The 72,089-nt window shown below is 41.0% G+C and overlaps 1 protein-coding gene and 1 non-coding gene across 4 annotated transcripts; both read right to left on the bottom strand.

Moving 5' to 3' along the window:
* Positions 1-20,391: 20,391 nt before the first annotated feature.
* On the bottom strand, positions 20,392-20,499 carry LOC122444378. The gene has a single exon (XR_006270221.1). It is a non-coding gene; the product is annotated as a U6 spliceosomal RNA (small nuclear RNA).
* Positions 20,500-34,736: 14,237 nt separating this feature from the next.
* On the bottom strand, positions 34,737-68,048 carry LOC122442948 (neuronal regeneration related protein). 3 transcript variants are annotated; one of them, XM_043470627.1, is made up of 5 exons: positions 67,938-68,048; positions 67,528-67,569; positions 66,168-66,236; positions 42,221-42,298; positions 34,737-36,520 (listed from the first exon to the last, which is right to left on the bottom strand). In XM_043470627.1, the coding sequence occupies exons 3-5, from the start codon at positions 66,168-66,170 to the stop codon at positions 36,395-36,397; spliced, it is 207 nt and encodes a 68-aa protein (XP_043326562.1). In that variant the 5' UTR covers positions 66,171-66,236; positions 67,528-67,569; positions 67,938-68,048; the 3' UTR covers positions 34,737-36,394. The 3 variants fall into 3 exon arrangements, with proteins under 3 accessions (XP_043326562.1, XP_043326563.1, XP_043326560.1); XM_043470628.1 differs by lacking the exon at positions 67,938-68,048 and adding an exon at positions 67,704-67,722; XM_043470625.1 differs by lacking the exon at positions 67,938-68,048 and having other exon boundaries at positions 67,528-67,680.
* Positions 68,049-72,089: the final 4,041 nt, after the last annotated feature.

Below are 72,089 nucleotides of genomic sequence, written 5' to 3'. Positions count from 1 at the left end.
TGAGGACATGTTCAGAGTAGGAAGAGAGTTGCCACCTTTAGTATTCACTAAGAGGACCGGTAGTGAGAGGCCCATGTCTTAGCCCATCCCGTCAATAGCAAGGGCTGAGCACTTGACGGCACAGAAGCAAAACATGCCCTATTCTAAGGAAACTTCAGACACAGGAAGAGTTTATACTTGGAATTGTTGTTGTTGTTCAGTTGCCCAGTCATTTCCAACTCTTTGCAACCCCATGCACTGCAGCACGCCAGGCCTCCCTACCCCTCACCATCTCCTGAAGTTTGCCCAAGTTCATACCCATTGCATTGGTAATGCCGTCTAGCCATCTCATCTTCTGACTCCCTCTTCTTCTGCCCTCAATCTTTCCCAGCACCAGGGACTTTTCCAATGAGTTGGCTGTTTGCATCAGAAGACCAAAATACTAGCGCTTCAGCATCAGTCCTTCCAATGAGAATTCAGGTTTGATTTCCCTTGAGGTTGACTGGTTTGATCTTCTTGCTGTCCAAGAGACTTTCAGAAGTCTTCTCCAGCACCACAGTTCAAAGATATCAATTCTTTGGCATTCTGCCTTCTTTATGGTCCAGCTCTCACAACCGTACATGACCACTGGGAATATCATCGCCTTGACCATATGGACCTTTGTCTGTATACTTGGAGTTAGGACCATAATTTCCCTGCAAATTACAGCATATTAGTGATTTTCTATAAAGGGTCACTTTCTAGATTTTTTTTTTTAACCTAAGTGTTTTTATACGAACTGTTTTATTATGCATGAAGCATTACATATGTATTTTATTTTTTCCTCCTCATAAAACTCCTATTGGTCAGTTCTACTATTGTCTTTATTTTATAGGAGACTTCCCTGGTGGTTCAGACAGTAAAGCGGTAAAGCCTACAATGTGGGAGACCCGGGTTTAATCCCTGGATTGGGAAGATCTCCTGGAGAAAGGAATGGCAATCCATTCCAGTATTCTTGCCTGGAAAATCCCAAGGAGGAAGAGCCTGGTAGGCTACAGTCCATGGGGTCGCAAAGAGTCGGACACGACTGAGCGACTTTTCACCATTATATTATAGATGAGAAAATGAGGCATAGAGAGGTTAAATAGATTTTCCAAAGTCACACAGCAATAAATGGCAACAGTGAGAATCAAAGATAGCGATGTCCATGCTCCTCTGAGACTCTTTTTCAGGGCCTAATTACAAAGAACTTTCTCACATGTAATCCCAGGTAAACATGGAATTAGTTCTGTTACATTAAATATTCTTGTCCTCATTTTGAAACTGGTAAGGTTATAACATATTTAGGTCCATTAGCTTTTTAAGTAAATCATTTTTAAATGCCAAACAGTTGTATGACCATTAAAAACTCTTAAATATAGTATTTTTCATATAGTATATTTTAAATATTCATCACCTAAGAAAATGTTAATGTTCAATTTTAACATGAAATTTTGCCAACTGCCTTTCTGATTAAGTTGCCAGATTTAACAAATAAAAATACAGAATGCCTAGTTAAATTTGAATTTTGGATAAACAGCAAATGATTTGCATGGGGCATACTTGTACTAAAAAAGTATTCATTATTTATTTGAAATTCAAATTTAATTGGGCATTCTGAATTTTATCTGGCAATCCTTTTTCTGTGAAGACATATTTAGTGTGCCATAAATAAGGAAATTTTAAGCCAATTGAAAAGGATTAAAAAACTATTCTTTTGTCATCAGCAACATTTGTATGAAGGATATTACCTGTATTAAGGATATTACCTGCCTACCTACTATACAACTGTGTGGTCTGGTTTCTGTCCTCCAGAAGTTTACACTCCAAATATTCATTAAAATGTATAAATAGTAGTGTCAATGACTCATATGAATTTAGCTGTAGCTACTAAAAATAATAGGAAGTGCCATTTGTATAGTTTTTGATGATTAGTACTAATTTAAGATCCACAAAATCTTATGAGAACTGTGGGTATTCCCATGTCACAGATAGATAGAAAGAGACTAAAAAGTTATTTGTCTAAGGAAACAAAGGTAATAAGGAGCGGAACTGGGGTTTAAGTCTCTTGATTCCAGACTTGCTCATCTTTCCTCTACATTCTACAGGACCATGCTTCTCAGAGCAGCGGGCCAGCCATGGAGGGTAGCAAGGGAGGTGATGCCAGATAACCATGAATGCCCAGTCTTTCTGGGTACTTTGATGATAATGCCAGATGCTCGTGTCCCAGATAGCAGTAGAGGGAGATGATTCTCCAAGAAGAGTCTTCAGGTTGGCCCCAAGCCCTGCAGACTCTGTTAATGGAGCCAGCAGGGCCAGTTCTGGTGAACAGCCTGGAAAGCAAATTTGTTGGGGGCAAAAAGTAAGTAATTCAGGAAAAGCTCATGTCCTTTACAGGTGGTCTGACCTCCATCTAGGTCACAATTTTCTAAGTGAATATGATGGTTACCTTCATGTGTCAGCTTGAGTGGGTCATAAGTTTCGTAGATGCTTGGTCAAACATTATTCTGAGTGTTTCTGGGACAGTGATTTTGGATGTGTTTAATATTTAAATCAATAAACTTAGTGAAGCAAATTGCCCTTCCTAGGGTGTGGACCTCAAATCACATGAAGGCAAGTAGAAGAGAGTAGAAGGAAGAGTAGAAGTAGAGTAGAAGGAAAGACTGATACTCTCCAAATAGGAAAGAACTCCTCCTTCCTGACTGGCTTCAAGCTGGAAAATCCTTTTTTTTCCAGGCACCTTTGAGGTGCCTTTGCACCTCAAGTGAAACAGTGACTTTCTTGGATCTCAAGTCTGTTGGCCTTTGCATTGGAACCATACCAGCAGCTCTCCTGGAGCTCCAGCTTGCTAACTGCAGATCTGGGGACTTGTCAGCCTCCATAATCACATGAGCCAACTCCTTACAACAAATACATATATATGTATATATATAAAACAAAAGTGAAAGTCACTCAGTTGTGTTCAACTCTTTGTGACCTCATGGAATGTAGCCCATCAGGCTCCTCTGTCCATGGAATTCTCCAGGCAAGAATACTAGAGTGGGTAGCCATTCCCTTCTCAACCCCAGGGATCTTCTCAACCCCGGGATTAAACCCAGATCTCTGGCATTACAGGCAGATTCTTTACCATCTGGGCCACCAGGGAAGCCCATGTATCTGTATGTGTGTGCATGTATGTGTATATGTATGTGTGTGTATATATATATATATATATATATATATATATATAAATTCTATTTATCTGGAGAACCATAACACAGTGGATGGATGTCCACATAATCTTCCTATGTGAATGTCCACCTTACCATCTCTACATCTGACAAGGAAAGCAAATGGGTCTTCCCTTTCTCAAAAATGCAGGATGGCTTTACTCCATAGGAGCTCCCCCTGTCCTGTCCAGACAGCAGTTAAAAAAAAACTGTCATTTCAGGATCATTCAAGGAGCCAGGTCAGAGATTTTTAAACATTAAATTGATATCAAATCTATTTTTAAGCTTATAAAGAATCTCAGTATAAAAGTGGATAAAAAGGGGATCAACTGGAATGAGGTTGGCAGCCCAGGGGCAGAGTGGGGTTGCCTGGAGTTCCCCTCCAGTACTGGTAGCTCATTGCTCAGGGCCTCTGTAGGTTTTATTTCCATCATATGGAGCAGAACTTTATTCTACTTACTTTCTAATGTAACTTTTCTTCTTGAAAAAGAAACTTACTGTACAAGTTATACATGCTTACTGTAGAAGATACAAATGTGCCTTTATAAAAGGAAAAGTTACCCATTATCTAAAATTCTACCAACAAGAGAAAACTAATATTTTCCTGCTTCTGAATAGTTTGCACATATACACATATATATATTCACACTATACTTGCATAATACACATAGACCAAAGCCCTCTTGAAATAATTCATTTCAGAACAACTATAGAATTATAATGCATCCTTTCATCAAGAAATGGTAGAGTACAATTTATCTTGACAAAAAAACAATTTCATCTATTTCAGCTGACTTTCGATCACACAAACCAGAGCCTTTACATACAGATGAATTCTATCCTCTTGCTAACAGTTACCTAGCAAGACTATAAATTCTGTAATGCTGAAAATATTTTTTTTCAGATTTTCTAGAGTCCTTAGTTCATTTCTCTGAGTACTTCTAATTTCAGTAAACCTTTATTCTTTAGGAGTGAATCAAATGTCTGAAAATAGATATCCAGAGAATAAAAAGAAGAAACAAGTTGGAGAATGCAGATGGATGGCCCGTTTGGGGTTGCAAATCCCAAATGAAGAAGGGTGAATCTGGGTTTGTTTTTTTTTTTTTAACTTTCTTTGAGGTCAATCATACAGAGAAGGATAAAAAAATTTTCACCTGGCAGCATTTTTGTACATAACACCTTTGAGGTACATTTTGGAAGAAGATTGAGGGCCTTCAATTTTCTTCAATTTTCTTCCTGGGCTACCTCTCCAATCTTTCTTCTCACGTCTTTTCAATCATGATTCCCTAACAGCTTATCTGAATTTCATGAGTCCATGCTGTTGACATCCACTCATCTTCATCTGTAGAAAACATACTCCTATTTTGAGTCAGGGTTTCTCAAACATCAGTGTGCATCAGAAGCACCTGATAAGTTTGTTACAGCACAGTCAGTGGGGTCCAACCCCCCACATTTTTGACTCAGTGGGTCAGGAATAGGAAAGAAAATTTGCATTTTCAACACATTCCTAGTGATACTGATCTGTGGGCCACACTCAGAAGACAACTACTTTGCAGGGTTTCTTGGACTTTGCTGTATCTACCATCACCTGAGCATCTTGCTAAAAGGAGAGCCTGATCCAGTAATTCTGGGGTGGATCCCAAGGTTATATTTTTCTAACAAGCTCCCACTTTGAGCAGTGTGATTTTTGTGGGGCTCAACTCAGAATACTGTTATTTTTTTTAGAGGAAGAGGGCCACCCCCCTCCTCCATATCAGTGGTTGCCAGACTTGTCTGCACGTTGGAATCATAGCGATCTTCAAAATATACTGGTGCCTACATCTCATGTCAGAGATTATAGCTGGTCTGAGGTACAGCCTGGCCTTGGGAGTTTTAAAAGATCCTCGGGTGATTTTCAGGGGATCCTCAGGTGATACGTATGGAATCACTGACTCGATGGACATGAGTTTGTGCAAGCTCCGGGAGCTGGTGATGGACAGGGAAGACTGGAGTGCTGCATGCAGTCCATGGGGTCACAGAGTCAGACACAACGGAACGACTGACCTGAGCAGGTGATTCTGATAATGCAAACAAGTTTAGGAGCCACTGTTCTAAATCCTCAAACTACCTGCCACCCTCCATTTTATTTTCCTCACAGCTATTGGCAGCTTTTGTCTTCGCTTTCATCTGATCTGCCCTACTGCACTGAAACTGCAAGTCCATGTGCCCAAGGCACAGGGAGGCCAAACAATACCAAAACATTAGTGTTTGGAACAGAGAAAGGTTTACTGAGGGCCATGCAAGGAGACAGGTGGTTCATGCCTTAAAAAGCCCCAAATCCCCCAAAGCTCTTAGCAAAACCCTTTTCTAGCAAAGGTTTGGGAGAGACCTGGTTAGTTGTTGCAAACTTCTTGGTGTCAGAGGTCAGGTCATGTTCGGGTAACGATGTTCCTGTAAATCTCCAGCTAATGATGTTATCCTCTGTCCTGACAAGAAAGGGGATGGTCCCGAGGCACAACTTGCCCCTCCGAGGTCCCAGTCCCGGCTAAAAGGAGGCAGGTCTCAGCTGGTAGCTCCCTCAGGGCCAGTCCCCAGACCCTGCCCAGCTGTCATCGCTGAGGGAGCCAGGCGCCCAGGACCCAACTGGCCCGCAGGCTCCTGAGGCCGCCCATATGGTGGAGACCAGGTCCCACAGGATGCATCCCATGTGGACGGTGCTGCCATTAGGTCGCAGAGACAGGAATGGTGGGGAAGGTTCACTGTTGCCTCAAGGACTGGACCCCACCAGTGGGCGGCTATGGTGAGAGCTCTGGAGCCCTGCAGGACAGCCCCCAGCCTGTTCTCTGGGCCCCCCAATCACAGGCTGGTCCGAGGCAGGGTGAACTGGAGGGTCCTGAGGAGAAGGCTAGTATCTGCCTCTTACCTCACTCTCCGCCTGATGACCACCACCTTTGGCTGAATGGAACCACTAACGGTCGCTAGCTCATTGACGGTTGTTTGTGGGAGGGGCCCAGTGTCAACCAATGGCTGAAGAGAACCACTAACGGTCACTCAAAGGCAGTTAGCCCCTTGGGGGAGGGGCCCACTAGCACTGACCAATGGCTGAACAGGACCGCTAATTTCCCAGTGACTGGAGGAGGTGAGGAGAAATGCTGCGCAGCCATAGGCAGGGCTGTGTTCTGTTACACTACCAGCTCATTCACCCTCCTGAACGCAGGAATGTAGTCTGTTTCTTTCAGTGTTTGACTCGCACTTGTTGTTCAGTCACTACGTCATGGCCGACTCTTTGCAACCCCGTGAACTGCAGCATGGCAGTCTTCCCTGTCCTTCACTATCTCCTGGAGTTTGCTCAAACTCATGTGCATTGATTTGGTGATGCCATCCAACCATCTCATTCTCTGTCACACTCCCTCTTCTCCTGCCTTAAGTCTTTCCCATCATCAGGGCCTTTTCCAATGAATCAGGTCTTTGCATCAGGTGGCCAAAGTATTGGAGCTTCAGCATCAGTCACACACTAGCAGTGAATAAATGTTTGTTGAATAAAAATATTCATTCAACAGTGACAAAAATATTATAAATAAAAATTAATTTGTAAAAAATACTACCCTAGTCTCCAGCCCCCGGTAGGGTAGGGTATTCCCCAAAGTATTTTATCTAAAGATAAGTTGTCTGACTTTCTCATAATAGACTCACAGGGACTACTGCTCTTCACATCTTCAACTTCTAACTCATTTACCCTATGAATTCCAGCAAGAAACTTTTATCATACAGCTTTTAGTTCACACAGTTGTTTTTCACTTGCTACTACAGACTTGCTAGGGCACCCAGCTCAACTCCAGGATCCAGGAACACCTTACTGCCTGCTCCTGGGATTATGAAAGAGCAGGAATGGAGCCCACCTCAAGTTTGTCCACTGACCTTCTCCCGCAGAGATCTCTGTCCTTCTGTATAGGCCCTGGAGCTTTTTACCCCAGCACCAAGGGGTTCTTACTGGCAGGCAAATGTCACTGAAAAAATGGAGTTCATTCTCTTTCCCATCATACTCTTCCCCTTAAGATCCCTCAGTAACTGCAGGCGTATCAGCTGAGTGTAGGCAGCTGAAGCCTGGATCTCAGGGTCCCGTGTGTCATGATTAATTGAAGGCTTCTGTGGGTTTGTTAAGTAAGTATGATTTCTTAGGGTCCATCAGCTTTGTAATCACACCTGGAAAGGGCAAAACTTCTTCATTCTGTATTTTTCTCAGAGAACTAGTAAGTCTTGTAGTCAGTCTCTGTGCCAGTAGATATTACACATGTTTCCAGGTCCTCAGGCTGCTTTCTGATTTTGGAACAGATTTATGTAAAGTCCTGACATTGCACTTAATGCTGAGAACGGTGCTGAGGCCCTGCAGCATCATGAGTTAGAAGACAGCTGCTCATATCAAAAAGCCAAATCCCTGCCAGTTTAAACAAGTAGGATTTATCTTCCTGCCCGCCCCACTTATCTAACCAAACGTATGTCTAACGCTGCAACTCAAAGTGCCCTTAGAAGTGAGACTTCTTCTATTTTCTGCTCTACTCTCCTTAATAAGAAAACATTATCATCTCCTTGTTACGAGATGGCTGCTGTATCTGTGAGTTTCACGTCCTTAATTCTAGGCAGAAAGAATAAGGAAGAGGGAAGCGTCACCCCTTCCAGAATTTCCAAGAAACTCTGAGCTGATGTCACAAGGCTATATTCAGCTGCAAGAGAGTCAAGTAAAGAGTATTTTCAGTTGGGCACAGGGCCGACCTATCCATTTAGGACAGTGCCTAGAGCTCGTCATATTAATACTTTTAGGATCCCCCAAAAATGTCATTTTACTTTCTTTTAAAATCAGAAGGGAAAGAGACTATACTTAATATGAATATACAACAATGAATCTAGTCTGAATTGTGTTTGTCTTTATACCAATGAAGTTGTGAAATTCAATTTTAACTTTTAAATGGAGAAGGGGTCCACAAAGGCCAAAGCATCTAAGGATGATGCTTAGGATCATCTAAGGATGATCCCAGCACAGCCATGATTGGGATGATCCCACTGGATTCCACACTGGAATGATGCCACACTAGCTACTGTCTTTTTTCCCTCACCCAGAAAGCAGATTTCATAAGACTATGAACATTACAAAATTAATACACATAAATAATAACATCATTCTCACCAGAGACATATTGCCCACTACAAGTATTGACTAGTGATTATTAGTTTTTTTGAATGGTATATAAGTATTTTTTCTTTCAAAATAAGATGCTATTGTGCAATGCTACATTTCTTGACCTCATTTTCCAAACCAAGAAATTTTAATAGCTTCACCCTTTGGCTGCCCATGGTTTATCATTGCCCAATCGCTAACTCCTTTCCTTGGTGTTTTGCCAATAAGTTGGGGATTACTTAGACTAGTGACTGCCATGGAGTATGTGCTTTTAGTTACCTGACTACCTGCACAGCCTGTCACCTTGGCCCTTCTGCAAAAGACCATTTAAGGAGGAGCTGTTTTTAGCAATTACTGTATTTTCATTTTTGGTTAGAAAAGAGTGGGTTTTTCTCTTCTCCACAAACATTTGACCACCAATTGCCAAGAGTATCACTTGTGAGTTATTTGGAAGAGCTGTTGGCCCTTAATTGTTTCCAGATGACATTTGAAATGGATGATGTGGTGGAATTCATTTCCTATTCTCAGAGCACCAAGAATAAGTTTAGCACCTCAAAGCATCCTACTTGAAACCTTTAACAGACAGCATGTGCCCCATACTGCCCATGTACAGGGAATTTGTTCCTAAAGAGGTGGCTTCTGTTGACAGTACTAATGCATAATCCTTGAAGCAGAGACAGTCTCTTGTTCAACTTGGTCCTCTCGTGGAGGTGCAGTGGCCATAGTGGCCTCTTTAGCCTCTCACTGAATCTTAATCCAAATTAATTAAATTGCCAACCTTAAAACCATTTATGTTTCCAAAATCAATTCAGGATAATAGCTTTTTCCTGGGGAAAAAACAAACTATCATTATGTATGATCCTGGCTAAGAGGAATGCCAGTATCCATATAAGAAAGATATGGTCAGCATCATGTTCTCTTAGACAAAAGGAGAGCCCTGGAATCAGCTTAGAAAGGAAAAAGTAAAGAGAGTAAAGGTTAAAAAAGAAAACAGCTCTTTCTGAGAGGTGAGGTTAATGGGTAAATTGTTTCACTTTCTAAACACAGTATCTTCACCTAAAAAATGAAGGTAACATTGCCTCTGTGTGTGCTCGGTAGCTCAGTTGTGTCCGACCCTTTGTGACCCCATGAACTGTAGCCCGCCAGGCTCCTCTGTCCGTGGGGATTCTCCAGGCAAGAACACTGGAGTGGGTTACCAAGCATTGCAGGTGGATTCTTTACAGTCTGAGCCACCAGGGAAGTCTACTTCAGAATAAGTTGTGGTGAAGACCAATCAAGATAATTTTTGTAAAGCGATAGGGCAATGCCTCTCACATTTTAAGACCCCAATAGATGGTGTTTATATCTTTATTGGGCTTCCCTGATAGCTCAGTTGGTAAAGAGTTCACCTGCAATACAGGAGATCCTGATTCAACTCCTGGGTTGGGAAGATCTGGTGGAGAAGGGATAGACTACCCACTCCAGTATTCTTGGGCTTCCCTTGTGGCTCAGCTGGTAAACTGCCTGCAATGCGGGAGACCTGGGTTCAATCCCTGGGTTGGGAAGGTACCCTGGAGAAGGGAACGGCTGCCCACTCCAGTATTCTTGCCTGGAGAATTCCATGGACAGAGGAGCCTGGTGGGCTACAGTCTGCAGGGTCGTAAAGAGTCAGACATGACTGAGCAAATTTCACTTCACAAGTTATGAGACAGCAAAAGATGAATGATTAGTAAACAAGGAATATCAGTCAGAGCAAGAAAGCTGAAGGGTGCGGGGCAGACCAAGTCATTTAATGGAACAGAAAATCATTTCTAAGCAAATTCTCAAAATTCACCAGGGTGGTAAGGGTAGAGAATATGAGAACACCACATCTCCACAAAGCACAGGATGGGATTTCACACTATCGTTATATATATACGGCTCCAAAATCACTGCAGATGGTGACTGCAGCCATGAAATTAAAAGACACTTACTCCTTGGAAGTAAAGTTATGACCAACCTCTATAGCATATTAAAAAGTAGAGACATTACTTTGTCAACAAAGGTCTGTCTGGTCAAGGCTTTGGTTTTTCCAGTGGTCATGTATGGATGTGAGAGTTGGACTGTGAAGAAAGCTGAGCGCTGAAAAATTGATGCTTTTGAACTGTGGTGTTGGAGAAGACTCTTGAGAGTCCCTTGGACTGCAAGGAGATCCAACCAGTCCATCCTAAAGGAGATCAGTCCTGGGTGTTCATTGGAAGGACTGATGCTGAAGCTGAAACTCCAATACTTTGGCCACCTCATGCAAAGAGTTGAGTCATTGGAAAAGACCCTGATGCTTGGAGGGATTGAGGGCAGGAGGAGAAGGGGGTGACAGAGGATGAGATGGCTGGATGGCATCACCGACTCGATGGGCATGAGTTTGAGTAAATTCCGGGAGTTGGTGATGGACAGGGAGGCCTGGCTTGCTGCGATTCATGGGGTCGCAAAGAATCGGACATGACTGAGCGACTGAACTGAACTGAACTGATATATATGCATACATATATATTTTTTTTTTTTTGGAGAGGGGTGGGGCTTGTTTGTTTTACTGTCATTGTTTGAATTAAAAGGAAAAATTACCCAAAAAGCTAGAGTTTGCCAACACTGGAGCTGTCTTCATTTGCTAGAACCACCATAAAATAATACTACAGACTGCATGACTTAAGCAAAATTCATTTTTCTCCCAGTCTGGAGGCTAGAAGTCTGAAGTCAAGGTGCAGCAGGACTGGTTTCTTCTGAGGCCTCTTTCCTTTGCTTGCAGATGGCCACCTTCCTGCTGCGGGCCTTCTCACATGGCTCTCTCTGCTCACACATCCCTGGTGCCTCTCCAGCCTCTTGTAAGGACACCAGTCCTGTAAGAGGAGACCCTAATAACCTCACAGTCACCTCTTTAAAATTATCTCCAAATACAGTTGTATTCTGAGGTCCTGGAGCCTAGTGCTTCAACTTATGAATTTGGGAGGGACACAATTCAGGGGTTAATATAGATGTCAAAATGCAATTAACCTCTAGGCCCCGAAGTCTCGAAAAATAAAAGAGGGAGATACAGGTGACATCACCATCAGGGTACCAGCCTTTCTCCTCTTTATTCTGATCCTCTCTCTTCTCTGCAAACACCACATTGGTTTTCACTGACTGTCTTTCTGAAAATCCTAGGCTGTCTCCTTGATGCTAACTTCCTTGAAGATTTCCATAGAGAGACTTCAATTAGGGTTCAGTGGAATGGTGTGGTGGGAAGGACTGCAGGTTCAAAATCAGAAAATGAAGGAAGCCTCTGGTAGGCCCAGCAGGAAGAACATGGCTGAGAGATGACTGGTTTGCTGCACAGAAATCTGCTTTCTGCACTCGACTTCCCAAATGCCTCTGGGACATCCACCACTTCATTCAAACACACTCAAGGCAAAGCATTCCAACATCACTGATCGTTTCTCTGGCAGCTTTCCAGTGCTTCTTTCTTTGTGTTAATAGTGGCCGAGAAAATTACGCGAAGTATCCAGGATGTTGACATCAGTTCAATTCAGTTCAGTCGCTCAGTCATGTCCAACTCTTTGTGACCCCATGAACCGCAGCATGCCAGACCTCCCTGTCCATCACAAACTCCCGGAGTCCACCCAAACCCATGTCCATTGAGTCGGTGATGCCATCCAACCATCTCATCCTCTGTTGTCACCTTCTCCTCCTGCCCTCAATCTTTCCCAGCATCAGGGTCTTTTCAGATGAGTCAGCTTTTCACATCAGGTGGCCAAAGTATTGGAGTTTCAGCTTCAACATCAGTCCTTTCAATGAATATTCAGGACTGATTTCCTTTAGGACGGACTGGTTAGATCTCCTTGCAGTCCAAGGGACTCTCAAGAGTCTTCTCTAACACCACAGTTCAAAAGCATCAATTTCTTTGGTGCTCAGCTTTCTTTATAGTCCAACTCTCACACCGTACATGACTACTGGAAAAAACATAGCCTTGACTAGACAGACCTTTGTTGACAAAGTAATGTCTCTGCTTGTTAATATTTTGTCTAGGTTGGTCATAACTTTCCTTCGAAGAAGTAAGTGTCCTTTAATTTCGTGGCTGCAATCACCATCTGCAGTGATTTTGGAGCCCCCAAAAATAAAGTCTGCCTCTGTTTCCACTGTTTCCCCATCTATTTCCCATAAAGTGATGGGACCAGATGGCATGATCTTAGTTTTCTGAATGTTGAGCTTTAAGCCAACTTTTTCACTCTCCTCTTTTACTTTCATCAAGAGGTTCTTTTAGTTCTTTGCTTTCTGCCATAAGATTGGTGTCATCTGCATATCTGAGGTTATTGATATTTCTCCCAGCAATCTTGATTCCAGCTTGTGCTTCATCCAGACCAGCGTTTCTCACAATGTACTCTGCATGTAAGTTAAATAAGCAGGGTGACAATATACAGCCTTGACATACTCCCTTTCTTATTTGGAAGCAGTCTGTTATTCCATGTTCAGTTCTAACTGTTGCTTCCTGACTTGCATACAGATTTCTCAAGAGGCAGGTCAGGTGGTCTGGTATTCCCATGTCTTTCAGAATTTTCCATGTCAGAATGTTGACATACTATTTGCTCTACTGTCTACTTCAAAGTTCCTCAGAGTTCTCTGAATTTTACTTTCTAGAACAAATATTCTTGGCATAAGCATAAAGGATGCCCATGCAGTTATTTTTAATGGTAACAGAAAGCAAGTTCTGGATGTTCAGGTCGGAAGCAAGCTGTCTGTTAGCAATGAACAATTAATGGCTATGTAGTAATAAGTTTGGTTGGCACAGACTTATTTCTTCAATTCACTGATACATAACAACAACCACAATGAATTAAAAAATGATCTTGTTTCTATTGAGTGATCTCCCTTTGCTCTTGTTCTTATGCTACAACTTACCTGGCATTGCCCCAGGTTCACCTTCAGTTTCATTGATTGAAGATGGCATCTAAGGAGATCAATTTGATTCACCAAAGTATAAAGCTAGATGGGACCAAAAGAAATGGTTCAGTTAAATCTGCCAGGAAAATTCCAGTGCAACAAAACCATCAACATTTTCCAGGGCAGAAAGGCAGTGTTTCTGGTATATTTCACTGTCCAAAGGACTTTCCTGTGTCAAGTCACTCCCCTGTTGTAGTGTCTGAATTTGAATGAACTCTATATTACTGAATCCTCTGCCCCATATCTAGTCTAAGGAAGAGCCCTGATATTCCAACAATTTGCAAGCAAATACACAGACTGAATTCTGAATGGTGACTCTAGATTCCCCTTGAAATTTTGATTTCCAGTGTTAGTCACAGCTACAGCTGGAAGACTATTTAGCCTACGGCTGATTCAGGAATTCTTGCCTAATGGATGATGACTCATATGGTGAGTCCCTTGAAATCTGAAAATTAATGCTGGTCAAAATGCAAATTTCCAGGGGGAACCCTTTGCAACTGTTTGAAGCCCAGTTATTTTTCTCATGATATGCTAGAATTTGGCTGGTTGCTTATTTTAGGCTATTTGCACACGACTTTGCTATACTTTTGCATGGACGACCAAAGCATAGAGTGTCCTCAACCTTCTGTGGTCACGCATTCTGCTTTCTTTCCCTCAGTCTTCAGCAAGGATCCATGTCTTCGAGAAGACCATTCACCCAACAGTGCCCTCTGCCTCTCATCAGCAACTTAGCAGCATAACTCAGGTTCCCTGATTTCTAGCTCAGGGTTCTTGATACTATACCAAATGGCTCACAAGGGTTACTCCAATGTCCCACCCATCCCACAGGGCCACTCAAGCCTCCAGACTACGCAAGTCAGCTGTCTGCATGCCACACCAAATAAGATCTGAGGATGTGAGTTTTGCAGCCAAAAAACCTGAAGCTACTCTTCTTTTCCTGCCTCAAAAATTGTCCATTCCCCTCACCAGCCAGCCCCTGGAGCAGCTAAAGGACATGACGTGGCTTTGCACACTCATTCTATAGGGAACAAAGGAATACAAATTACAGCTCCTATTACTAGTCTCCTCAAACTCCTTCAGTGCTTCCCTGCAGAAGGTTACAATCCTTGGCTTGTTATTAGAGGCATCCTTTATAGCCTGCCCTGAACCTCCCTGCTTCCTCTCTACCCAGCAGCTCCTTACCCTGCCCCTTCTTGTCAGTGATGGATTCTTGCTCTTTGCTATCCCATTCCCCTTGGTAGAGTGTCCCTCCCACACCCTTCACTTAACTCTAGCTGAGCCGCCAGACACATATTATTTTTCCTAGGCCTTGCCACGGAGGGATCCCCTCCACCTCCTCTCTCAAGTCATTTAAGCACTCCCTGCTCACAGGGCATGTAAGGTCAGCTATTGTTTTCTGTGTCTCCCAGGCTCTCCTTCCTTAGTGGCTCCCATGCTTTTTAATATCTACCAGACACACCTGATACTTTCTGCCTCTGTGCCTTTTGCCCATGCTGCTCTCTTGCTGAGAGCTCCATTTCTCATTCCTATCAGAATCCTAGCTATACATCAAAGTCAGTTGAAATACTATCTTCCATTTAACTGACTCTAATCCTCTGCATTCTGATGCTGTGGTGACAGATTACCCCAAACCGAAACAACACCAATTTATACCTTTATAATCCTGGAAGGCAGAAGTCTGAAATGGCTTTCACTGGGCTACCATTAAACGATTGGCAGGTCTGTGCTCCTTCTGCAGGTTCTAGAGGCGGTTTCCTTGGCTTTCCCAGCTTCTGGAAGCCACCCACACTCTTCCCATCTTCAAAGGCAGCAGGCGTGTATCTTTAAATCTCTCTCCACTTCTGCCATCACACCGCTCCTTGCTGTCCCTCTGGTCTGCCTCTTATAAGAATTCTGTGACTACTCTGGGTTCATATGAATATTCCCAGAAACCTCATCTCAAGATCTTTAATCATGTCTGCAAAGTCCTTTTTACCATGTAAAGTAACATATTCATAGGTTCTGGAGATTTCCCTAAAAGAAATCTATCTTTTTCATTTCTATAACCTTATAACATTGAGTATCTCTAATTCAGGGTTCATCTAAGACTGTATCCTTAGGGCAGGGTAATAGCTTTTATTTAAAATTCAGGTAAAACTTTATTTTTGGATACTGGTATTTGAATTTCATATTATTTTCACATGTCACAAAAGATTATTTTTTCTTTTTCTTTTTGTATTGAAGTACTGTCAATATAAGATATTACATTAGTCCCAGGCGTACAATATAGTGATCCAACATTTATATACATTATAATCTGATCACCATGATAAGCTTAGTAAACAAGTCCCCAAATCCATATAAAGTTATTCCATCTTTACTGACTATAGTCTGTGTGCTGTACATTACCACCTCCATGACATTACTGGAAGTTTTGTATGTCTTAATCCCCTTTACCTGTTATATACAATCCACAACCCCCTTCTGTCTGGCAATCACTTGCTTGTTCTCTGTCTGTTTCTATTTTAATATGTTTGTTGGTTTATATTCCACATATGAGTGAAATCATACAGCATTTATCTTTCTCTTTCTGACTTATTTCACTTAGCAAAATTCCTTCTAGACCCATCCATGTCGTCACAAAAGGCAAGATTTCCTTCTTTTGTATGCCTGAGTAATATTCCATTATATGTATTTCTCCTGACAATTTCATTTCTTAAAACAGTCTAACCTCTATTCTTCATTGCAATGTCCACATACAGGCACAAAGGTAATTTACATAAGTATGATTATTATGGAAATATCTATAGTAATGAATAATTGGAAACAACTTAAAAGTCTATCAGTATGGTAGTTAAATTATGCTATAGTAAAAAAAACAGAGTATTAAGCAGACATTCAAAACAAGAGGGAGATGCATAAACAGGCATGGAAAACATTCACAATGTGTTAAGTTCAAAAAAAAAAGCAAGTTTAATGCAGTACATCTAAAACAATTTGGCTTTTGAAAACAAATTATATGTGTGCAATAGGTTATATATGCAAACAGAAGGATCTGGGAGATAGGTTATTACTTGCCTATGTGATTTTGGAACATTTTCACCCTGTCTGAACATTTGGACTTGATTTTACAGTTATGTTTTGCTGTCACGATTGGAAGAAAGGAGAGAAATCTGTTCTGAAAATACAGCAACAGATACTATGTGACTTCTGGAAACAAGGGAGGTCAATAATGGGCGTTTGGTAAGAGACCAAAACATACGACATTCTTCTTTCAGAGGAAACTGAAAGCTAAGGAAATCCTACTCCATAATTACTGCTTTTGAAACTAACTGCTTTACATTTACTTTCTTTTCCATGAAATGAGAGCAGTCACATAAAAATGTTTCTCAATGATATTAAGATGTCACGATTCCACAGTTGTCTACATCTGACTCTTTCCGATGGTTCTGCGGTGTGACAATAAGCTTCAGGAAATCTCCCAGAATTCCCAGGTTGAGGAGTGAGGAAAAAACCCACCTTTTTGTTATTGAATTGGATACAGGCTATTAACAAAGGAATATTTTTAAGTAGATTTAATTAGACCATTCATGGTGTAAATTTCTTTTCATATAGTCCATTCCTTAAATCTCTGTGTCTCTCTATATTTTTCTTTTCTTCTATACTCCAGGATCTAATCAATTTAGAGTTCTTTACACATGATAATTCTTTGAATCGAGTTTGGCCACCAAAACAGCAGGATGCTATCAAACTTATTTTTGTATGTATGATTCCATATGTTTAAAAGTCAACATGCAAATATATGCAAAAATTCTAAAATTTTAAAAAAAAAAAACCTCCCTGAACTTAATACCAGTCCTTATGGGTGGTTCCAGGTGTCCTGAAATTGGGTGGCTTGTGAGTGTGGGTGGGTGGTAGATGGTAACTACCAACCTCATTCTCTTCCTTAAAGTTGCTAAAAATGAGATCTTACAGGAGACCAAGGAAATACATTCAATAATGCTCAACAAAGATTTTCTAATTGACAATTTTTTGTAGATGCTTTTTAAATGAACATAATTCCATTTACTTTCGTCAACAATACTGCTGCTGTTAACCCTGAAATGAGAACCACAAGATGACACCTTTATACTCTGTCTAGTACCATGATTCCTCTATTACAGAATAAATCCAATTATCTGTTTATTCAAAATTTCCATTTAACTCCATAGTATTCAAAAACACTGCTATTATATTTTCTGAGTCTCATTTCCATTATCGGCAATCTTCTCTGCATATGATATCTTCTGCTATGATGAGGCTAAAATTTACCTTGTAAAATTCTTTGCTTAGTGTCATAATAAGAGTTATGAATTTACAAAAACTTGGTGCTATTTATTTCTACTTAGAATCACCTGGTTCTCTCTGGAATCATAGAACTCTTATAAGCAGTCAGTGTACTAAGGAAAATCAGTGTGCTTCCTTGCAAACACAAGGGAAAGAAAGAATGAAGGAAGGAATTCAAGTGGTGGGTTTTATGATATAATGGACAAGAGAATTCTAAGAGGTCTGGCGTGCTGCAGGTATCTTCCCAGCTCTAGGAAGGCTCAAGCTGGCAGAGTACCACCGGTACTCCTACTTTCTAATCCCCAGCCTCCCACCTCCTGCCCACATCCTCTCCTTCCCCTGACCCAGCACCTCCCCGCCATGCCCACTCACCTTCTTACCACCTATCTGCATACTCACCTATAAAGGCGAGCTGACATAAAATTCAGGATATGAATAAACATGTTGTGGGGATAAAATCTCACTCATTTTTAATTTCTTGCCACATTCTAAGACGTAAAGTAACCTTTCCCGGGATGGAACACAAATGTGCCCTGTTCATCCCAGGCAGTGGATCAAGTAATTGTATTTCTGAGGATGAAAACTGCCTTACTGGGAAAGTAAAGATAGTTTTTTTTGTATTTGAAGATTTGGGCTCATGTTTAATCGGTAAGAGTCAAGCTTCTTATTGATTGGGCCATTAAAGCCTTTTGTGAGGGAAAATAAAGAAGTCTGAGCTTTTGGATAAAGCAGAAAATGGAGTGAAGTGAGGGAGGTTCAGAAGAAAGGGGATGTAGGGAGAACGGAGCCCTGAGCCAGGAGGATGTTCTACTATGGCCAGGGTGGACCAGGAAAGGGACCCAGAAAAAGCCCTCCATGAAGAGGTTATCATAGACATGTTAGCAAATATTTTTCCCAGTTGGAAGAAGAGATTTTCAAGATAGGTGGTTGGCCAGGGAGATTTAGAGTCACGCATCTCAGACTGGTAGTCTCAGATGCCCATACAAACTGGGGATTTGGAAAGGATATTCATACAGGAGATCATGTTCTGTGACAGTGTTTTCCATAAGATAAAATGCATTTCTATTATGAGTGTTATTCTAAACTAGAAAGAATGGATAGTGAGTGTCGACAGTGGCAGGGCAGGGCTTGGGTGTGGAGAGGGGTAGGTAGCAGCTGGGGGAAAGGGTCAGGCTTTGGGGAATACCAGAAAATAAGAACACAAAAAGAACGGTAGCAGCAACAAAGTTATTAGCAACCTTAAATACAGAAAGATCATTTTGCCAAAGTACAATTCAGATAAAAACTGGACAAGTTATTTTTAAGTATTCAAGACAACTAGAGTCATTGATTCAGAGCCTGTTTTTCACATCCTTATGCTGGAATTCATTTCGGTATGGTTTTATTTTTTTAAATATATACCTATTTTGTTTATGCTTGTTTTTTCAGACCTGCGAATTTTATATTCATGGATAAAAGAAAGCTGACGATAGGATCAGTGATTCATCACAGATAATTATTGAGAAACTAACCATGGAGACCAAGGACAGAGCTGGAGGATTCAGTGGGGGAGGGGCGATACAGAGGGAGGGAAGGATCTAAGTGTTTATTTTTTTTTTTTCTCCTTTGTTTCTTTTTATTTTTTTCCATTTATTTTTATTAGTTGGAGGCTAATTACTTCACAATATTGTAGCGGTTTTTGCCATACATTGACATGAATCAGCCATGGATTTACATGTGTTCCCCATCCCGATCCCCCCTCCCCTCCCTCTCCACCCCATCCCTCTGGGTCTTCCCAGTGCACCAGCCCTGAGCACTTGTCTCATGCATCCAGCCTGGGCTGGCGATCTGTTTCACCCTTGATAGTATACTTGTTTCAATGCTATTCTCTCAGAACATCCCACCCTCACCTTCTCCCACAGAGTCTAAAAGTCTGTTCTGTACATCTGTGTCTCTTTTTCTGTTTTGCATATAGGGTTATCGTTACCATCTTTTTAAATTCCATATATATGTGTTAGTATACTGTATTGGTCTTTATCTTTCTGGCTTACTTCACTCTGTATAATGGGCTCTAGTTTCATCCATCTCATTAGGACTGATTCAAATGAATTCTTTTTAATGGCTGAATAACATTCCACTGTGTATATGTACCATAACTTTCTCATCCATTTGTCTGCTGATGGGCATCTAGGTTGCTTCCATGTCCTGGCTATTATAAACAGTGCTGCGATGAACATTGGGGTGCACGTGTCTCTTTCAGATCTGGTTTCCTCAGTGTGTATGCCCAGGAGTGGGATTGCTGGGTCATATGGCAGTTCTATTTCCAGTTTTTTAAGAAATCTCCACACTGTTCTCCATAGCGGCTGTACTAGTTTGCATTCCCACCAACAGTGTAAGAGGGTTCCCTTTTCTCCACACCCTCTCCAGCATTTATTGCTTATAGACTTTTGGATAGCAGCCATCCTGACTGGTGTGTAATGGTACCTCATTGTGGTTTTGATTTGCATTTCTCTGATAATGAGTGATGTTGAGCATCTTTTCATGTGTTTGTTAGCCATCTGTATGTCTTCTTTGGAGAAATGTCTGTTTAGTTCTTTGGCCCATTTTTTGATTGGGTCATTTATTTTTCTGGAATTGAGGTGCAGGAGTTGCTTGTATATTTTTGAGATTAATCCTTTGTCTGTTTCTTCATTTGCTATTATTTTCTCCCAATCTGAGGGCTGTCTTTTCACCTTGCTTATAGTTCCCTTTGTTGTGCAAAAGCTTTTAAGTTTCATTAGGTCCCATTTGTTTATTTTTGCTTTTATTTCCAATATTTTGAAAAATATGGAACGCTTCATGTTATTTGCGTGTCATCCTTGCGCAGGGGCCATGCTAATCTTCTCTGCATCGTTCCAATTTTAGTACATGTGCTGCGGAAGCGAGCACCGGACCTAAGTGTTTAAAAGGGAGACTATGGTAAATGCTGAAGACTAGTCCATTTAACGTCTTTCTCAGGGGATTTTTCCTGAGCATGAGGTGAGGCAGGAGGCAAACATTTGGAGCCAGTCTATGTCATAAGGAAAAGTCATGACAAGATACGGTTTCCTTTTATGGCTATGATTCCCCTACAGGTAGATGGGGGCGCTTTAGACCTAGTGAGGCTAGACTTAAGCAAGGCACTTGACAAAGTCTAAGTTCTGTCCTTGTAATCAAGTCAGGGAAAAAGCAGCAGCAGTGGCAAAAGCTAATCCTTAGACTAGTGCTGAAACAGTTGCTTAAGAGTAGCCTAGGAAGCTGTTAAATGTCCGAGATGCCTGTGCCACGGCCCTTTAGGCCCTGGAGTGAATTCCAGAAGTCAGGTTTTGGTAAGCTCCCCAGATGATTCCCATGAGCAGACAGGCATGACATCTCTGAAGGAAGCTGACTGACAGACCAGAGACAAGCTGAAGAGAGATGTCCCAAGGTTCCATGCGTGTTCCATTCCAGTCAACACTCTCATCAGTATCTCAGATAAGAATGAGAAGTTTATCACATTCAAGGATGAGGTGAAACTGGACAAGATGGCAGAATTAGCATCCAAAATGATTTCCGCCTAAGTTTGACAAGATAAAAACCTAAGGTTATGTTAAAATAAGATTGTCAGTAAAATTTTCATGTCACCTACAACTTCAAATCACAGGGGAGACCTCCAAAATTCATCTTATTATTTGTAATTTTAGAAAGTCAATGAAAAATAATGCAGGGATCTGGTCTGGTCAGAAGTCTTTCAGCCTGGGCAGGGAGATGATTGTATATAGATAGATGCTGGGAGACAAAGAATCAACCATGAGGTCAATTTGGCACATGAATGGGGAGTTAATAGATTTCTATGAGCAGACTCAGGAAAAAAGACGTAATGTGTGTGACTTGAATCCAAAAATGTAGATACATGGCACATCAGTCTTAAAGTTATGGAATCAAGTATTAAAAAGGTGTATTGCATTTCATCAAGGTCTTGATTAAACACTCTAGTTATTAGTTAACTAGGATGCTACTTGTCCTCCTTAAAAGGTAAGCATCTTTCAGTCTCAGAATTGAAAACTGAGTAGAGAAATATCTTAGAAAATTAAAACCCAATAATACTAATATTTTTGCATCAAGAAAATTTAAAATTCAATATTTTACATACTTATGTTTGGGAATTGCATTTGAATGACAGCTTTGTAATTTCAATGTAAATTGTCTAAGTAATTGATTCAGATGTCTGGTTTGCAGTGGAATTCTTACTAACTATATAATACAATATTTCAACACTTAACTCAGGGTTCATGATATTTATAAACTCAATTTATTAGATTTATATGAAATAATTAGTACTTGGAAAGTCTGCCAATCAGGCAATCAAATTAAATGGAAATAAAATATATTATATTTATATATGCAATGTAAAATATGTGAAAGTATTTAATTAACTAGTTTTAAATGGATCAAATATTGTTCAAAGGCCTTTAGAGTAACTGCTAAAACTGCTAGGCACAACTTAATAGCAGGATTTATAAACTGAATTTAGAACCTGAGGAAGAATGAGGTTATTAAAAAGTAGTGACTTTACTACAAGCAATAAATGCTGGAGAGGGTGTGGAGAAAAGGGAACCCTCTTACACTGTTGGTGGGAATGCAAACTAGTACAGCCACTATGGAAAACAGTGTGGAGATTTCTTAAAAAACTGGAAATAGAACTGCCATATGACCCAGCAATCCCACTTCTGGGCATACACACTGAGGAAACCAGATCTGAAAGAGACACGTGCACCCCAATGTTCATCGCAGCACTGTTTATAATAGCCAGGACATGGAAGCAACCTAGATGCCCATCAGCAGACGAATGGATAAGGAAGCAGTGGTACATATACACCATGGAATATTACTCAGCCATTAAAAAGAATTCATTTGAATCAGTTCTAATGAGATGGATGAAACTGGAGCCCATTATACAGAGTGAAGTAAGCCAGAAAGATAAAGACAATACAGCATACTAACACATACATATGGAATTTAGAAAGATGGTAACGATAACCCTATATGCAAAACAGAAAAAGAGACACAGAAGTACAGAACAGACTTTTGAACTCTGTCAGAGGTGAGGGTGGGATGTTTCGAAAGAAGAGCATGTATATTATCTATGGTGAAACTGATCACCAGCCCAGGTGGGATGCATGAGACAAGTGCTCGGGCCTGGTGCACTGGGAAGACCCAGAGGAATCGGGTGGAGAGGGAGGTGGGAGGGGGGATCGGGATGGGGAATACGTGTAAATCTATGGCTGATTCATATCAATGTATGACAAAACCCACTGAAATGTTGTGAAGTAATTAGCCTCCAACTAATAAAAAAAAAAGAAAAAAAAAAAAGTAGTGACTTTAATAAAGTGAATATCAATCTTTGAAAACAAAATCAACACCTGAATAGTCTTTTATACATAGACAAGCTAGCCTTGAGTGAACCAAAATCTCACATCAGCTTGTCCAAAGTTGGGATGGCCCAGCAGCAAGTGTGAAAATGATGAAGGCTGGAGGCTGAGTTCTTGAAGCTCCACTGGTCTCAGGACGCTGAGTCTGCTGAGAGCGGCTACAGTCTTGGGACTGAGCAGAGAGGTCCGTGTTCAGAGAGGGAGCCCGTCACTTCCCTCCACTGACCTCCACAGGTCAGTTCCCTTGGCGTATCCTCCTCACTCTTGGAAACCTATCTCTAGAACCAACTGTTGCCAGCTGTCCTGAGCCAGTTTGATCATTCACTGAGGTTCTTTTTAGTTTGGTTTTGTAGATAATGCAGATATTTTAGCAGATAACAGAAATGGGTGAGATTAGTTGTCTCCCTACAAAGTCACTACTAAGTTATAATGAAAGCAGGTCTCCAAACAAATTCTTCCACATGTCTATCAGACATTTAATAAGCAAACATCTATCAGTAAATAAGCACAAAACAGTTCATACAATCTATCCTTTTATGTCATCTGACCATACTTTTCAAGGAGAAGTTTCTAGAGGCAGATTCAACAATATTTTAGTGGCAGAAATCTGTACTTCTTATGGAGGAGCTAGCTTCCAAAACTGACAGGGCTCTTATGAAGGCATGGGCTCAGACCCGTGAGGCAGCTTAGCAGGAACTAAAAAAACCTTGGGCTTAAATATTGGCTGTCCCCATTCCCAACTTGGGAATTTTACATAATCTCTTCTGCCTTCCATTTCTTCATCTATAAGGCAGGGATAATTAAAAAAAAAAAAAAAAACTACCTATTTTTAAGGTTGCTGTGGGAACTAAAGGCAATAATGCATATAATGTACATAGTGTCAAATAGCCAGCACTAATGAAATATAAACTATTATTGTCATTGTTCTGTGTAATTACAGAGGGAGAACTAGAGTTTATGGGTAAGAATGAGAAATAAGAAAATAGTCAACTCAGAAAAAGAATTTTCTGGCAATTATAGTATTATAAAGATAGATGAAGCTATCTTCTGCTGAAATAAATTCCTGCCAAGGTCAATATTCAAGATGAAACTGTCTGTGGACTTATCAGAGGTTTATCTGAGCTTTCAGAGGAGATTCCTGCTGAGGGTGGAAGATCAGATACAGAGAGGTCTCTGTCCTCTCCAGCAACAGATTCTGTAATACTGGCCCCTTTTCCTTTCTTGTAGGTGTAATTTAGACATGATTATCCACGGCTGGTCACAGAAGGGTTCTCTAACCTTGCAGTTTTACAGATTGAGAAGGTTGGTCTGGAGACATCACTTTTTCTTAATTTCTAACTCTGTCCTTTTTAAGAAAAATGGTGAAATGCTCTTCTGCTGCACCTTTATTCCCGTTACAAGCACTGTAATTTCCTGCTTTCATGTTTTTTCAGGTGAACCAAACATCCACCAGTCTGACATTTCCCATTCTCCACTTGACAGCAGTAGTCACACACACCCTCAAACAACCCTCATTCTCTATTTGTTTTAAAAGATACAATAGGACCTTGTTTCTGGGATTAAGATTGTGCCCTGGGCTACTTCTCTAGCTTCCTGCCATTTGTATTTCTATGCCATTTGATTCTTGCATGACTTTTGTATATTTACCCACCCCTGGACCCCTTCTCTCCTCTGAGAAAGACTACAACTAGCTCTTTATTTAGGAAGTTCCTGCTCTAATGCCTCTATCTGTACAGACATCACTTCCTGACTTCTCCCAGGCTTAAATCATGTATGGTCCCCATCTCTGACCTTGCCCAGTTATGTCTGCTCATTCTCCCCATTTCTTGGTTATCAGTTCAGTCTCTCAGTCGTGTCCAACTCTTTGCAACCCATGGAGTGCAGCACACCAGGCCTCCCTGTCCATCACTAACTCCTAGAGCTTACATTTCACCTCAGAATTTCCTTAACACCCAAATCTGTCACTTTTACTCCACGTTTTAAAAAATTACAATCAATTTTTAACCAGCTCATGTTTCCTGTGCCCATTGCTTCAAGCATGAAGAGTCAGAGGAATCCCTTGATTCTTGATGAGTAGACTAATCATAAAATAATACAAATGATTTGTAAACATTTAAAAATGTTCAGCCTCCCTAATATGAAAAAAAAATAAGCCAGTAGAGGCAATGAAGTACTTTTTTACTCTTACAAAATGAGTTGATAGGAAAGCAGGCAAATACTGCAAATCTGGTGAGTATACCCTAGGACAGGCACCTGTGCCTACCCTGTTGATAAGAGTGTAACTTGATACCAGTTTTTGAGAAAGCAGTTTGGCAAAATATAATACGGAAACAGGACCATATATACTTTTGGGGACAAAGAGGTTCATCACAGCATTATTCAGAGTATGTAAAATAAGGTAATAGATAAGAAAGTTTGCCATAACTGGATATTTTGCAGTCATTCAATGTTTTTTTATTCCTCTACTTTTTAAATTAAACTTTTTATTTTGAGATCATTGTACACTCACATGCAGTTGGAAAAACTAATGCAGAGGGATTTTATGTACTCTTTACCCAGTTTGCAAAACTGCAGCACAGTATCACGATCAGAATGCTGACGTTGAGACAGTTAGGATGCAGGTTTCCATCAATATAAGGATCCTTCATGTTGTACTTTTAATCACTTGTTCATTCCCACGCCCTCTTTTTAGCCCCTTATCTGTTATCTCTTTGTCCACTTTTTGCCATTTCAAACAAGTTATATAAATAGAGTCATACGGTACATAAGTTTTTGGGATTGGTTTTTTTTTTCACTCAGCCTAATTCTCTGGAAATTCATCCATGTTGTTGCATTTATCAATAATTCATTTCTTTTTATTCTATGAGTAGTATTCCATGATATGGGTATACACAGTTTGTTTAGCCAGCCCTTTGAAAGGCATCTGGTTTGTTTTCACTTTGAGGGAATAATGAATCAAGCTGCCGTAAACATTCAGGCTTAGGTGTTTACATGAACAGAACTTTGCATTTCTCAAGAGATGTGCAATTGCTGGGTCATACGTTAGTTGCATGTTTAATTTTTTAGGAAACTGCCAAACTGTTTTCCACAGAGACTGAACCTTTCCACCCTCCAGCAATGTATGAGGGATGCGGTTTTTCCTCACCCTCATCAGCATTTGATGTTGGCACTATTTTTATTTTAGTTATTCTGATAGGTGTATAGTGGTATCCCATTGTGGTTTTCATTTGCATTTCTCTAGTGGCTAATGATGTTGAATAATCTTCAAATCTTATTTGCCATCTATATATTGTCTATGTTGAAATTCTTTTCATGCCTTTTGCCATTTTCTATTTGGATAGCTTGGTTTTTTACTATTGCATTTTTAAAATCTGAGATATAAGTAATATATCATAAGACTCATCCTTTTAAGATGTACAATTTAGTAGTTTTAAGTACATTCAGAAGATTGTATAACCATGGCACTTTATGTAATTCCAGAACATGGTAATCACTCATATTTATTAGCAATCACTTTCCATTCTCTCCTTCCTCACCCCTGGCAACTTCTAATCTACTTTCTATTTCTCTGCATTTGCCTATCTGGGATATTTAATATAAATAAAATCATATAATATATAACTTTATGTGACTGATTGGGTATAAGGTGTTCAAGGTTTATCCATATTGTAGATGTATCAGTGTTTCATTGCTTTTTTTATTGCCATACAGTATTAAATTGTATGGATATATCACATTTTGCTTGGCTAGTCATCAACTTATGGACATTTTTAGCGAATATGAATAATGCTGCCATGTACATTTGTTTGTGTACACATATTTTCAATTCATTGGCTATACACCTAGGTGTAGGACTGATGAGTAACATGCAGGTTCTACATTTAACACTGTGTTACATTCCCAACAGCCACTTATGAGCATGTAGGAAGTATAAAGATTAAGGAAGAGGCTCTGCCATCTCAGACAAGCTATTTCACTGTGGGCAACTAATTATTCCTGAGCCGAGATAACGATTCTGACCTCGCATCGCATCATTGCAGAGGAGCCACATGTGAAATGATATAAGTGACAGTCACTCAAGTGTCCTACACAGACAATGAGCAAGCGGCTATTTTTCACACTCTTCCCAGGAGCTGCTACCACACTTTTTAAATGTCCCTTGGAGCCAGTCCTCCTCCACAAGAACGCACATCAAATGCTCTCTCATTATCACATCTGACAAAGCAGATCCTAGCTGTTAATGACAAATTAGAGCATACCAGTTACCCTTCTCTCTAAGAAAGCGGTGCGCCTCAGCTCTGCAGGGAACACTTGTTTTTCGGAAGCTAGCTTTGGGATTTGGAGGAGTGAGCTGGGGAGGTGGTTCCCGCAGAGGCCTGAGGAAGTACCCTTGCTTGCTCCCCTCTCCCAGATATCCAGAATCTTCGGCACAAACGGCCCGGGGAGAGGAGGGGACAGGAGGAGGCCTAGGGCCTCTGAGAAAAGCCGTGATCGTCTCCTGTCTTCTCGTGGCCCAGAGAGAGGCCCGGGGAGGAGACCAAGGAGGCTTGGGAGCAGGGCACATGTGGCCCAGCAGCAGCTACTGGGTCAGTAACGGGCCCCGGGGCCTCGGCTGAGCCATCACAGGTCACCCTCATGGCCCGCGTGCCGCGCGGTGTGTCCTGACGGGGCCTCCGCCCTGGAACCTTCCCAGACCGCGGCTACCATTTTTCAAAAGGAGCTGGGTCAGCCACAAACAAGGGTTCTTGTAAGAGGGCAATAGGGGTGGTGAAAGCTCCAGAAAACGGATCCCAAGGAAACTGGCTAAAGGAACGGAGGCAGTTCTGCCTGGAAGAGCAAAAGGCAGAGGAACGGGACACGAAAGGCTGTTGTGCTGAAGGAAAGAGCCCCCTTAGTCTCTAGGGGGCCAAAACCCCCTAGGACCAAAGGGTGGGTGGAAAGTAAGAGATGTGTTAGGCTCAAAAAGGTTCCAACTAATAATTAAAGCTGTCCAACTTGAAGGAGTCACAAATTAATGCATTCTTAAAATGCTCAATTCCATGAGGCTTTCACATACCCACGTGTCTCTCAGTGAAATAGCTAAGCTGTTAATGGCACTGTGTACCGTGAGAAGGAATAGATTAATTGCGTATTGCCTCTATGTAGCTATGCTCAGAGGTAAGCCTAATGGACACACAGGATAAAAGAAAAGAGATCCTATTTTTCTCCTCTAAGGTTCTATGGGCTTTGCTCCAGGGCTGCTGGGGTCCCAAGGACTCGAGGATTGGAAGCCTGCGGTACAATCCCACTTCTCACCAACCCAGGTCCCCTTCTCCTGTGACCACTGACGCAGCTGGACAGAGATATACAGAAGTGTTTAAAAGACTCTGAAAGAAAAGGATTATCACTAGAGAGATTTGACCTTGAAAATCAAATGAATGAAGTAAAGGCTCTAAGGATAATTACCGACGTAATGAACTTGCAGCCCAGGAAGACCGATCTCTGAGAACTTCCTCCTGTCTCCCTGTGCAGTCAGGGGATCAGGGGACCAGGTAGTCTCGATCTTTCTTTCCTTTCCCCCTCAAAGTTCATTCCTGTTGTGTTCCCTGGGAGTCTTGTTTCCTGAAGCGCACTAAGTTCATGGCCAGCAAACTTCAAGGCTTCTCCGTGCAGAATAATGGGAGGATTCAGGCATTGTGGCGGGGTGAGAAGTATTTCTGGCCAAAAGTGAGCTCCTCAAAGCCCAGGATAGAGGTGGTTATCTAGTTCAGAGATGTTAAAATATGTTTGTTCTAATAAAAGAGAGACTCTTGGGAGTTCCCTGGTGGCCTAGTTGTTAGGAACTGGTGCTTTCACTGGGGAGGCCTGAGTTCAATCCCCAGTCAGGGAACCATCCCACATGCTGTGCAGGGTGGCCAAAATGCAAAAAAATTAAAATTAAAAATTTGGAAAAGAGAATCTTAATAGAGTATTTCCATCATGCAATTTCTAAGTTAACAGTAGTTTTTCATCCTAAGTTTAAATACTTTCAAAGGTTATAATTTGAAATATATTGTAAATGTTTCTGTTCTAACATAAAAGTTGAATTTCTTTCATAAATGTATGCAATCAAATCTAAACACCATGGCAACTGATAATCCATAGCTTCATTTTTAAAAACAAGCTTTTAACTTGCAGAAATTTGATTTTTTTTCATGAACTTAAATTTTTATTCCAGTTCCAAGAGTTGTAATTAATAAAATTTTTATAAGACTTTATTGATCACCCAGCACATTTATCTGCAGTAAAAAAATGTATCTAAATTTAGAAACTTTTATGTTCTGTGATCATAAAACTGTAAGCATTAAAACAAGCTGGTTTTATGAATTAGCGTCATTAGCAATTCACTACTAACTAAAACTAAATAAATATATTTATTATTAAACACAAAAGTTGAAATTAGAATGAAAATACACCTTAAAAAGATGATTAATTTTTTCAATTAGTTCAAGCATCTGTAGATGAATATTACTTAATGCTAAAATGAGACATGGGTTATCAATTCTATTTCTTTTTGTATGTTTTTAAGCTGTAAACTGTAGGAGCTGAAAGTGTTTTATGATAGTAATATAATTTAACTCTTTGAACTCCTTCCATGTTATATGCCAAAATTCATATGATGATCTACTATCAAAATATATCTTTGATCTTCTTTCACCTGACAACTTGATTAGGTCCTTCTGCATTTTTTTTTATAAGTGGCGAGTTGGAAAGCACCCTGACTTGCAAAGGGATTTGTCCTCATCATTAAAATCTAATTCACTTGCTCAGTTTCTGGGAAGAAAGATCTTTGCAAAGATTTATCAAATGATTTCTAATTATGTTGTAACACTTTCACCTAAACCCACCTTTTAAAATCCCATGTCTTCAGAAATGAAAGGAATAATAGATAGATATTAATTTCATTACACTTCTGTTAAAACAATGCTTTTTGATCAAATATTTTTATGATATCTCTTGCCTTAACCATATTATCATTACCTTAGAGTTGCAGATTTAGCCCATTAACAGAACTTGTCCATCATAAACATCTTTGGCAGAGCCAGTCTTCACTGTCAAACCTTATTAGTCAAATCAGATACGCTCTCTGTAGAAAAAAACCTTGAATTCACTTTACAATTCAGATAGTTATTTCGAGGATTATTAGAAAAAATGAATGAGAATTAAGTCTATATTGTGAAACTGACCACTGAAACCAATCATAATTAAAATGATATGAACCTAATATAATTAATTATTCCATGTTTAAATAAGTTATAAAAATAAAATTATCCATACACTTTCTTCAATCAAGTAAGAGGAATGATGAAAGGCATGACATGTCTCTAGTAAAACTGAATGAGGCTATTGAATGCTGCTGATTGACTTTGGAGGATAAATAAGAACTGGTGAAAAAATGAGAAGCACCACAAATAATAGAAGGGTTTTAAGCTTCTAATAAGTCTAGCAGCACACTAATATTTTTAATGATGTTATGAAAAACATATTAAACATTTTATAAGATAGGATATGATGAGAATTGACTATAATTGAAACAAATTATATATATATATATATTTATATATATATAATTGAAACAAGTATTTTATGCTATGGTTTGATACCACAGGTTTTGACAGTTTTATTAACTAATGCACATCAAGTCTGAGAGAGACCATATGAAAATTTTTTAATCCTTGAATTTTATCCATTTTATCTTGTAAAAATTGAGTATTTTCAAAAGGCATCCTGATTACATTTAAAATAATCAGCAATGCAAACTTATACTGCTGTAGCTGTTCTGGGCTACTTTCTTCCCAGGTTAAGAAATATCCTAGGGATGAGTATGGAAACCAGTGGGGGAAAAAATGCTTAAAATCACACGAACAAGCCATTTTGGGTATTCAGTGTTTCCTACTGATTTTCTCTTTGCTTCCCCCTCTTAGGACTCTCTCTTAACAGCAAGGCATTTTTTGACAAGAGTCAGGAGGAGAAAGCATTAAATAAAAATTGTCATTATTTCCATCCCTGCATTTTACCAATATTATCTGAATTCTGAAATCCCATGAATCCAAACACCTCATTTCTATGTTTTCTAATCTATCACTTTGAATGTGTGTATACGAAGGGAAAGCCCAAAGCATAATGAATTTATGATTAATCGTTAAAGCAACCTTCCTCTTTGCCATATCTGCGGTTTTTGTGTCATATTAAAGACAACGTATTATATTAAGAATTCGGATATGTGAGACCTATATCTTTTTAAAAATAATGTGGAGAGGACTATTATAAACATAGGCTCGTTCTCAGCAGAACAATCTTAGTTAAGAGTCCAGTATGCATAGAGGATCTAGAAACGAGTTTCCTTAAAACTACCTATGAGCATAGACTCCTGGGAAAGACTTCACATGCCCTGAGGTACATAATACCCTGGTTTGAAGACCATGCATTTTTCAGACCTATAGTAGTCTAACCTGACCCAGTCCAGGGTGTTTTAGCCTGGGACTCTCAGTCACTGGGGGAGGGTTTTTCAAAAGTTGAGAAGAGAGCCTGGAGCTGCAAAGGGACCTGCAGCAGCCCTGTCTGTTTCCAGTCTGGCCTTCACAACTATCAAAGATCTTAGAGGGTCCTCTGACCATTTGTGGGTGCATCTCTGAAATTAGAAGATTCCTGTTGCAAACTCAAGTGCCAACAGAGTGAGGCAGGGGAGGTAAACGAACAAAGCAGACGGTACGAGATGAGCAGGGTGAGGACTGGATGTGTGAGGGGCCATGCCTCATCAGAGACGGAGGCTGCTACTCAGCTCTCATTTTTCAAGGGAAGCCCCAAACCTGCATTTTCATGTGAAACCTTCCAACTTGTAAATGGTGGAAATTAAATCAACATTTTCATAAAACACATTTTATAGGCAAAACAAGTCTGCAGGTCCTATCTAGTCCATGGTTTTTGGTTAGCAGTCTCTGCGCAAAGTCCACAGGGTAATATTTTTACCTCTAGAGAGAGAACAAAGCACAGTCTTTAATCAGAGTTTGGGTCTCCTGCTCTGACTCTGGCTAGTGCTCCAGTTTCTTAGCTCCACATCAGCAGCTTATTCAGTTCAGTCCAGTCACTCAGTCACATCCAACTTTTTGGGACCCCATGGACTGCAGCCCGCCAGACTTCCCTGTCCGTCACCAACTCTTGGAGCTTACTGAAACTCATGTCCATCAAGTCGGTGATACCATCCAACCATCTCATCCTCTGTTGGCCCCTACTTCTCCTGCCTTCAATCTTTCCCAGCATCAGGATCTTTTTCAATGAGTCAGTTCTTCACATCAGGTGGCCAAAGTATTGGAGTTTCAGCTTCAGCATCAATCTTTCCAATGAATATTCAGGACTGATTTCCTTTGGGATGGACTGGTTGGATCTCCTTGCAGTCCAAGGGACTCTCAAGAGTCTTCTCCAACACCACAGTTCAAAAGTGTCAATTCTTTGGCATTCAGCTTTCTTTATAGTCCAACTCTCACATCCATATATGACTACTGGAAAAACCATAACTTTAATAACCCTGAACAAGTTGTAGCTGATCTTCACAACATGGATCCTGCAAATTTATGTTGAAATGCATAGTTAATTATCTAGTGTTTCAAGCTTCATAGGGAACAAGGGAGTAGTCATCATCAAACCCAAGCCATTGAGTTGGATGGAACTTTAAACATCATTTATTCTAGCGTCCTTGTTTTGATAGTTTCCGATAACATTTTCTAAATATTCCTTTCAGAGTCAATAGCACTTGGGTTAAGAAACAGTATTATAGCTCCTGGATGCGCTCCTCTTCTGCCTTCAGTCTCTGGAGCTCCAAGGATTGCAAAACATCAATCAAAGAAACAACTATGAGTCTGCTATCAGCCATTCTCACTTTCAGCCCTCGGCCTACAATTACCCTGAGGCTTTAACTTCAGATGGTGCGCTGGTTTTCAAATGTGTCCACAAATATTTTGATACTCCTCCCTTCAGGAGGTAGAGCTTAATTCCCTCTCCGTGACTGTGAGCTATACTTAGTGACTTCTAATGAATAGAGTATGATGGATGATGGTGACTTCTGAGAACAGGTCACAGGCATTATGGCTTGCTCCCAGCTCTCTCTTAAATTACTCACTGTGGGGAAAGCCAGAGGTCATGAGCACACTTGAGTGGCCCTGTGGAGAAGCCCATGTGTGGGAGAACTGAATTCTCCTGCCAACAACCATGTGAGCAAGCCACACTGGGAGCTGATTCTCCAGCCCTGGTTAAGCCTTCAGATAATTGCAGCCTGCTGACCTCTTGACTGTAAACCCAGAAGAAATGCTGTGCCATAACCACTAGCTCAGCTGCTCCTGACCCCTGACCAACGGAATCCAGGAGACAAAAAACTTCTGCTGTTCCAAGGTGTCAAGTGCGGTTGTTATGTGGCAAAAGATTAACATAGAGGGGCATAAAGCAACCCAGACTACCATCCCCCTGGCCTGGTCTGATCACGTTTTCTGTTCTGAGTTTAACAAGAGCAAGAAGGCAAGATGTAACCCTCACAGCTGTGATAACACATATAAGTGATGGGAGCCTCCTGAGTGAGGAAAATAGTAACATTATAAGATGAAAGGTAATTGTATTTGAAGAGCACTTCTCTTACATTTAGAAGTACTTACCTCCGGTGGGATTACCAAAACAGTGTAGCCCCATTTAACAATTTTCTTCCAAGTTGAGAAGATTCCGATGATCTGATAGGCAATTCTGCCCTAAAGCTCCTTTCTCTTAATAAGATTAAACGTTAAGATAAAATAAGGATCTTGACCAAAATCTGAGATATGCATTAATTTCAAAAGCAACTCCCCAATTTAAAAGTCCCTCCTGACACAAACAGAGGTGTCAAGAACCAAGATTCCCCAGACAGCATCTGATCCCCTTTCTCCAAAGCCTGAACTCCCAGCTTGGGGCAATGCTAGCTTTGGCTCCTCTCCGGTCTGTCTCTGGCTCTTAGACATCTGCTTCTTAGCCCGTTCTGCTGAAACCCAAATAGCTAGGTAGTAGGGTTTACTACCAGTCAATTTAACAACTTGTATTAATATGTATACCCAACTGAAGTTTCACTGATAATAGATGAGGAAGGACCAGCTGGCATTTCTCATACACAGGGAGAGAATAAATTCCCTGAATTGTTGGGTTTCAGCATCTCAGGACACCTCCAGAAGGTTCTGGTGATGCTTATCTTATCATTTGTTAGATTACAGGTAGCTGGGTACATATGAATTCAAGACTTAAAATTCTATCTCAAAATTCTACCCACTTACAAGACTTTTCTTATACGTTTATACACTTTTGTGAGTATTTGCAAATATTCCATGAAGAAGCAAGGTTAGGTATCTTTTGGTATGGGTTAAAAATCCCACAGAGTAAGTCTTTATGGCAAGGGCAAAAAAGAATGTTTTGAGGTGTGAGGGAGTGCACTGAAAGAGCAAAACAAAAGTGCAGAAATAAAAGGGTCTTGGTTTAATTCTCCTTTGTATCCATAGGCAGCTCTACAAATACCATCCTAATGAGCCGTTGCCTAGGCCCTCATCTCATAAAACCCTCAGAAGGCAAAAATGCATGAAAGGCAGAGCTGATTCTCTCTCTTTTGATATTTGCCCTTGGATCTACTTTTGGGTCTCTGAGAGCACATGAATTAACATGAGACAGTGAAAGTATTCAAAAGTAGGCCTTTCCAATGATGAGCCAAGCCAGTTACCATACAGCTTGCATATTTATTGAACAAATACTACTAAAATAGCTAAAATACATTGGGTACTTGTCGTGAGTGCATCAGTAAAGATCACATTGTTACAAAAGCCTGCATATTCAGCAGTACACAACTGCAACTCTACGTAAATGCCACAGATGCAGAATACTGTTTTCTTGCTCTATTTACACAGCGGATATACCTACTCTAACAAAGGAGGTAGGGGGGAAATGCACAGGAAACTCAGGCCAATGGGGAGCGAGAAGAGAAGGAAGAAGTGCAGCGCATGCGTCAGTCGATGTGTAACAGTCAGAAGCGGAACAGTTCAGAACGAAGCCTGCCCTGTCAAAGGAAGAGCTAAAAGACAGTTATATAAAAATCAAGGTGGGCTTTCAGACTGGCTAACACAACAACATTCCGTGAGTAGATGGTATTGTCTGATTGTATTTTTGTTTATCCATTTCATTGGGAGCAAGGACAAAAATGTAAAATCTACACCTTGCTTATCAGAACTGTTGAAAAAGAGTGCTCTGCCTTTTGAAAAAAAAGAATTTTTTTTTTTGGTAAAGACATTTTCTTCAACCTAATTTTTGGGAAAGGTGTAACTTTCATGTTCCTACTGAGATGCTAATTTGGGGGATTTCTTCCCCCCCCCCCGCCCCCAGAGGGCATTTATAAAAAGGGGGAAAAAAAAAAAAGTTTGCCCCTTTCCCCCTGAATATTCTTTCAAATGAAAGAACCAAAAGAGACACCTAAAAACGCCTGTCAAATTATTGCTTTTCGTTCACTAAGTTAGGCAGGCGAGGCTACCGAAAGGAAGAGATTTGGTAAGGAAATTACAGTTTTGTGATTGCTCCCGCTTACAGGGACTGCGCGTCCGGGAGCGCCAGCCGGGGAGCCGGGGTCTCCTGCTCCGCGGTGGCAGTCGCTCAACCCCCAACGCTGACGAAGAAAGCCACACTGAAGACACGAGGAGAACAGGTCAATCCAGTCTAGAGAACGACATTCAGGGAAACAGAGTACCAACACCTTCTTAGAACATGAAAATAAAAAATAACTCCATCAGAGCTACCTCGCCAAGGAGCATGTTGAAAGTCCAAAATAGCACCATTCATCAGTGTCTCAGGTCCTGTGGCAGCATCTCGGTCACTTACCACAAGGAAACAATGAGTTTCAAACTACTTCTATACATCAAAAGAGTACATGGGTAAAATATAGAGATATACAGACAATTGATGAACATAAACTACTAGGCTTGTTACATCTAAATGAAAAAAAAAAAAAAAAAAAAAGGGGACTCTCAGCCTCTGCAAGAAGCAGTCAGGAGCTGTGTGAGTGAAAAGGCAGAAGTGGACCGGTTGTGTGAGAGCAGAGGGGGTTTGAGTTGTGGAAGACATTGTCGTAGCAAACCAGGCCTGAAGGCCCACCTGTAAGGGTTGTAAACGTGGATTCACAGTGTGAAATTCTGAGCGTTTTCACTTGAGTCAGAATGATTAAAAACTGGTTTGATGATACCTATTTGTCCACTGTAAAATCTCTAAAGCAAGGCTCAGAGTCCCGTAGTTTCTTCTTATACTTGATGATTTACACAGAAAAAAATCCCATATATGATACCATGACCTCATCAATACCCACACACCATATGTAATACAAATGGAGGTGATTAAAAAGAGTGGAGGTAACTGGTTCCTGGGGAGTGGAGTTCATTGCTGCCAAGGGGAGTCAGGGAGGCAGCCCCCATCTCGCCATCCTTCTTGCGGTTCACTTCCTTGGGGACAGGAAGTCTTCCCTGAAGAGCACACAGACAGACACACACAAAAAGAATCACACTGAGTCATGCTTTTAAAACCACTTGAACATTTTTGCTTCTTCCTCCCGACTTTTGTCCCCGAACTCCCAACATTTTGCAGAGTTTACATATTAAACACAGTTCACCTGAATGTAAATATTAGGTCTGTGAGGGCATGAAGTCATTAAACACTAGCTGCCTTGGCTGCAGTAGAATCAAGTGCTTCTCTAAGGGCTGAGCCCAGCCGTGTGGGAGGCAGCATTCCCCAAAGTCAGGTTTCTAAAAGCAGTTTCTGGGATCAAATATGGCTTGACAGAAGACCGGGTGAGAGGTTCCTAGGAGTGTTAATGCTTTTTTTTTTTTTAAAAAGAGTTGAATGACTGTGGTGGAAAGGGATAATTGTTTTATAATAGTTAAAGTATTTAAAGCATATCACAACTGCAACAAATAGAATTTGTGAACATTTTATTCTAGAAGCAAGTGGCCCAGGCCCTATAGGCCTTACAGTGAGAACCAAAAGTGGGTACTAAAGACAGGGGAGTGTTTGGGAGGGAACTCATGTGGGCTGGGGGTGGGCAGGCAGCAGCTGCAGAAGAGAGGAGACAAGAGGGAAACCAGGGCCAGAAGAGCAGGAGACTCAGCTAGTTGGGACTGACTGGGGCTCTTCTAGTCTATCCTCACAATCCTGATGAGTGAGGTTTTATGTATCCGACTAGGAGAATCCAAATACACTGTGACTGAGGACCCATTGAGCACCCACAGGGAGGAGATCCCCACCACAATCAAACAGCAGGAGGACAGGACAATGAGGCCCATCTGCCCAAGCAATGATACAAAATAAAGGTCTTATCACAACTAGATGTCATGCCCCACTCAGGAATGAAAACAGTGAACATATGACAAGAGTCTCTTTTAGCCTAACCGTTAAGTATAGGAATTTTCTTGAAAAAAAAAAAATCCATTATGGTTTTAAAAGATCTGTTGGGATTTTTTTTTTTTTTCTTTTTGTTAAGGCCACGTGTTCTAAAAGGATAGTTATAATAAGCCAATTTGACTGGATATAGGTATTGGGTTAAAGTGATAATCATGCTTTGTAGTCTACAAATTACCATATTTGAATCTTTTTAAGAAACTCAACATTCAAAAAACTAAGACTATGGCATTCGGTCCCATCACTTCATGGCAAATAGATGGGGAAACAATGGAAATAGTGACAGACTTTATTTTCTTGGCCTCCAAATCACTGCAGATGGTGACTGCAGCCATGAAATTAAAAGACACTTGCTCTTTGGAAGAAAAGCTATGACCAATCTAGACAGCATATTAAAAAGCAGAGACATTACTTTGCTGACAAAGATCCATCTAATTAAAGTTATGGTTTTTCCCATAGTCATGTATGGATGTGAGAGTTGGACCATAAAGAAAACTGAGTGCCAAAGAACTGATGCTTTTGAACTGTGGTGTTGGAGAAGACTCTTGAGAGTCCCTTGGACTGCAAGGAGATCCAACCAGTCCATCCTAAAGGAAATAAGTCCTGAATATTCATTGGAAGGACTGATTCTGAAGCTGAAGCTCGAATACTTTGGCCACCTGATGTGAAGAACTGACTCACTGGAAAAGACCCTGATGCTGGGAAAGATTGAAGGCAGGAGAAGAAGGCGACGACAGAGGATGAGATGGCTGGATGGCTTCACCAACTCAATGAGTTTGAGAAAGCTCCAGGAGTTGGTGATGGACAGGGAAGCCTGGCAAGGTGCAGTCCATGGGGTTGCAAAGAGTCGGACATGACTGAGCAACTGAACTTGAACTGAAGAATTCAGAAATCAGATACGTCCAAACAACTTGAAACCAAATTGTTCGGTTCACTCAGCAACCCCAGAGTGAACTAAATGTAACAGATAATTCAGTTTTAAGAAGTTTTACTTACCGTACAGTGTTCTCATATTACACATCTGTTTTATCTAAATTTTTTTTCAAAAATCTCAGACTTTTAGAGCATGTAACATTTTCAGAATGTATATAAAATCTACGCAGTATGTACTTTAATGTTCCAGTCTTAGTCTGTGATTTAGAGGTTGTTTTGGTATCATTAAATGCCAAAAGGGCCAAACCAGAAAGTTAAACTAAAATTTTACTCATCATTTACATGCCCTAAAGGATCCAGAAAAATATCCAAAAGCATTATTTCGAGCAATTCCTTTCTTTTGTGAAAATAATTTCAATTTTGAAATTTTGGCATGCAATCCCACTATTTAAAGAAGAAATCCTTTGAAACCCAATGTTTTTAAAATAATGTTTGTTTCTCCTCCCATATCAACCAGTGAGCATCGTTCAGGATATGACAAACAAGTTTTAGACAAATGAAGAATTCAATGCTAACTATCATAGGCCTAGAAAAGGAAATCAAAAGCTTGCAACACACTTCACTTAACATCATGGCTGGCCTTAAAACTGCCTACTTCAGACTTACTCTTAAGTGACTATACAGAACATCAGTTAGTCTTTATATATCTCAGTCTTACTACTCTCATATTTCCATGAAAAAAAAAAATACAGCAAAATGGATGGGAGCTGGGTGGGAGCTGGGTGGGATATGGTTAATTTGGAAAGAAGTTCTTCCAGGAAAACAAAATTCTAAGGAGATTATTTCAGATTTGAATTTACCATTTTTAGTATTTTTTTTTCTCTCTTTCAAGACCCCCAAATATTCAGATGTGTCCTTCCTTCATTATTCAGGTTCTGCATGCCTACTATGGACTGAACAGTCTATAAGATTTTAAGGCAAGAGGGACAAAAGCAGTCCCTCCAGCCTGCCCTAAAATTAACATGCTATATGGGAGCCACCCAAGTAACTGGAGGACAGCAAAGCAGTGGTGACAAACCTTGCAGGGAGTTCTGATATGAGACACCATGGGGAGCTAAAGTTCTGTGCATCCTTCCTTTGGAGACTGGAATTCACTAGACTTCAGTCCCTACCTCCTATTCACTAAAAAAAAAAAGAGAGAAAGAAAGGAAAAAAGATATCTCTGCCCCCATTGAAGGAAGTTCAAGCTTCTGCAACAAGAGAAGGAGGTATTTCAAAGAGGAGACAGGAAGATGTCTTATTTCCACAAGTTAGACCTTGGAAGAATTTTATGCAAAAATTGTGCTATTTCCCTCCGTCATCCCCATATACTGGTCCCTATAGGACTGAGGAACTTGAGTAAACCAAAAGGCTGGAGGAGGAGATACAGATACGTGTCCAGGGGCCCCCAGAGACTGTGCTCCTGGGTGGCTCTCCCTGCCAATAATTGTTAGTACATGAGTCCCCCAATTACTCAATAATGTGTTTTGGGCCAAGTAAGCCAGGATTGTTTTTCTTATGATTATGCAAAGATGTACTTTTCCAGAAGGCAACAGCTAGAAAAAGGACAAATATATTATGCTTAAAATACTATTCATATATTTAGAGAGGAAAGAACTCAAAATAACAGAAGACCTGAATTCCAGGATCCACCAGCCCCCTGGAGCATATCTCAGTGCCAACAAGGCCTAGGACTCAGATGGCCTTTCAAGAGGAAACAGAGGCACTGTTGACCTCACTGAGGAATTTGGCCAGTCTCGCTTGTTTGGTTGATGCTACCAGTATCAAAGACATGAACTCTGGGCTCCTGAATGGGGCAGGCACTCATAAAAAGGCTATACTTCCCCTCATCCCTTCCATGATCACATCTTATCCTCAGCTACTCTGGGAAATTATGCCCTGAGATGGTCCAGCAAAGAATGTCTACACTACTGCAACCCTGGTGGTGCAGTGGTGGGGTGTGAGTGTGTTTTAAATAAAGCACCTGTATTTTAGCTCACTTCCACTCCAACTCTACAAGATCAGAAAAAGTCTAGCCCAGGCAGGGACCAAATCATTTAGTTCACGTACTTTCTTGCCAGTGATTTCGACCTTGACCTTCAGAAATTCTCTGAGAGATTCAAAGTGATTTAGGACTGTTTTCTCTCAGTGCAAACTGCCAGTCGACATAATCTCTTTAACTAATGTCTGCCTGTCAGTAAAAGGTAGGAAATTGCTGAAACCATTAAAGGCAAGTAAGATAGTTTACCAAAGTTGAAATGACAGTAATAGCTGGGGAGTCCTCTCCATTGGTCAATTACACTTAAGAAATTTTTAAATGGAAATTGCATTTTTAATGGTCTCTATTTTTTTAAATTACAGAATCAACAGGTCAGTGGTAAAAAATACAATCATCCTTGCTTAAGGTCAAATTGAAATTTACCCTAACAAGCAAAGTTCAAAGGTATCTACAGTAAAAATTGGTAAATGTTTCTGTTGTTGTTTTGAAATACTGCTGAAAAAATAAAATGTAAATTTTACAAATTTTCTTACGGCAGAAAACTGTCACACTGAAAATGTCTGAGCAATAAAAGCATGTTAATAGAAAATACTTTTGGGCCTAAAACTTAGAAGAAAAAATATAGCAGCTTTTTAATATTCTTTCTGTTTTGTTTCATGGGTAATTTTATCAGATAGTCAGGTATTGTTACCAGAAAAAATTATCATCATCTACACTTTTAAGAGATCTTTTAGTTAGATATATTCATATTTGGATTTATCTATATCAGAATGGAACAAACAAATTAAAAAACCTGTAAAATGTATAGTTGACAAATTGGTTCCACAATTCTTAAGTGAAAATTTGCTTTGGACTTTGGGCATCAAGAAAGAAAGATATTATGAACTGTAAGAGTCACAGGATATCAGGATATTCTTTTTCTTTTTTTTGTACTACATGTTATTTCCAAGATGATAATAGGTTATGGATTATGGTATCAGGTTAATGGATTATTATCAGTTCAGTCGCTCAGTCATGTCTGACTCTTTGCAACCCCATGAATTGCAGCACGCCAGGCCTCCCTGTCCATCACCAGCTCCCGGAGTTTACCCAAACTCATGTCCATTGAGTCAGTGATGCCATCCAACCATCTCATCCTCTGTCGTCCCCTTCTCCTCCTGCCCCCAATTCCTCCCAGCATCAGGGTCTTTACCAATGAGTCAACTCTTTGCATGAGGTGGCCAAATTACTGGAGTTTCAGCATCAGTCCTTCCAATGAACACCCAGGACTGATCTCCTTTAGGATGGACTGGTTGGATCTCCTTGCAGTCCAAGGGACTCTCAAGAGTCTTCACCAACACCACAGTTCAAAAGCATCAATTCTTCAGCGCTCAGCTTTCTTTATAGTCCAACTCTCACATCCATACATGACCACTGGAAAAACCATAGCCTTGACTAGACGGACCTTTGCTGGCGAAGTAATGTCTCTGCTTTTTAATATTCTGTCTAGGTTGGTCATAACTTTCCTTCCAAGGAGCAAGCATCATTTAATTTCATGGCTGCAGTCACCATCTGCAGTGATTTTGGAGCCCCCCAAAAATAAAGTCTGACACTGTTTCCACTGTTTCCCCATCTATTTGCCATGAGGTGATGGGACCAGATGCCATGATCTTAGTTTTCTGAATGTTGAGCTTTAAGCCAACTTTTTCACTCTCCTCTTTCACTTTCATCAAGAGGCTTTTTAGTTCCTCTTCACTTTCTGCCATAAGGGGATTATTATAGTAGACAGTAATCAGTATTAAAATGAGGAATAGCTGTTTTTGTTTCTATATTAAAAAAAAAAAAAACACCTTAACAAAATGTCAGCTGGAGATCTTACCTTAGGAAGCCTTCCCTCCATTTCCTTGTCTGGAAATGGTTCTTGACAGACCCAGACAGAAAGCTCTGGGTAATAAACCTAGAGAGACAAAGAAGCATACACATTCAGATTAAAAACAGGAGCCACTCTGAAACCTCTTGGGATCAGCTTAATGAGCTCAATTGTCCTCAATGGTCACTTATTTCCCAATTGCAACTGAGAAAGCTGGGGAAGTCCATTCTCTCTTTCAGTCAGTGTGCATACTCTACACTCAGGAGAGTTTTAGCTCAGTGTCTTCTAAGACTAAGTTCAAGAGAGCAGAGATATCAATCAGTGTTATCTTTAGCATGCAAAGTGGTAGCGTCATGGCCTGACTGGCTAAACAAACTAAGGCACTGGGGAGGCCCAATTTTCAAAGCAACCTGTGATTAGTATCCTTGCAGAACTCCATGTTTATGAGATAAATGTGCCATGTACTCGCCCAACACTGTTAAGGGTTATCCTGATTCATTTATTAGAAGGCTCAATGATGCATAAAGCATAGGAAGGAGAGGAAGCAGCAGCCTGCCTCCTCCCCAGAGCCACACGTCTGCCCAGCTGCTTGGAAGTATCAAGGGTCTGAGACAGGGAGAGGGCAAGGGATGGCGGCATCGTCATGAGTGATTCAGAGAAGACAAGACCAGCTAATGAACGGGGAGGGGTGGAGGGTGGAGCAGGGGTGGACAAGATGGAGCGATTGAGTCCAACTGAGTAACTCTTTTTTTAATACTGAAAAGGGTTTATCATAAGAAGGTTGCTGGCCAGCTGTTCTCTATCTCTGGAAAAGACTGGAGGAGGGGGATAAGGAAGGACTTACAAGTACAGATTTAGGTCAGCTGTAAGGAAAAACTTGGCATAAGAATTGTTAAATTACTGAAAGAATTTAGAGAGGAAAACTGTGAAATCTTCCTTAAGAAATTTAGAAACTGAATCCAATCACCATCTGTCAGGGCTAATTTACATTTGATACAGCCCTTCTTGAAGGGAGGGGAGAAAATTAGATGAGATCCCCTGAAGATCTGATTCTATAAATGCTGTAAATAAGCTTTACATTTAATAAATGACATTAAGAATCTCACTTCATTAATCAGTTATCAAAGAGACTTATGTATCTTTTTTTGGTTTGTTTCTGAAAGCACTAGATGTGGTAGCCTAATCATTGGGCTCACCGCAACGATATCAATGTCCCAATCAATCCATCTGGTCTGAGGCATGAAATGTGGATGGCTGTGCAGGTTCTGTGGGACAGTCTAACAGAAACTATCTTTGCTCAACTCCAGTAGCATTTATGGCACATGCCACTGAACAAAGCAATTTTGTGTACATTACCTAATTTATCCTGATTATAAATTTTGACTAGGTCTTATCATTACAGAGAAAAGGAAACTGCAACTCAGAAAGGTCACAGTGTACAGGATAGGGCTCAAACTCAAGCCAGATTCCCAGTTCTAAAGCGGGATTTCAGTTATTGGCACCTTAAAGATGCCCTCAAATTATTCCAGAATGCAAACTGCCTACTACCTCTCTTTCAAAATTACACCAGCCCACAGCCACCATACACATTTAGGTCTTAAATACTGGAAAGCTCATCCTGCAAAAACTGGGCTTGTTTTCTGACTTTGGACTGGGCCTGCTTTCTGGGCCATGTGGTTCCCCCAATCTCAAACTCCTTCCCCTTGCTCAGCTTTCCCCTCCTCTGCTCAGCTCCTTCTAGTAAAATTCCACCATCTGCCTCGTTTGGGACAAACAGCCACCACAACATTCTCTTTAACCAGGAATGGGTGAAGAAAACAAAACTGCAATCTTAGATACACATGCTTTGCTTTGAGGCTTAAAAGAAAGTCACAGCACACAAAATCCCACCCTGGAAAATTTCAGGAGATCTCAGATTGGGATCCACTATAAGGTCACTTAATATAAACAGATAAAAGCTGATGACATCTCTGTATTACTGATTTTAAAGGCACGCTTTAAGTATAATTAAAAACATGACAGGTATTAGCAAGAAAAAATATTTCACTGTAAACCAAAAATATTGATAGAAATACATATATAAGCTTAATAGGCACATGGATGCAATGAAAAGCAAAATCAACTAAATGTTATATATGTATTCTGCTTTTCTGTGATATACTATTTTAACAAAATGACACAACATTAGCATTTAACTTCTAGGTTCAAAGCATCAATACTAAAGCAACCCAGGCTGGATCTGTAGGGAAAAATAGCTTGGCTCTCAGAAATTGTTATACTTAGTCACAATACTTACTATAATTTTTTCCAAGAACTTTCCTTTTTTAAAGAAAAACAGCCAGTGATATTTGCCAATGAACTCAGGAACATGAGTATCTGTTAGCAACTCACGGCTAAGTAAACTTCCTTCCATACCTCAGATTTGCTTTTGTGCCACATGTCAGCTTAGCTATAAAGTGACCAAAGGCATTTCTAATTAGGCATTTTTTTTTTAGTGTGTGAATCATAATCATCATAGGTATTATGAAAGATAAATGTAATTTTGGCATTGTGATAAATTCATATAGTCTTCTTCAGAGTCAGAATTTTAACCCCAAAATGGAAGAGACAGAAGAATCTCATTTACATTCTTAACACCTGCCTGACTGGTCTCTTAAGAACTCAGCACATCCCTGGACACAGAAACCTAAAGGGGAATAAACTTTTATTTTTTGGTTTTGGGAAAGGGTGGTAGATTATTGGAAATGCTACCTACATAACAGCTTCATTCTTTCCTATACCTGTGGTGTTTTGAAGACTCTAATATGAATGACTTTTTTGAGCATCCTTTGGCATTTCCTTTCTTTGGGATTGCAATGAAACCTGACCCTTTCCAGTCTTGTGTCCACTGCTGAGTTTTCCAAATTTGCTGGCGTACTGAGTGCAGCACGTTCATAGCATCACCTTTTAGGATTTGAAATAGCTCAACTGGAATTCCATCGCCTCCACTAGCTTTGTTCATAGTGATGCTTCCTAAGGCCCACCTGACTTCACATTCCAGGATACCTGGCTCTAGGTCAGTGATCACACCATCGTGATTATCTGAGTCGTGAAGATCTTTTTTGTACAGTTCTTCTGTGTATTCTTGCCACCTCTTCTTAATATCTTCTACTTCAGTCAGCTCCATACCATTTCTGTTCATTATTGAACCCATCTTTGCATGAAATGTTTCCTTGGTATCTCTAATTATCTTGAAGAGATCTCAAGTCTTTCCCTTTCTTTTGTTTCCCTCTATTTCTTTGCATTGATCACTGAGGAAGACTTTCTTATCTCTTCTTGCTATTCTTTGGAACTCTGCATTCAAATGGGTATATCTTTCCTTTTCTCCTCTGCTCTTTGCTTTGCTTCTTTTCACAGCTATTTATAAGGGCTCCTCAGACAGCCATTTTGCTTTTTTGCATTTCTTTTCCTTGGGGATGTTCTTGATCCCTGCCTCCTGTACAATGTCACAAACCTCCATACATAGTTCATCAGGAACTCTGTCTATCAGATCTAGTCCCTTAAATGTATTTCCCACTTCCACTGTATAATCATAAGGGATTTGATTTAGGTCATACCTGAACCTGAATGGTCTAGTGATTTTCCCCACTTTCTTCAATTTAAGTCTGAATTTGGCAATAAGGAGTTCATGATCTGAGCCACACTCCACTCTCGGTCTTGTTTTTGCTGACTGTATAGAGCTTCTCCATCTTTGGCTGCAAGAAATATAGTCTATCTGATTTCAGTGTCAACTATCTGGTGATGTCCATGTGTAGAGTCTTCTCTTGTGTTACTGGAAGAGGGTGTTTGCTATGACCAGTGTGTGCTCTTGGCAAAACTCTTTTAGCCCTTGCCCTGCTTCATTCTGTACTCCAAGGCCAAATTTGCCTGTTACTCCAGGTGTCTCTTGACTTCCTACTTTTGCATTCCACTCCCCGATAATGAAAAGGACATCTTTTGGGGTGTTAGTTATAAAAGGTCCTGAAGGTGTTCATATAACTGTTCAACTTCAGCTTGTTCAGCATTACTGCTCGGGGCATAGACTTGGATTACTGTGATACTGAATGCTTTGCCTTGGAAACTAACACAGATCATTCTGTCATTTTTGAGACTGCATCCAAGTACTGCATTTAGGACTCTTGTTGACAGTGATGGCTACTCCATTTCTTCTAAGGGATTCCTGCCCACAGTAGTAGATATAATGGATATCTGAGTTAAATTCACCCATTCCAGTCCATTTTAGTTTGCTGATTCCTAGAATGTCTACATTCACTCTTGCCATCTCCTGTTTGAGCACTTCCAATTTGCCTTGATTCATGGACCTAACATTCCAGGTTCCTATGCAATATTGCTCTTTACAGCACTGGACCTTGCTTCTATCACCAATAATTCCAATTATTCTAATAACTCCAATATTCTATCACCAATATCATTTCAATCCCAAAGAAAGGAAATGCCAAAGAATGCTCAAACTAATGCACAATTGCATTCATCTCACACACCAGTAAAGTAATGCTCAAAATTCTCCAAGCCAGGCTTCAGCAACACGTGAACCATGAACTTCCACATGTTCAAGCTGGTTTTAGAAAAGGCAGAGGAACCAGAGATCAAATTGCCAACATTCACTGGATCATCGAAAAAGCAAGAGCGTTCCAGGAAAACATTTATTTCTGCTTTATTAACTATGCCAAAGCCTTTGACTGTGTGGATCACAATAAACTGTGGTAAATTCTTCAAGAGATGGGAATACCAGACCACCTGACCTGCCTCCTGAGAAATCTGTATGCAGGTCAGGAAGCAACAGTTAGAACCGGATATGGAACAACAGACTGGTTCCAAATAGGAAAAGGAGTCCATCAAGGCTGTATATTGTCACCCTGCTTATTTATTTTATATGCAGAGTACATCATGAGAAACACTGGGGTGGATGAAGCACAAGCCGGAATCAAGGCTGCCAGGAGAAATATCAATAACCTCAGATATGCAGATGACACCACCCTTATGGCAGAATGTGAAGAAGAACTAAAATGCTTCTTGATGAAAATGAAAGAGGAGAGTGAAAAAGTTGGCTTAAAGCTCAACATTCAGAAAACTAAGATCATGCCATCTGATCCCATCACTTCATGGGAAATAGACAGGGAAAGAGTGGAAACAGTGGCTGACTTTATTTTATTTGGGCTCCAAAATCACTGCAGATGGTGACTGCAGCCATGAAATTAAAAGACGCTTACTCCTTGGAAGTAAAGTTATGACCAACCTAGACAGCATATTAAAAAGCAGAGACATTACTTCGCCAGCAAAGGTCCGTCTAGTCAAGGCTATGGTTTTTCCAGTGGTCATGTATGGATGTGAGAGTTGGACAGTGAGGAAAGCTGAGTGCCGAAAAATTGATGCTTTTGAACTGTGGTGTTGGAGAAGACTCTTGAGAGTCCCTTGGACTACAAGGAGATTCAACCAGTCCATCCTAAAGGAGATCAGTCCTGGGTGTTCATTGGAAGGACTGAAGTTGAAGATGAAACTCCAGCACTTTGCCCACCTGATGTGAAGAGCTGACTCATTGGAAAAGACCCTGATGCTGGGAAAGATTGAGGGCACGAGGAGAAGGGGACGACAGGGGATGAGATGGCTGGATGGCATCACCGACTCGATGGACATGAGTTTGGGTAAACTCCAGGAGCTGGTGATGGACAGGGAGGCCTGGCGTGCTGCGGTTCATGGGGTCGCAGAGTCGGACACGACTGAGCGACTGAACTGAACTGAACTGAATATGAATGACTTAAGAGAAAAAATATCAATGACAATCATTATCTTTACTCTCTAACTCAGAATACTTCTGTGCTTGCCAGCATTCACCAGAAGTTTGTAAAATACTTGCAGTGTGCTGGACAGTTAGACTCTGGATACCACCAGAAGAGAAATAGAGTTCCTGTCTCCTAGGGGCTCAAATCAAGGGGCAGGTGAGAGGGACAGTAGGGGTGACAGATCCTCTAAAACATCACTTAATGATCTAAAAGATCATTTAAATGTGGTATGGGCTGAACTGTGTTCCCCCTGATGCCCAAATGTGAAGTCCTGACCCGTAATACTTCAAATTGTATGTGGAGATAGGGTATATAAAGAGGTAATTAAGTTACACCGAGTCATATGGGTGGACCCTAATCCATATGACCAGTGTGTTTGCAAGAGGAGGAAATTAGGACACACATACACACAGGGAAGACCTCGTGAGGACACTGGGAGAAGACGGCCATCGAAAAGCCAAGGGGAGATGCCTCGGAAGAAACCAACCCTGACCGCAGACTCCAAGACTCCAGAACTGTGAAAAAGTACATTTCTGTTAAGTCGTCTAGTCTGTGGTACTTTGTTTTGACAGCCCTAGGAAATGAATCAGTTCGGTTCAGTTGCTCAGTGGTGTCCCTGTCCAACACCAACTCCTGGAGCTTGCTCAAACTCATGCCCATCGAGTCGGTGATGCCATCCAACCATCTCATCCTCTGTCGTCCCCTTCTCCTGCTGCCTTCAATCTTTCCCAGCAGAAAGACTGACTCTCTTCCAGTGAGTCAGTTTTTTGCATGAGGTGGCCAAAGTATTGGAGTTTCAGCTTCAGCATCAGTCCTTTCAATGAATATTCTGGACTGATCTCCTTTAGGATGGACTGGTTGGATCTCCTTGCAGTCCAAGGGACTCTCAACAGTCTTCTCCAACACCACAGTTCAAAAGCATCAATTCTTTGGCACTCAGCTTTCTTTATAGTCCAATTCTCACATCCATACACGACTACTGGAAAAACCATAGCTTTGACTAGAAATGAATACAGTCTGCTTTAGGTGCAATTTTTTAAAAAGTATAGGTTATGTCAAATATAATGGTTGTCAGAATATCTATCACTAGATTTAAAAAACAAACAAAACCAACATTTAGCAAGACATCCAGTAGCACTGTAAACAGAGGAAATGAGGGTGGCAGTGAGCAGATTTGCAAGGGTATGTAAAGGCTGCCAGATGCAAGCCAAGGAAGATGGAAGGTTGAGAGGCTTTCAAGTGCTGATGACATGTAGATCAGAGAAAAGGGTAAGCTGATCTATCTTTTTGTAGTTCACCTGTTATTGTTGGACCCCAAGGCTGCTCATTCTTCTTGGTGTATGTCAAATGATGCTCGGTAAGTGGACACATGGCTTAAATTGTTTCCCATATATTCAGTTTTCTGGATTCAAGTTTGTGTTCTTCATAAAGACCAATTATCATCTTCATCAAATTCTCTCTTAGAGGTGGTGGTGTGAGCATCTCAGAAATGCAAGCACATGGGAATATCTTGTAAGAAATACACCAAAATTTAGGGCTTCCCTGTTGGCTCAGCGGTAAAGAATTCACCGGGAGATGTGGATTCAATCCCTGGGTCAAGAAGATCCCCTGGAGAAAGAAATGAACACCCACTCCAGGATTCTTGCCTCAGAAATCCCATGGACAGAGGAGCTTGACGGGCTACAGTCCATGGGGTATAAAAGAGTTAGACACGACTTAGCAACTAAAGAATAACAACACAGTCCATATACAGAATCAATCTAACTGACATGCTTCCTATCACTTCTACCATACTGCATGAAAATTTTGAATTATATCTATTTATTACCTGTTTCTAAATTCATATTTCCCTCTACTCACCGTCTTTATCAGTACTTCTTTGGGGAGACTGTTAGATGAGAACAATCTTCAAAGGCAGGATCATGGCTTTATTTGGGGTCTAAATGCACCACACATATACATGTTGCTTACTTTACCGGTTAACATACCTTCTGAGAAAACCGTGATGAAGATGCTGCATGGCTTGGTTGTTAACAACCATAATTATAATTATTTTCTACCCTTGGTGGAGTTCTATGTGCTTAAACAATGGCCCTTTTATGATTTATCAAAGATAGGAGCCCACCCCCTGCAATTAGAAGAGTGAACCAGAGCAGCAGATGTCCAACGTGCATAATTAATTCTTTGAGCAGCAAAGGAGTATATTTTATAATCTCTCTGCCAATTACTCTGTCTGTGTGTGTGTGTGTGTGTGTGTGTGTGTGTGTGTGTGTACGCGTGCATGCGCATGTGTGTACATCTTCTATTCTGCCTAATTGGCTGGGAGGTTATGGAACTCAGTACTGTAATACAGCAGAATTTATGTGCACACACATGCACTTCATTTCTGCAAATACCCTTGGAAGTGGCCCTATTAAGAATCTCCCTCAAAAGCTGGTCTGCTCCCAGGTGTGACTAGTCATGTGAGAGGGCAGAATGTAAACTGAAACCATAAATGAGTGACAAGGATCATTTTCTCTGAACAGTATTACATCAAAGATTGGATGGTGCCAAAAGATGATGCGCTGAGCTGTCTCTCTAGAGACCTGCCTAACCCTGTGAATGCTGCTTGGAGATGGAGTACACAGTGGGGAAAATGCACTGCAACTAGCAGACAAAAAGAAAAATACACTGAACATTGGGTCATTCAGATACTGGACATCATCTCTGCACATGCTATAAAGTAAAATAAATGTGTCAGTTGGTCCCTAAGTTGGCAAACATTCTGGTTCAAGAACTAAGTGAAACATGCAGGGATCTAATTTAAGTGCGCACGTGTGCGCGTGGACACACGCACACACACGCACACATAAGCTGGCTGTGGTAACCAATGGATAATTGCAGAGAAAGCATTACAAACACTTGACTATTGCACTCAACCACAAATGCCCTCCTACTGGAAAGGAAGGGATGGTCTTTTAGGACACTGCTGACACTCTTGGTTTCCTATGGCCTGATAAGTTCTTAACCTGTAGAAATGGGGGTGGGGGAGACAACTGTGGTTCACAGCACAAAGCCAATTAAGCCCATCAAATTAACTTTGCTTTGGGGGCAGATGTTTACTATGGGCACAGAAAATGTCCACATTTTACTCTTATTATGCAGCAGATTATATTAATGCCCATGATGCCATGTCAGGCAGGCAAAAGATTCATTTCTTTCCTTTGTGAGCTGGGGTGTTTGAAACAAGCTGTGTTCAGAGTTTTAACAGTGAAATCCTCTAGATTCACTCTGCCTGTTGTGAAGCCATCTTGAGAGGCCGCTGATGAATATGTGGGAGCCTGACAGCTGTGGAATCTCATTTCTAGATTTCAACTAGGCAGAGAAAGGAAAAGGAAGTCTCCTCACTGGCAACAAAATGAAAGTGTTTACAAGTGAAATTAATCGTCAGCACAAACAGCTTTCCACCACAACATAATATTCTGCCCGTTTGGCTGCTGAGTCTTTTTAAATCTGATTTCTAAGAACAAAAACAAAGACTTAAAGCAGAGCAAGGAATCAAGTCAGAAGCAAGCCACAAAAGGTTAACATTTGTGGCAACTTTGTCACCGCTCTTTGAAACCGTTCATGATGTGAGTTTGGGGGCTTTGGATGGCGTGTGCTTCAAGGCAGGGTGCAGAAGCAGCTGGTGAACCCGGCACGCTGAACCGGAGGTCAGTTGCAAACATTTTGTGCTATGCAAACTCCTCTTATCCCAGCCTCATTCCTTTCCAATAGGAACATGCTTAGCACAAAGCAATCCACGTAAAGGCTCCATAAATCCAAAAAAGGGAGTTACTGATCGAGGAATTCTCAGATTTCTGCCAAGGCACCCTCCCCTGTGCTGGAGGTCAGCCTGGTACGCTAAGCAGAGCCAAATTGTGGACTGGACTCAAGGAATTAAGTTCAACACTTCAAATCTAGACTTTTAATGGGCGATTTTTCTTTTCAGTGATGAAGACAAAACAAAATACAAACAGCTGAAAACAGCCCAAAGTAAACCGGGAGAAAAAGCACAAGAAGAAAGCTTGGAAACAAATCTCATAAAGGATATCTAAGAAGAGATTTTCTGAACAAAGGGAAGAAAGAAAGCAGCTTTTTAAAACTCTGGTTTGAGATTAAGCAGTTTGTGAGTGAACAATAAGAAAGTACAGGCCACAAAAATAAGACATTTGCTCTCTTCAGCAGGATAAAAAATACTGGCCTTTGTTAACTAGCAAGAAAAAAAAAAAGGCCCCTTAGGCATTGAAGCACAGCATAAGCTTTTCCTAGCCCCATGACCTCAACAAATATGTTAATAAAATCTTTTACCTCCCTGGAGTGGAACCAGAGTAAATATTTACTTAACACATCTGAGTTCTAAGTCTGGACCACCTTATTCCCTTATATAAATTGGTTTTCATTTGCAACCAAGAAATTAGAAACACCACATTTTGCAATGTTTCTCCTACTTTTATGGTAGGAGAAGGAAGGATGAAAGGGAAGGAAGGGAGGGAAGAGAGGAAGAAAGAAAGAGAGCCAAAGACTGACGGACAGAATGACCAAGGAATGCTGTAAGGAAGAAAAGAAAACCATATTGGGCCCGAGTGCACCAAACTGCACTTGCGAATTTTTGAACTGTATTCTCTGCCACATATGAGTCATGCTCTTGATACCCTTTCCAATACTAGACATCTGGAATTAGCAGGACCTTTTCCAAGCACATTCCAAGGTTAATAGGAAACATCTAGACTTGCTTTTATTAGCCAGTTTGAGTAATTTTAGGTATACTGCATTTCACCTTCGTATAAGAAGTCTAATTTCTACTCACCAAGAATGCTAATTTTTCTTTCTTCTTGTTCTAAAGTTACTGTGCTATTCAATAAAATCTATGAAAGTTGTTACCAACAATGTGGAAGAAAAAGTCCTCGAAACTCAGGGTTTTTTCCCTAAAGCCCTAAATTAAAAGCTAGTGAATAAATATTTATCTGGACATATGGACTTGGGGTTTTTCTTGATCTGGGTGAATAATGAGATAGCCAGTTGCTTTTGATGAGCTTATGAACAATTTCAAAGCATTCCTATTGCTGACATATGCAAGACTGACTTTTCCAGAAAGTTTGCCTTTTCTCCCAAAGTGCTCATTCCAAAAGAAGTTATTCACTCTTTCCATCAATGCACCCTCTTCTGCTGGCAGCTGCAAACTGCTCAGCATTTACCAAAAGTCATTTCACAGTTCAGTGCTTGTCGTGTACCGTCTTGGTCATTTAAAGACTAGATAACTTTTCAACAGCAAACAGCATCACAACAGATCACCAAATTTGGAGGGGAAGTGGTTTCTATCATGGAGAGGATGTAATTAAACTTTATTTAAATCAGATGCTAGTTGATTATCTTTTAAGAAATTTGGCTCTAAAGAGGGGGAAAATATAGGCAGATCTGTATGTGCACACCGTAAGTGCTCAGGGCACTATGAGGCTCCTGGTAAAGTGTCCTTTATGAAAACTGGCAAAAAGCTAAAAGCACAGAGGAACAGAAGAAGGTTAGGATGGATGTGCCCCTGTCCACCACCTGGGTGCTCAGCCCCACTGAGCGCGGGCTGACTCAGACGGCGGCTTCTCCCCGACAGAGGCCAGCCTGGCAGTGACACGGGAAGCAGAGAAGGCCACAGGCGGTGGCCATCGACCCAAATGGATGAGGCCTTTTGGGACGGGGAGTCACCAATAAATACCTGCAGAATCATGAAGATGACTGCAAAAGGAATGCCAAATTAGGAGGCCAAATTCCCTGAGAAAGGGATCACTCGTATTCTAATTAGCATGAAAAAGACAGCATTGGAAACTCAGAACTTCATTCTAAATCCTGACTGCATTCTGAGACAAGAGAAGACAAAAGAAGACTGATATTGACATCTTTGGGGCTTTTTCCTTCAGTTCTTCTTTCATGGTAAACCAATCAGCAAAACTACACTTCTCCAAAGGAAGAGAACTGTGAGCAAGACATGAGCGTTGTTGGAACCCACACTGGCAGAATATTTAAACTTGGAGAGCCACAGTTTTCTGTGAGAAATGCACACTGAAGTTCATTATAATTTTTTTTTTTTAATTTTAGGCACGTTTTCTAGGCACACCCCTTTAAGACTCAGGGTGCCGCTGAAAGGGTGAAATGCATCAGTACATGTAAGGCCACGGCAACAGGGCGGGCACAGATGGACCAAGCAGGCCTGGGTCAGCCTCACCGTCTGACGGAGGAGGACGCTCCGCAGTCAGGGAGCTTGCCCAAGGTCACATATCCAAGAAATGGAGAAGACAGGATGCACACGCAGCCTCTCTTCTCAAAGAACACGGTCTGTCCACACCAGTCTTCTCTGCTATTTCCCTGAAGCCACCTGCAGTGGGGCCATGAGGCCCCCGAGAGCGGGGCCTGCTTTCAGCCCCTAAGTAGGTGCTGGGCATCTCTACTTAGTGCCCTTCTGATGAAAGTTAGTTGGATTGCTGACACCTACTATCAAGAGTAGTTTTCTCAAAAATATTTGTTTCTCTGCTAGCTGTGTTTTCGTTTGTGTGTGTGTTTTCTGATAAACAGCTGCCCTTCAAAAATAACAGAGTGAAGTAAGCCAAAAAGAAAAACACCAATACAGTATACTAACGCATATATATGGAATTTAGAAAGATGGTAACGATGACCCTATATGCGAGATAGCAGAAGAGACAGAGATGTATAGACCAGTCTTTTGGACTCTGTGGGAGAAGGCGAGGGTGGGATGATTTTAGAGAATAGCATTGAAACATGTATATTATCAGATGTGAAATGGATCACCAGTCCAGGCTCGATGCATGAGGCAGGGCGCTCAGAGCCGGTGCACTGGGACGACCCTGAGGGATGGGATGGGGAGGGAGGAAGGAGGGAGGTTCAGGATGGGGACACATGTACACCCATGACTGATTCACGTGAATGTGTGGCAAAAACCACCACAATAGTGTAAAGTAATTAGTCTCCAATTTAAATAAATTAATTAAAAAAAAATAACTTGCCTAAAAAACCCAGCACTGTTGCAGAGCACAGAGGGCGTGCTCGCCAGCATCCAAGCGTTGCCACAGTCACTGGAGAAAGACAACTCTTAGAGCAGCAACTCTCACTTGGCCACCTTACGACTGTGGATCTAATTAAACCCAAGCAACACTGATCACCAGTTTTGTCTTTTTTCAATTTTCCCTGGAAGGAAATGTTCAGCACAATACAAATATCTAGCAAACACTGCGGGTAATTACAAAGGGTATTTGCTGAGAAGCCAAATTGTTTTAATATGACCTCTAAATAAACTCTCAAACAACTTCTCTGATGACCTGGCAATGGACAACCTAATTCAGAATATCTTTCTTTCAACAAATGCCATTAGAAATCATGTTCACTGCAACTTTGCTTTTCAAAATTTCAATTTCAAGACAAACTGTTTAGTCAAAGGAGAATTAAATTCTTGATCAATAATATGCAGCTATGCAAACCATACATTACATATAAGTGTAAAGTGATCCTAGTTGAAGAGGAAGAAAATAAATACTTATTAGAATAGAGAGGCATGTATAAACTATTAAGAATGGTAATTCAGAAAGAAAAACAAATCTAACCTGATTCCAGTTGGGAACTTTTAATTAATACAGTCTAAGAAATGCAGTCAGTTCTAAGGACAAAAATGGAAACACAGGGACCAGGGAACAAGCCAACCATTAGTTATTACTATCATGAAGGTAACAAATAGCATGTAACAAGAAAAGTGGTTTGTGATCCCCAAACCACATGTAGAGTACTGTATTCATTCATTCAAAGACATGATGAACCTCTGGTTTTGTCTAAAGAACATAAGAACATTGATCAATTGGGTAAAAATTCACATTAATTATCAGATGAATTGTTTCTATGATGCCAAAAACCAAATTTAATTGAATTTCTGATTGAATTGATTGTGACAGTGTAGACAGTTAAGCCTGTATAATAAAATTAAAGTTTAAAAAGCAGTCCTCATGAAAAAAAAAAGGAATAGGCTTAATGAAGATGAAATGAAAAGATGTAGAGACTTGACTCCCAGACCTTGATAACAAGATCAGAATAATTTAAGATTCTATTATTAAGAAGCGAGCAAAACATACAAGGGCCAGAGGCATTCCACGATGTATAAAAAACCAAGTCTCCACAGGGCACTGTGAAATGGAGCTTCAGTTATACAGCTTTTTTATAGGGCCCAGAGCATTCAGGCTTTGGAAACAATCAAATCCAGGTAATAGAAGATCAAAATTACAAACATGAGAAGGGCTCCAAGATGTGGGCAGAATTTTTGGTGCTGTATTAACTAAATTGGTTGAGTATATGTATTAATTATCCAATCAAAAAATCAAGAAATATTTACTAAGTACTTATTTTCTATGAAGTATTGAATATTTGGTAGGTAGCTTTCAACTCCAGAGAATACACATCTTAGGAAAGACAATTCCCCATTAGTTTGGGCTGCAAGTGCTAAAACAGCAAAGAAAACACATTTAAAAAAAACAAGTTTTTTTTTAGAGCTAAGCCACCAAATCTTGGGGTATCTATTCAGGAAAAGTGAAAGTGAAAGTTAAGTCGCTGAGTCGTGTCCGACTCTTTGTGACCCCATGGACTGGTGGGCTACAGCCCACCAGGCTCCTCTGTCCATGGGATTCTCCAGGCAAGAATACTGGAGTGGGTTGCCATTTCCTTCTCCAGGGGATCTTCCCAATCCAGGGATCGAACCCAGGTCTCCCGCATTGCAGGCAGATGCTTTAACCTCTCAGCCACCAGGGAAGCGGGTTAATTAACGACTTCATCTTTTCAAATTCTAATTCTCATATCGATGCTATCTCAGAAAGTCCATGAGATTGCATGTCTCAAATAGTAGGTCCACTCTCTGCCCAGTATTCCTTCTTTTCAGCCAGTGTTAACTGTCCCCACAAGGCAGCAGGCACTAGGCTAGATGCTCAAACATGTGCTGCCAAACCCACAGGGCACCACGGTACACGGAGGTTCAGCAACTGCCTGGCAAATGTGCACAACGGCAGACTTTCCCAGCGTGGTCTCAATAAGCTTTTTGCTAACTTTCACTATGATGACTTCACGAAGGGCAAGAAATAGTCCTTCTTGGAAAAGTACTTAATAACAATCCCTTACTTGGGTCACGTTTTTAAGTATCTTAGTTTTATTCATCTAACCACAGAATCCAGTTTTTCCTTGACAGTTTCGAATGTTGGCTGCCAAACACAGTATCTTTTCCTAATTCCTACTATATCTGACACTGACGTTTTTCAACAAGAGACCACAAAATGCCTGGATCCATTTTAAACACAACAACTTTTGTAAATTCCCCCTGTTGGGTCAGTGGACTGCAGTACTTTTCCCTGCTGGAATTGTATCAAACACAATTCAGACAGGAAGGCTGCTACCTGCCCTAGTAATCAAAGGACAGCGGTGTGTGATGGTGATCTGAGTAAGGGCTAGAGTGGAGAAGGGACAAGAGCTAGAACTGGGCAACCACACCAAAACTTCGTGCGTGTTATGAATCTCCCTCTTGTTTTAATTACTTATTGGTACAGGTCTCTGGCTCATATTTTCACCGGCAACAACTATTCAGCTATTCTCCCTTTCTTTCCAATCAATGGCTCTGGTTCCCAATTTCAGCATAAAAGGGGCAAACAGACCTTCCTTTCATTGACCGCATTCTGTTAAATATCCTTCCCTTCTCTTCAAACAGGCATGATGCTTGTATTTTAGCTTACGGGAGTTAGGATGAATACTGAACAAGCACAGTTAAAATCAAGGGTTTAAAAATACCTCCAGCTAGATAAATCTAGGGCTTCCCTGGTGGCTCAGACAGTGTAAAGCATCTGCCTGCAATGCAGGAGACCTGGGTTTGATCCCTGGGTTGGCAAGATCTCCCAGAGAAGGGAATGGCAACCCACTACACTATTCTTGCCTGGAGAATCCCATGGACAGGGAAGCCCGGCAGGCTATATAGTCCATGGGATGGCAAAGAGTTGGACACAATTGAGCAACTTCTTAGGCACAAGGCTGAGATCAGAAACCATTCTGAGGTAATAACGGGCAATTATTTTATTTGTAAAGAATTCATCACCTTGTGAAACCAGAGCAGATGATGCTCTGCTGTCATGACTGACAGATTGCTGAGAGGCAAACTGTGGACCACTGGTAATACATCACCGATCACCTGAAGGACAGCAACATCCCGCAGCAGGACTCCAGATGGATGTGTGACCCCACCCTAAAGGTGAGAGCCCCCTTCCAGCAGACCACACCAAACTAAATTTCTGGACACTCTGAGGGCCTCTTCTGTCTAAAGAGTGGAGAAGGCAGCGCAGAACTGAGGAGCTGGTTTTGTGTCGTGTTGACATTTCAGTTAGCTCTCCCCTCTTACCTCCCTAACACTTCAGTGAGAGATGGTTTTCAGCAGCAAATTCATCCCCTGTGTGTAGTGACTTAATTTCCTGGGTCCTACGTTTTATAATCAGAACTGTCACACCCCTGCAAAGTGTTGGGCTACTACGAGTTGTAAATCTCAAGATAAGCCACCTGCTTCTGCCCAGAAATAAGAGATCTCCACGTATTCCTGAGTTCTCACTCACTCATTTATTCCACAGACACTTGTTGGTTCCTAAGGATGTGCCAGCTACCACACAGGTATTGGAGCAGTGGTTAGACCGGCTCATGGAGGTATAATCTATTCCAAGGTCCATGAAGGTTAGGGGTTCCTTTCACTTTGTAGGAAAAGAATGCCCGCCAATTTCACTAGCTGTTCTAGAGTTCCCTCTCAACTGTTCCACAACTGAACTCACCATCCTGATACAGGAAAAGGGGAAATAGAGGCATCACAGCCTCAACTGCACCATAAAAAGAGGTCTGATGTTCACCGACTAGTGGTCAGTGTTTGCGTCAAGTTTCCAGCCTTGGAGGGTAGAAATGCATTCAGAGAAGCCGGCTGCAAGCAGGATAGTGTGTGTGTTCAGTGTACAAGGGAGCACAAGACTATTCCTGCTAGATGTCCTGGGGAGAGTTCCTTGGAGGTGTTGTCATTTAAATTCAGTCTGGAAGAAGAGCTTTATTTTGTCAGGAGGAGCATTCTTTCCAGGACTGAGTAAGCAAAGGCACACAGAGGAGGGCCTCCTGGGGCACGTTCAGAACAACAAGTGGCCTGGTCCTTCTAAGAAAATAAATGCTACAGTAGCTAGAAATAAAACGCGAGTTCACACAGCTACTGGAATGGCTGCTCAGCCACAGAGATTCAGTTTATGAAGGTTTAAAACACAAGTTGAAAAAAATATTTACAAGTATGATGTGGGAGTAGGCATAAGGAATTTAAGGGAACAGCGCTTGTGTGTGTCACTTACTGCCTAGGGGCTGAGTCCAACCGTACCTGAAGGGTCCAGAACTGGTAAAATCATTTCATATTGAAAACCTTGCAGCTGATGCCTTCTGAGTCTGTCCTGTTTCCAGAAGAGATTCCAGAAAAATCCTTCTTGGTCTTGGCTTTCCCCAACTTTTGGGTATCATGTGATGAGATTCCCTTATGATGGTCACTAAACTATTGTCTAAATTAGTAACAGCCCGTAGGCCTCAAATTGTAAACAATTTTATTATGATGATGTAAGCGCTGGCTTGAATTCTGAATACGTACATCTGGCTAATCAGGAAGTAGTAGAGAGAACCAGCTGGTTTTGTGTGGTTGCGACTGATTAGCACACGGCTAGCCGCAAAGGGAAGCATGGGGCCTGCTTTCCCAGCTGGCGCAGCAGGATCAGCCTCTCTGGCCAAGTGGACACTAAGGAATCCTCTGGCATTTACCAGGGGAAGTGCAGCCACCTTCTCCCAAGAAAGAGGTTAAGCGTGCTCCCTTCCCTATTGCTTCCAGCTAGGGACCTTCCTCCTTCTTACCACTCTACCACTGCCCAAGGAGAGTGAGAGGCAGCAATAAATAAGGTGTAAGTGAATGAACATGTGTGCTTTTTTTCTGTTGGGCACAATCAAAATGCAAAGAGCCTGAGACAGGCTGGAACCTGAGTGAGAGCCTGGGGCCATCTCCAAGATGCCTGCGCTGTGGCTGCCTCTAGCTCGGCACATGGAGTCCTTGACTTCTAGGTCTAGTGTGTGAGATCTGTCTTTGAGAGCACAGAGGCCTGAAATAGGGAGGAGGACATTCACTAATGCAGTAAACATCTATTATGCTCACTCCTGTAAGCATACCTTTCTAATAAACATATTTCTTTCACCAGAAATATGCTTTTCTCTCATCTAAATATACCCATTCTTCGGTCACTCAATATTTATTAAGGACTGATGCTAAGCCCTGAAAACATCAAGAAGGCACAGTACCTGCTCTCAAGGTCCTTCTAGGTTTCAAATTTTGTGCTGACTCCAATCAGTTGTTAACGTAACAAGACAGTGAAGATTTGGAAATCTCATTCAGGATGAATAATAATAATACTGTGTGTTAAGACACTGATTAGCAATGTCTGCCACAAGTGGAGGAGGAGGCAGAAACGGCACACAAACCATGTATCTGTCATCTCTGGGTATAGCTTAATTTCTACCTCCTTAAAAAAAAGCATTCACCTCCAATTCCCAGTCTCCAATGATACCACTCTTCTGCATCTTACAATTTAGCACTAGACTATATCGCAAGACATTAAGTTCATCATGCATATCAGTCTTCCTGCCACAAATAAAATATAAATCTACATTCCATAATGCAACAAACTTGGCACAAAGAAAATACTCAAAAGAAAAAAATGCTTGTTCAGTTGACACAGGAATAGATGCACAATCCTACTGCTAACTCTTCTCATTTTCTTCAGGGCTTCCATACATGGCAACTTTGTTTTCTTGGGATCATTTACATGATATCACAGAAAGAGATCGTACTGGAAATAAGTAAAGGCTTTAACGTTCCAGTACTTCGAGCAAAGGTTCTCCTGGATCCCGGAGGGGATTTTTAGGACTGTAGGAAAAAGTTGCTGTGAGTTTTGAGTACCACAGCTGCATCAAATCTAGAAGGCTAGTATCACACCAGCTTGTTCAGAGGATGGCTCTAAATGCTGATAAAGGTGAGCAACCGCAAGACACTCTTTTTTGATAAGTGGCTTTATGGCTTAATCATAATTTTTTTCTTCTTCTAATAAATAATGGAAAATAATTTGCTGTGGAAGCTAACATTACATTCACTTCAACTTCCTAGCTCTTTAGAAGAATGGAAGGATAAAAATTACTTCTAGTCCATGAAAACTAAACAAGATTAAGTCATTAAGGATGAATTTTTTAAAAGTCCAACTTAACAGATATTAGCATGTATGGACCAAATATTTACTGAGCTTCTAACATATATTTAATATTTCATTAAACACTGCATATGAAGTTTTTAAACTTTCTGGGAGTCTATAATCTAGCTGGTCAGTGAAAGAAATGCATGTGATCCAACCAACAAATAATGCAGGACAGTATAATCTAGTATCACACCAGGCTAATACCATGTCATTGCTACTAATAACTGAATTGATATTTAGAATTTAGTTGAGTGCCATGCTAATGTTTAAATCCCAAACCATTAGCGCTGCTAATACTGTCATGCACTAACAGATCAATTTCAGGATCACTGCTGTTTTTTAACCCACTGAGATGAGAGATTCTTGAAGCTGTCCATAGGTGCAAAACATGTCCAGAAATACTCATTTCAGATAGATTTAGATCCAAGAAATAGGATTTTTAGGAACTATAATTTCTACAGATGTAGACTGAGACTTATGGTTAATTTTCCAATATAAAGCAAAGGAGTGGTTTAAAGCCAGAATATTTAAAATATATCTTGATCAACTAAGATGATACAGTCCAGCTACATCCATTACATTTTCCTCTGGTATATTCAAATTGGATTCACTAGTAAGATTTCCTTATTGCTAGTCTTTTTCCTGTATAACAAAGGAATTATTCAGATAATTCAGGCAAATCCCTTCCACTCCTGCCTCAGTCCAGCAACATTTTGAATAAACCAAGATGAATCAGGCAAAATCAAGTTATTTTGTGTTAAGCATAACTATTCAGATAATTATCCTAACCCTCCATTTCACTTTGGTTGTGAGGATAAGGTCCTAAAAGACTTATCAGCCAGAAACAGCACTTAAAAACATATGTGCAAGAGCAGGGAAGCTCCTCGTCAGTCTAGTGTAAGTGAACACAATGTATAAAACTCATCATCTGGAGGTTATTCATTTGGATTAGTAAAGTGTTCATACTTCAGAAGTGTATTTTCCTATTTTAAAGTATTCATCTTAGACTGTGTGCGCGCTCAGTCACATCTGACTCTTTGCGACACCATGAACTCCAGACAGTCAGGTTGCTCTGTCCATGGAATTTTTCAGGCAAGAATACTGGAGTGGGTTGCCATTTCCTACTCCAGGGGATCTTCCTGACTCAAGGATTGAACCCGTGTCTCCTGCATCTCCTGCATTGGCAGGCAGATTCTTTACCACTGCACCACCCGGGAAAATCATTCATCTTAGGGTTTAAAATAAAGAGAATTCTTTCAGTGTATTTATGAAGATTTGATTTACACGCCAGTTTATAAGAATTGCATCAGTTTAAAATAGAACAAACAAAAAAATAGAATGATATTTTAAATACCTGTTTATTCCAAGATTTCTGCTCAGATACCTTCCTCTGCCTGACTTATCTATTTAGCTCAAGAGGAAGAGGGACTGGGGCTAAACCCAGGTAGACCATCCCTACTGTCCCAATTCCCCAAACAATTCCCAATTCTCTCCTCACAATGCACTAGAAGCACTGGTAAAAGAGAAGACAGTACCATCTAAAATTACTCTCCTAGGTACTTTTCAGCATCCCCACAATCAAAAAATCCCTGAGTAACTTGTAAATTTACATTCCAAAATCCAACGGCACAACTACCAACAGTACCTCATCCCTTTGCAATCTTTTTCTTTAAACAAGAAAACCTTATGTTACTGAAGAGATTATTGAAAGAGTCTCCTTGTAAGTTCATGAATGCCACTTCACAGACTGTACAGAAAGCAAAGCTCTATGAACGGTACAATGGAGTCAACTCATCATTTTGAAAAGCTCAGCATCAGACTTAGAGAGAATCTAAAATTGTTCCAATTCCTAGGTCTCTGTTAAAACATAATGAGCCCAAGCTTTTGCCACTGTGAATCCATGGCACATTCATACTAGGAGGCAAGTTTACAGCACAAAGGGTAGTCATGTTGAAAATCAGGACTAAACTTTGACACTGAATTAAATAATTTATTTTTTCAAACTATTCAGTAAGACCATCTGCTTATTTTTGAAATATTTTCTTCTCGGTGATGTATCTGAAGCAAGTACCTTTAAAATAAAACAACTAAGTAAATCCCAAGGACCAATATTAAATATAATCTTAGAAATTAAACAAAAAGTCAAATATAAATTAAAGAAATGCTGAAGATTTCTGCAGACTCACAGTATCTTGTTAATTGCAAAGACATGGGGGGGGGTGGTGCTAGAAAAGTTATGCTTACTAGAAAACTGAAAAAGCTGGGGGATGTTATTAAAAAGAACACTCTAGAAAACTAAGATAAGGCAAACCACACTCAAAATTAAAACTTGTAACAGTACTCCTAAAATGCACAACCACAGATGCACTGTTGCCTATGTAAATGATGCCCCCTGGAGCTGTGCCCAAAGGGTCCCCTATACGGAATACAATGTGATTAGCGCCTCATAGATTAACAACGCAGTTGTATTTTTTGATAATGCAAAAAGTTATCATTGTGAAACATCATTTTAGGGTATGTCAAATGTCTAAATATTGAACCATTCTGTTTTGGATCCTGGAGTCTACTAGTTAATTTCTTACTCTGAAATGAGTTGATTATAAATTTATATTTGGAATAAGCCCTTTACTAAACAGGTCAATAACACTGAAATTAGCTTTTTAGTGTTTTAAAATATGGAAATCCATGTTTCTATACAAATGGAAAGATACGTTTCACAGAAAAGATACAAAAGTTTATATATTTTCTAGAGGTGACCAGGTGTTAAGTCTACTGCTTCCCTAGTGATAAGTCTTTAAGTAAGCCTGTTACACAGGTCAGCAAAGTAATTCCTGTTTTAATCAAGGAAAGAAAATAACTTTATTTTTCCAAAAAGGAGAAAAGGAGGTATACGACACCTCTATTATCAGTTTTAAAAAAAAGACAATCTAAATTTATTTTTTTTTACATTAGTATGTGAAAAGACTGAAGAGCTCAGACCTCCCGGAATAAGAAAATTGCTAGAAAGTTACTTGGAATCACCCACAGACAATAACTGTCAGTGGTTTCATTTCAGGCAATGGGCTTGTGCCAAAAGGGACTGACATCTTGATGAAAGGATCACCAAAAAGTTGTAAGAATTTTTCCATGACTAAAAATCCTTCCAAGAGCAACAAACTGACTTCTCATTCTGCCACCATAAATAGACGACAACTATAAGAAATTGACAACATGTAACAATAATTCGAATTTGCTCTTCTGCATGCGAATCGTTCCAACTTTCATTCTTGGCTTTGGCATACATGCTTACTCCGCTCACTACTATGGAAACATGATATTTATTTTTTGAGCTTGATCTATAGGACTAATTTTGGCAGAATCAGTGGTCAGACTGATGTTTAACCAAACTGGTCACCTGACATTACAACACACATGAATCTTCATACCCTTTTTACCCCAGGGTGAGGTTCTGGGATAAAGAGCCACAGGCCAAAGTGACGTGGCCAATCACAGTAAAAGATAAAGGAATAAACAAAAATATTTTGCAGTGGGTTATTTTATTACCATCCTAGAACGCTGTGACAATGGATAGTTAGGAATTTAATATCTACTTAGGAACCATTTGCACAAAACCTACTGATTAATTTTTTGTTTATCCCTTTTGCCTTCTACCTTAAGTTCCTTAATTTGGTCATTATCAACCTATGCCCAAGCAAGATCTATTTTATTTGATGCTTTGACACCCACCTGTTGAAATGACAAGTGAGGCATACACAAAAAATAAAGAGCTTACTTATTAACAGAATTCAAACAGAATTCATTTAACTGCTTCTGACTCACTTTTCTCCTTGGAAGCTTATACTTGGATTGCTCTCAAAAAAAACATCAAGTATATCAGATTCAATTTTGATTCATTAAATTCCTCCCTCCTTTAAAAGAAAAAACGAAAACTAAATTTGGAAACCACACACTCAAAGTGGCAAAGAAGTGTTTTAAAGAGCATAAACATCTGCAGTAGGACATGCTGTACTTAACTAAAAAGTTTCATGACATTTCTGTTCTTTTTTTCAGTTCAACTTCATTTCCAGAGAGGAAATTTTTCAAAAAAGATTAAAACATGTATTCAACTGTTTTTAATGTGTATTTCATCTATTTCTTTAATCCATCATCGAACACTAAGCTGCCTCCTCTGTGGATCATAATGCTTGTCAGAAATAGTTACACCTTCATTTAGAGGATAACACGCTTATCTGCTAAATCTGAGCAGATGTCTCTCATCAATGAAGTTATAAATCAACAACAATAAAACGGTAATTATATTTGGGAGACAATAGCGTGCATTAACATAAAAGTCCATGCTCTACACATATACCACTTTAGCATACACTATAGCTGTTGGATTAGCTGGACACAGACTCCTACTCTTGGGATAAGTTCTGGCTCTCTCTACTAGAAGACCCATTGCTTTGTTTGAGCCCCATTGCTGCCACCTCTTCCACGCATGTCACAATTTATCACCCTTCTTAAAGAACAGGACAGTTTCTGTTGTTCAAGTTAAAAATTTTTCACTTCTGAAAGGAATTTCAGTTTTCTATTCAAAATGATTGAAAATCAAAAGATCTTATTCCAAATTCATCACATCCAATTAATATAAATTGCTGTACTGCAGAAGCTCGCCAGGCTGGATAGGAACCTCTGAAAGGTCATATCGGGTAGAAACAATGAAGGGTTCAGGGGAGATGAAGGTGGGTGGTTGATATTTAAAAGGAATAAAGACTAGTAAGAAGCAACTGAGAATCTCCTCTGATGACCAATTCTTACCATTTTGAGAATCCTTAACAGTCTTGGCCTTGCACCCTCCCTCTCTTCAGTCCAAGGAGACCAACCAACCTGCAAAATATGTTTAAATACAGTAGACAAATTGCCTTACCATAGGTCAGCAAATGAGAAATGGTTGTTTAGAGGTTACAGACAAATAATCATTTTCTGTGGTTAAGCTCAGTTACATGCAAATTATTGTAACCACTGGGGCTTCTGAAAGAGCTTTTCAATCGGTCTGCAGGCTTAAATAGGGGACAAAGGAATCCCTGGTACCTGGCTTTGCAGAGTCCTGGGCTATTCTTAGTGTTGGGTTCATCTTTAAATTGCAGGAGTTCAAAAGGTTTAATAACTTAAAAGTAGAACCAAGTGATAAAAATAGATTGTTTTCTGGCCGCTCTTTGTTCCCAGACATACTACTGGCAGTATATTTGCAATCAAGACAGCAGAATAGGAATCAGCCTTCCACCGTGTAGTGTAATGCCTCAGAGTGGATATTTTTGGAAATGGCACTGCATTACATAACCTTCCGTGTTTAAAAAAAAAAAAAAACTACACTAAGGGGGGAAAGTCAGGAATATACACCATTATGCCCTTCTCCCTAAACCAAATAAACATTAATATACGTGCTGCGGTGATTTTCCTCTCAACCCTCGTGTCAGAATACAGTTCTTTTGTTAGCATAAGTTATGACAAAAATTAAGATGAATGGAGAAGCAAAGTTCTCTAACAGGGTATTATAAGCTCTTCGAGTTTTCCTATAATGGTATTACAGACACACAGAAATGCAAATCAGATTATTATCATCATCAAGCAAAAAGCAGTCACTTATTTTTAAGCCATCCCTCCCCCAAAGTTCAGCTGCTTTATAAGAAAATGCAGAAAAAAAGTGTTGCAAGATCGAATGCCTGAAAAGACCCTTGGAGGCGCAGCAGCTTTGAAAGAGTAATAAACACTAAGGATGGAGGAACACAAATCCACTTTATAAAAGGGGAGGGGGGTGTGCATGCACCAGAGTGCATTTAATGCAAAGAAACAAAACAGTTCCTAACAATGCTTTATTAGCAAGAAGAACAAAAATTAATCACACCGACAAGCGAAAAACCCCACCCCTTCCCAACAGATTTCTCCCTCTTAACTTGTGCATTAGGAAAAAAAAAAAACACCCAAGTCAAATGCCAGCCTTAATGCAGCGGGACCAAAATGCCAGAATTTCTCTAAGTACAGGCTTCCGTTCTTTAAAATTTAGAGGGAAGAAGCATGAACTCTGCAGGGTTGGAGTACAGCAAAGAGCAACGGCAAGAAATCGACACAAAAGAGAAAGCAGCGCTCCCGGCCGGGGATGGGAATGGCATATACTTACAGACAAAAGCCCCGTTCCCTGTTCACTCTCTCCTCTCTACACCTGAAACACAAATGTGGATGAAAAAGGGTATCATGCTAGAAAGACAACTGGGGAGGGGGTGGGGGAGGGGGCGGGGGGAGGGAAAGGGGTGGAGGAAAAGGAGGGAGGAGGGGGAAGGGAAACAAAACCCAAACCGGCTTCACTTCCAAGAAGTGCAGCCTTGGAAGAAGGAGGAGGGGGAAGGTCTCCCTGCCTCGCGCGCTCTCTCCAAGAGTGTGTGTCTCTCTCTCTAAGAGTCAGTTTCTCTCTCTCTCTCTCTCTGCTGCTAGTGTGCTAGTGAACAATGAGCTAATTCTGATGGGCTGGCGCCGCGCCAGCACCCCAGCCTCGCTGCCACTGTGCGGCCGCGGCGGAGCCAGACTGCTTACTCGGCAGGAATCGGCGACTCGGGGCCCGGTCGGCAGGCTGCCAACGCGCGCGCGCCCCGGCCCCCCGCACCCCGGGAACCCCGAGCGCCGCGCCGCCCCCCGCGCCTGCCGGCCCGGGGACAAAGGGGCCCGCGGCTCCGCGCGCCGCCCCGGCCCCGCCCCCGGAGCGCGGCGCGCACACACCCGGCCCGGCCTCTCCCGCCCCTGGCGGGCTTCTCCGCCTCGACGTGCGGTTGCTTTTCAGACAAATAAGGAGGCGGAGGAGGCGGTTTGGGGGCGCGCCAGGCGTGAAGGCGGCCAGGGCGCTGCACAGCCCGGCGGCTGGCCAGGGCCCCGGGGAGAGGCGGCGCGGCCCGTACTGTAATAATAAACCTGCAGCAGAGGGCATCTGAGGGAAAGAGGACGGCGACCGGCGGCAGCCGCCTTCCCTTTTATGTGCCTGTCCGGAGCGGAGCAGAAAATGGGGCCCGCGGCGGCGCGGAGCCGCACACACAAAGAGCCGCCTTGCCCGCGTTTGCGCACGGCCCGGGCCGGCCCCGCCGGGGACGCGCGCCCCGCTCCCGGCAGCGAGGGAGCCCGCCGCCCGAGCACCCCCGTGGCCCTGTGGCTGCGCGCGCACACACACGGGCACGCACACACACACACACGCGTGCGTGCACGGTCACACGCGTGCACAGACAGCTAGAGGCTGAGATCTGGTGTGATCAGCACAAGACACCCTCCCCAAATGCTCCCTTCTCCCAGAAGGATTTAGTAGGTTCCCACTCTCAGCCCCACTGAAATCGTACTCTTGAAAACTGGAGATTGCATTTTAAAAGAGGTTCTTTGCATTTCTGATTTTTTTAAAAAACCTTATGTTTCTTACTTAAAATATGACTGTCTTTTTTACAGTAATTTAAAAGCTCAGATTTTTGCTACAAATTCGAACAAACTGATTTTGTTGCCAACCAAACAGGATATAACTTTATGGTAATTGTCACATGTTAGAGGTCAGTACTATTTCCTAATTCAATTGCTTTGCCAAGAAAAAAGATATGAAGGATCATAATGTCTTCTAAATTTGCCATCAACATTTTACTTCTGATCACTGAAAGCAATGTTTTCCATTATAGCAATCAAAAGAAAGGGTGGATGGACTTATAAAAACTAAGTTCTTAAACATTTCACTACAAAAGTAGCAGCAAATACTGATTAGACTGCTAGTGGGTGTAATGTTTGAGGGGCCCACTTGGAGCTTCCCTGAACCAATTTAAAACATCACAGATATTTTCCTAAGGACCACAAGAAAACTTACCTTGGAACCATAACTAGGAACAAAAGGAAAAAACAAGTCTCAGTGAATTTTCCTAATGCCTTCAGGGCCAGTGTTCACCTGCCCAGAAAATGATGGAAGGCAGGTCTGGGGAGTAAATGGGGCAGTGGGATAGGGCAGAAGCCTGGGGGCTGCCTCTGTAGGTCTGAAGCCCCAGGAAGCTGGTAAAGGGCACCCCAACACTGAGATCTTAGGCATTAACCTCAGAGTCAGATTTGAAACCCGAGAGAGTACTGCCACATGGACCAAAAATCTATCCCAGGAAAATATGTTCAAGTTATTTCTACAAGAAAGCATTTCTCCAAACACACCCACACACACATTGAGTTTATTTTTTTCATTTATTTTAATTGGAGGCTAATTACTTTACACTATTATAGTGGTTTTTGCCATACATTCACATGAATCAGCCATGGGTGTACATGTGTCCCCATCCGGAACCCCCCTCCCACCTCCCTCCCCATCCCATCCCTCAGGGTCATCCCAGTGCACCAGCCCCAAGCACCCTGTCTCATGCATCAAACCTGGGCTGGTGATCTATTTCACATACGATGATATACATGTTTCAATGCTGTTCCCTCAATTCATCCCACCCTCACCTTCTCCCACAGGGTCCAAAAGTCTGTTCTTCACATATGTATCTCTTGCTGTCTCGCATATAGGATCATCGTTACCATCTTTCTAAATTCCATATATATGCATTAATATACTGTATTGGTGTTTTTCTTTCTGACTTACTTCAATCTGTATAATAGGCTCCAGTTTCATCCACCTCATTAGAGCTGATTCAAACGCATTCTTTTTAATAGCTGAGTAATAGCCCATTGTGTATATGTACCACAGATTTCTTATCCATTTGTCTGCTGATGGACATCTAGGTTGTTTCAATGTCCTGGCTATTGTAAACAGTGCTTCAATGAGCTTTGCGGTACACGTGTCTTTTTCAATTCTGGTTTCCTCGAACACACATTGACTTCAGTGTTTATGCAAAACTTACCTAAGATGATGTCCTTTCAAAACACAGGGAAATTTGGAAATTATAAAATGCTAATTTTTCTTCATGTGTAATCACAGACATCTAGGTGACACGGATTTTTCAAGAAATAAGAAGAATGGGTCAGAATCATAATCTACTTACTGTGTTCCAGAAAAGCATTGCAAACCAACTATAGGAAACATTCTTGAGTCCTCTGAGTGTAGGAGACTACACTAACCACTAGGGACATGCATGGGGCACCCACCATGTCACCTCACCCAAGAAATGTAGCAATAGCTGTCTCACTTGCTCCTGGCTGTCATGCTCACTCCCATCTACCCTGTGGGTGACATGGTAGATCCACTGTCCTGAAATGCTTTTTAATCCCTGCTCCATTATAGTACAAAGACCATACATACTTACTCTTCTACTTAAAATTCGCCACAATGTGACCACAATCTCACTTTCTAGTTTTATCATCCCATTTCTTTCCCAGTCATGGTTTATCAGTCCTTTGTTTCTGTATGAGTCATTACTTAGGGCCTATATTCATCCCGCCACCATTAACAGTTAGGAAACAAACTCATACAAACACTGACAAACCAAAATGCCTCAACTTCAGGGATGTTTTGACATCTGGGGTCAGATGACTCTTTGATGGGGACAAGGGAACCAATGAGGAGGATAGAGGGGACCATCCAGTTCACTGCAGGATGTTTAGCAACACCTCTGGCCTCTATTAATTGGATGCCCATCGCAAACTCTAGTTAGGACAACCAAATATGTGTCCACACATGGTCAAATATTCTTCTGAGGGTCAAGCTCACCTCTGGGGGATAATCGCTGGTTGAACAATCAGATCCATTTCTGAAGGAGCTGGCTTCTCTTTAGCTATGTGGACTGCATGCACGAGGTACAGAGACCTGAGCAAAACTGAGGCTTTCTTAGGAAAGAGGAAAAATAAGAAGGCGATGTCCTTATTTTGGAATTTATCAACTGTGTTAAGATGATAGGGAAACAATCAAAGCCAAAGTTATGGCGCATTGTGATAAGGACAATTCTAGAGTTCTACAGAGGGTACACAGTGAACACAAAGGCTTCTTTATAAAGATTCAGTGCTTCCTAAAGGAAGTGATGCTTAAAACTGAACTGGTGAAGAATGACCAAAAGGCAGTAAATTAAAGAAGGAGGAAGACACATTCCAGCAGAGGCGGGGAGGAAGAGACCATGAACTAAGACGTTTGATCTATCAATTCAGATCAGTTTAGCCGTTCAGTCATGTCCGACTCTGCAACCCCAAGGACTGCAGCACGCCAGGCTTCCCTGGCCATCACCAACTCCCGGAGCTTACTGAAACTCATGTCCATCGAGTCGGTGATGCCATCCAACCATCTCATCTTCTGTCATCCCCTTCTCCTTCCACCTTCAATCTTTTCCAGCATCAGGATCTTTACCAATGAGTCAGTTCTTCCTATTAGGTGCCCAAGTATTGGAATTTCAGCTCCAGCATCAGTCCTGCCAATGAATATTCAGGACTGATTTCCTTTAGGATGGACTGGTTTGATCTCCTTGAAGTCCAAGGGACTCTCAAGAGTCTTCTCCAACACCACAGTTCAAAAGAATCAATTCTTTGGTGCTCAGCTTTCTTTATAGTTCAACTCTCACATCCATACATGACTACTGGAAAAACCATAGCTTAGAGTAGATGGACCTTTGTTGGAAAAGTAATGTCTCTGTTTTTTAACATGATGTCTAGGTTGGTCATAGCTTTTCCTCCAAGGGGCAAGCATCTTTTAATTTCATGACTGCAGTCACCATCTGCAGTGATTTTGGAGCCCAAAAAAATAAAGTCTGTCACTGTTTC

Source organism: Cervus canadensis, chromosome 6 (genome assembly GCF_019320065.1).
Source record: "Cervus canadensis isolate Bull #8, Minnesota chromosome 6, ASM1932006v1, whole genome shotgun sequence".
Taxonomy (NCBI): Eukaryota; Metazoa; Chordata; class Mammalia; order Artiodactyla; family Cervidae; genus Cervus; species Cervus canadensis.
This window is presented reverse-complemented; position numbering and strand designations above follow the sequence as displayed.

Excerpts from the sequence above, each read along its gene's own strand:
- LOC122442948 (XM_043470627.1), bottom strand. Across the intron at positions 36,521-42,220 it reads TGGAGGGAAGGCTTCCTAAG|GGAAGACTTCCTGTCCCCAA; the intron begins GTAAGATCTCCA and ends TGTGCTCTTCAG.